The 51515-nt window shown below is 39.2% G+C and overlaps 3 protein-coding genes across 5 annotated transcripts; 2 read left to right on the forward strand and 1 right to left on the reverse strand.

The window, feature by feature from the left end:
- Nucleotides 1-2458: 2458 nt before the first annotated feature.
- LOC140305755 (microfibril-associated glycoprotein 4-like) lies at nucleotides 2459-7053 on the forward strand. Its single transcript, XM_072384732.1, has 5 exons — nucleotides 2459-2547; nucleotides 3718-3915; nucleotides 4505-4601; nucleotides 4789-4956; nucleotides 6097-7053. The coding sequence occupies exons 1-5, from the start codon at nucleotides 2536-2538 to the stop codon at nucleotides 6366-6368; spliced, it is 747 nt and encodes a 248-aa protein (XP_072240833.1). The 5' UTR covers nucleotides 2459-2535; the 3' UTR covers nucleotides 6369-7053.
- Nucleotides 7054-9387: 2334 nt separating this feature from the next.
- Nucleotides 9388-30054, forward strand: LOC140305757 (cdc42-interacting protein 4 homolog). Of its 2 annotated transcripts, XM_072384735.1 has the most exons (15): nucleotides 9388-9646; nucleotides 15561-15676; nucleotides 15816-15869; nucleotides 18880-19027; nucleotides 19125-19187; nucleotides 19331-19435; nucleotides 19680-19808; nucleotides 19985-20131; nucleotides 21598-21756; nucleotides 23877-23900; nucleotides 25651-25760; nucleotides 26176-26308; nucleotides 26389-26456; nucleotides 27786-27886; nucleotides 27976-30054. In XM_072384735.1, the coding sequence occupies exons 1-15, from the start codon at nucleotides 9623-9625 to the stop codon at nucleotides 28119-28121; spliced, it is 1527 nt and encodes a 508-aa protein (XP_072240836.1). In that variant the 5' UTR covers nucleotides 9388-9622; the 3' UTR covers nucleotides 28122-30054. The 2 variants fall into 2 exon arrangements, with proteins under 2 accessions (XP_072240836.1, XP_072240837.1); XM_072384736.1 differs by lacking the exon at nucleotides 23877-23900.
- Nucleotides 29116-50092, reverse strand: sh2d3a (SH2 domain containing 3A). Of its 2 annotated transcripts, XM_072384733.1 has the most exons (20): nucleotides 49638-50092; nucleotides 49346-49437; nucleotides 49125-49242; nucleotides 45976-46005; nucleotides 45825-45886; nucleotides 45599-45735; nucleotides 40928-40967; nucleotides 40637-40753; nucleotides 38485-38628; nucleotides 37585-37874; nucleotides 36739-36824; nucleotides 35103-35222; nucleotides 34856-35013; nucleotides 34541-34741; nucleotides 33943-34104; nucleotides 33286-33401; nucleotides 32864-33035; nucleotides 32644-32755; nucleotides 31341-31526; nucleotides 29116-30826 (listed from the first exon to the last, which is right to left on the reverse strand). In XM_072384733.1, the coding sequence occupies exons 2-20, from the start codon at nucleotides 49433-49435 to the stop codon at nucleotides 30630-30632; spliced, it is 2538 nt and encodes an 845-aa protein (XP_072240834.1). In that variant the 5' UTR covers nucleotides 49436-49437; nucleotides 49638-50092; the 3' UTR covers nucleotides 29116-30629. The 2 variants fall into 2 exon arrangements, with proteins under 2 accessions (XP_072240834.1, XP_072240835.1); XM_072384734.1 differs by lacking the exons at nucleotides 45599-45735; nucleotides 45825-45886; nucleotides 45976-46005; ... (1 more) ...; nucleotides 49346-49437; nucleotides 49638-50092 and adding an exon at nucleotides 44410-44699.
- Between the last annotated feature and the right edge of the window lie 1423 nt (nucleotides 50093-51515).

Here is a 51515-nt window from a genome sequence, read left to right on the forward strand (position 1 = left end):
CCATGACTGCAGGATGTGATTAACCAAATGATGGACAACCTTCTAACATCATACTGTACATTGCGTGTCTTTTTGCAACAATTAAAGCTGAAATTCTCCACAATATAAGCTTGGCACTCAAGCCCTTTTCACAGGCAGAGTTGCTCCATCTCCCTCAAGCTGGATGGGTTCTGCTCAATTATAGCAATAAAAGTCTGTCTGTCTGCCTGCCTGCTTGGTGTGTATCTAGAGTAGAGATGATGGTTTTATTATTTTTCCTTTAACTAATAACATCCCAGGATTCAATAATCATAGAACCATCCTCAGCAGCAATAACTTCAGGTAATTGTTTTTTCTATGATGTCATCAGTCTCTGACATCATTGAAGATTAATATTTGGCCAAAGTTTATCGACGTTTGCAGCATGCGTTTTTTCACGGCTCTTTGAAGGTCCCGCCACAGAATTTCAATCAGGTTGAGCTGTGGACATTTACTGAACTGTTGCAACATCTTGATGCTTTTCTTTTTCTGTTTGCTGCTGTGTTGTACTGCTGCATGACCAAGTTCAGCCAGGCTTTAGCTGTCAAAGAGATGGCCTCACATTTGACTCTAGAATACTTTGGTATACAGAGGAGTTCATTGTAGACGCAATGACTGCAAGGTATCCAGGTCCTGTGACTGCGAAGCCAGCCCAAATCATCCGCCACTGGGGTGTTATTTCTTTGGGATGATGAGGATTGAAATGAACACTTAAACACCAAAGTGTGGCGGCGTTCAGCAGCAGGTGCCCCATGTACAGGGGGTGTAGTTCCTTGATACAGCAGGTTCAAGTCCTGGCCCAAGGTCCTTTGCTGCATGTTTTACCCACTGTTTCTGTCTTATTCCATGTCTACTGGAAATTAAGGCCACCAGCACTCAAAAATACACTAAAGCAAGAGCTTGTTTATCTAGTCATCAAGACAGTCTGACTTACTTTAGTTCTGTTTTAGCATTACTCTTGTGTCTCTTTTGGTCCTTTTACTCTTGCACATGGACGAGAGTGAGTAATTATAACAGAGTTTGATGTTTAATATACCAGCCTGAATCTTGCATGTGTTTGTTTTGGTCTTAGAGTCAAACCAGGTAAGAACCTTTTGATTTAAGAATAGTGAATGCAAGACTTGTCAATGTTACGCTGCGGTTAGATTGATTTTGTCATGGGAGTTTAAAAAGTGAGAAAAATAACAGGAAGAGTGAGACCTTCTGTTGTTTCCTGAGCAGTCAAAGGTTGAACTAGAAAACTCCCCGGGGCAAAGATTGTGGTAGTTATGGGCATCTCGCTCACAGTAAACACAAGCTGGAGTTGTTTGTCAAACAATTGTCAGATTTCACTGTTTTCTGTCTGAATGCATCCTGACAATAGTATATGTTTAAAAACAACTTCAGTTTTACAGATCACATTGTAGATATAAAATACACAGAAGATAATAAAGTATGTCATGGATGTAAGTAAGTATTTCAGTATTGCTTCATGATTCAGTGCCAATGTTTGCCTGGACGCAGACGTTGTGTGATTTCAGGGTTTTCCACAGACAACAAAGTTTATTGCTGAAACTTTGCATTTGTCAAACACAAATTGTTGATTCATCATGGTTTTACTTTACAAGTTACCTGGTAAAAGTGAATGACTTGCCTAAATGAGGAGCTACATGAGGAATTCGGTCAGTGCAGAAACAAAACTTTGTTATTCCTTAGCTTGAGGCTTTAAGCTATTTTGTTTCTATTCTTTCTTCTTTTAATTCACAAAAACATTTACAGCCTATAGTTTCATTTTCTAACTTCTTTTCAGAGTAGCAGGAGCATAGTCGTTAATGAGTTTATCTCTATGCCTTCACTTTGTCCTACAAACTGTTTTAAAAAAGTGTCAGAATCAGCCCTAAAAAAGGCAATTTTAATTAATAGATTAAGTCATGTCAAACCACCTCATTCTCAGAAAAAAAAAAAACATTACCCTAAGTTCCCTTATAATGAACTGGATAATGGGATAGTGAGTTTAATAATGCTTTACATTTAGGGGAACTCCGGTATTTTTAAACCTAGACCTTCTTTCTGGCTTGAAATGTTGTCCCAGTAGAGGTGTGTGTAGAATTCCCTCCATTAGCTCTCCTATAGTTGCAAGTAACCACATAACAGTAGCTATGTGCTAACAGAGCTATAGTACACGTTCGTTCATTCATTCTTCTTAAAGTATTGGTGAAATAAAGACAGATAATGTCTTATTTAGAAGTTGCATCGTCCCTGCCCCGTTCACTCCGTTATGTGGATATACGCCGATCGCGAGTTATCTAAATATCTTCCGAAGGACGCCGACTTTCGCCAAACTGTTCTCAGTGAGTAGATAAACATATTTCATGCCAGAAATAAGGTCTAGGTTTAAAAATACCGGAATTCCCCTTTAAGCTGGTAAAGGGGATGGTGCATGCTTCAACAGACCCACCCACTGTGTGGACTGTTTAAAGCTGCCCATCATGATCCTGTTCAACAGATTAACTTAAACAGTGAAAATTCGTCCTTATCATGATGATGGAGGTAAGATTCGCTGAGAGAAAACATTTTGTATATTCAAGATAATGTTTTAGAAATGTTTCATTTTGATGGATTTAAATTGTCAGTGTGTAAAATATCAGAAATCTGTGGAATGGTTGTAATCTGAAACTTCTATTTTCAGGTGCTTGTAATTACATAAACAATCACGCTTTAGTGATACTGATACATAGGGCTGCTTTGAATCATAATGATAATACAAACAAATGATTCTTTGAATTGCTTTTTGATTTTCAGTTTTGTGGTGAAATACATTCTGAAGGCGATTTATTTTTTGTCCAGGAACTGACTTAAAATCATCATTTTATTGTAGCTATATCACTTAAATAAATCGATAAAAACAGTTCGTACCAGTTAATAATTAAAATCTGTCTTTTATTATTTATCTGCTGTTGACTTTACTGTGTTACTGGTTGTTGTTAGTTATTTATTAATAGGCTCTCCCAGTTTTAGTGAGCATATGTCATTTGCTTTTAAACTTCCGACCTATAAACTCCATAAAAGCAAACATCAAGAGTGCATTCCGTGACCCACATATGGGCAGGTAGACTTTAGACAGGATGCATTTAATATGATGAAGCCTGATTAAACATTAGACATTAGAATTACAGCACTGATATAAGGCAGGTTTCCAAAATCATCCTGCAGGGAATCCTTAAGTGTTGTAACAGCTTTATGCAAACAGTGTTGTTTTGGAGCTTTTACTCTAAGCTACAATTATTCTTTTTAAACTGCAAGAGATCATATGTCAGTATGGAGGAGCACGCAGAGATGTTGAATAAGTCTGGAAGAAAAATGGATTTGTCTCGTGTTTGGTTCAATTCTGAGCACACAAACAATCATTTTATAGTCAGTTCCCCAAAAACACAATTAAACATTTTCTGAAATAATTGGAGGTATCTGTCCACACAGACACCAGTTGGGGAAATTGGAAATAAACAACATTATTTTTGACATATGACAATGCATTTGTCAAAAAGCTTGAGATATCCACTGTAAAGGGCCATTCGGTACAAATAAGAATTGGAAAATATAAATGTATGACTGTTTGTCTTTCTTTGTAAACAAGACAAAAAAAATATCAACTCATAGTTATCTGTCCTGAGTGAAAACAGTTCCTGTAGCTTGAGGCGGGTGTCTTCATTTCTCATCCAGGCGACATTACTCGCAACTTTGCTGGTCCTTACAGCTTCAGCCCACTCCAACCCCCAGTATTACCTACCAGTTGACTGTGATGAAATCTATCGTTATGACAACACAAGCTCCAGTGGGGTCTACAAAATCTACCCAGGAGGTCCTACCACACCGTTGCATGTCTACTGTGACATGGACACTGACGGAGGGAGATGGACTGTGAGTAAACAGTCTAATATATATTTTACCATCATCTCTGTAGGGTTTTATTTAATGAGTAAATTGATAGATTTGATTTATAATTTAGGTTTATGCAAAAAACTAATTAGCAAGTGTAACTTTTATTGATTAATCTACACAGTTTGAGGTGTGTTATTTCAATAGAACTTGTAGCAGTTTGTCTGAGGTGCAAAAGTCCTTGTTATTCTGGTCACCAGGGATAGTTATCTATGACTGTGCTGTCTGTTGGTTCAACTATCACAATATATGCTCCATGCAGAATGATATTTGTTGTAATCAGTTTGAACCATCCCATATTCACTACTCTTACATGATGGATAATAATCTAGACAGTTTAAGACTTAAAAATAAATGCATACCTGCACCGAGGGCAACACTAATCAGTGTCAGCTCAGATTAATCTTACACACATGAAAGAAACATTTGCATTTTCTGTCTGTGTTTGATGGATAGAGCATACATGAATTATTAAAGATGACGTTTATGAAACTTTACAGAAAATCACTAAAAAGATTTACAAGAAGATGAAAGCTTTGTGTTGCATGATGCCTTTTGTTCTCCCTCTCAGATATTTCAGAGGAGAATGGATGGGTCTGTAAGCTTCTTCCGGCCCTGGAAGCACTATAAGGCTGGCTTTGGGGATGTAACTGGAGAATACTGGCTGGGTGAGTTCAACAGGAAATTATACTAGAACAGAAATGTAGTGCCTGTGCTTGATTTTCATTTTAATTTGATATTTTGAGATGAAATGATGGAGTCTGAACCTGATTTCCAAATTAGAGATACAGGAGATAATGGAGCTGTGAAAATGTAGCATGAATGTCAAATGAAGTAGATCTCTGTGTCTTTTAGGCCTGGAAAACATCTTCCTGCTTACTATGAGGAAGGAAAATGAGCTGCGGGTCGACATGGAGGACTGGGAGGGAGGAAAGGCCTCTGCTCAGTACTCCCTCTTCTCGATTGGCTCTGAAAATACCGGCTATGAGCTTAATCTGGGTAGCTTCACAGGCGGAGAGGCAGGTAATTGTCACTGTGTCTTAATTTGGGAGGGTGAATATTGACATAAAAAGGTGAGAGCCCTCCTCACCCAGAAGAGTTTCTGGGTTTTTTCTTAATAATTTCTGCTCAACTAAGTCTTGTCATGTTACTTTTAAGCTAAATGCAAAGCTGTGGATGAGCGTGAAAGAAACCTCTGACGGAAGCACGGGTTGATTTTTGTCATTTGTTTCAGTGGGAAAATAAATTCCAAAATATTACGTTAATCTTTAAATCAGTATGCCAATTTTAACCCACTTATTTGGAGAGACCATTTGCACTGAATAGTCTATAAGGGTGAGTGTTTAGCCAGTAAAGGCCTGTGTGAGAATAAAAAGCAACTAAACAGAGAAATCACAGCCATTAGATAAGTGATCTGGGAACACGCTGTTAAAATTAAAAGCCCAACGCAAAGGCAGTTTTCTGCGACTGAGTAAACAAGGCCTTTTTCATACATTGCTAACACAAAAAAAAATATTATTCATTTATTTTTAAAACAACTACCCTTCACTGGGAAGTTTTGACATGTGACAGTAATGATCTGTGTATGTCCTCAACATCAGTCCCTGTTTTTATAAGACTGTAATTCTTCATTTAAGCACAGAGGATAAGAATCTTTTCTTGGATAATTCTGCAGTTTGGTTTTTCCAAACTACCTTTGCGCTTGAAGTGAACAGTAGTGTGGTGGTGAGAACTGTCGGCTCACAGCAAGAAGGTTCCTGGTTTGAACGGGTCGCCAGTCCATAACAGGGCCACACAGGGCCCTGCAGTTTAAAGACATACATGTTAGGTTAATTGGTACTAAACTGACTGTTGGAGAGAGTGTGAGTGTGCATGGTTGTTTGTCTCTGTGATGGACAGATGATGATCATAGCCTGGAATCTTATCAAAGCCAGAATTATACAACCGTTCTAACAATTTTCACAAAGAGGCTAAAATTGAGCAAAAGTTGTCGAATTTTAAAAGCACTTTTTAAAGCACCATCTATTTTTATGAGACTGACTATACTGGTTATTGAGCTGCAGATTTGGTTAGTTAAGCTTTGAAAAGTTAAAGAAATATCTGAGTATAATATTCCATGGTTACAGCTCACCTCACACTACTTCTTTTGCTTTGTTCTGCCAGGGGACAGTTTGACAAACCACAACTCCATGAAGTTCACCACCTATGACAAAGACCAGGGTCAGTGGGAAAACAATTGTGCTCAGCATTATCTGGGGGGATTCTGGTACAAAGCTTGCCACATGGCAAATCCCACCGGCATGTACGCACCTCACAGTGCCATCGCATTTGAAAATTCTCATGTGATTTGGCATGCGTGGAAAGGCTGGAACTACTCCCTGAAGACCATTGCCATGAAGATCAGATCAGTGACTAAGTGTTCATGCTCACAATAATCTGTTGCATAAAGACTCAAAACAGTTATTAGTCATTAATCATTGTAAAGATAAAAAAAAATTCTTCTGTAGTATTATAGCTGTGGGCTCCTGTAAAGCCTTCAACTGAACACACTTCATTATTTCATCACCATGTTTTATGGGGGTTGTGCAGCATTAACCATTTTGTAGAGCAACATTTTCAACATTCTTCTTTGTATAATCAACTCCAGGAGCTCCAGAGTAGTTCCCAGCACAGAATGAGCCTTCTTTATTGTGTGGGTATGGGGGAATATCATCTGTGGGGCCTTTGTCATCCCTGTTGCCTTTCATCACCAACGTGTTAAGAAAAATTCAGTGAATGTATTGCTTTTCTATTTCTTTTTTCTTCTTGATTTACTGTTTCAAAAACACAATCAGTCAGAAAGTCTGCACACATCTGCTCCCTTTATTAATTTTTCTCGATTTTTATTGAACTCTTTATTCAGCTTCTTCTCTTTGTTGCATTTTGTAAAGCACAGCACAGTCTGTGTTAGATAGTTTCAACAGGCTTGATCAATATCAAGCACCAGAAATAATAAAAACAGTGAAAGTAGTGGTTGTTTTTGCCACAAAATAAGTTAAAGTTTAAAAACTGCAGTTCTGGAGCATTGGAAGTGCATTTCTTTATGATGTAATCTCAGTGATTAAAAAACATTTGAACTTTTTTGTGTGTTTTTTTAAAAACACTATTAAGGCATACCAGTTAGTGTATGACACTGAAATTACAATAGGATCTACACAGGAAAAGTTTACTCAAATGCATGACTCAACACAGAGGCGGGGTCAAATCTATGTTTGGCATTTTATTACACAAGGTGATCAGTACACAGATAGTAAGTCCAAACAAACTGACCAAATCCTAGTGGTGGGGCACATGAACTGGAAGTGCGTGTCGAGTAGACAGGGCAATGGCAGGTTAAGCCCCAATTCAAGGCTTGTGTCATTCTCCCAGCAATCACATGATCACAGACAAATGAAGCCTGGCTCCTCGTGGTCACACTGGTTTGTTTTGGACATTTTGGATTTCTGTTGCAGATTTTTTTCCCCAATATTTTTTTTTTTTTGCAGCCCACACTTAATTTTTTAAACAACATGACATTGTAACATTGCCATTTATCGACAGAAGTCAATGCAACTATAATGTGAACATATAAGAAAGGACTCGAACTGAAATAAAAACAAATGGGCTACATTTTTGTTTATACCGATCAGCTTTTTTGAGTCTGGAATCCCATAGAAACCAAACTGCAGTCTGTTTTATGGCCATGGTGTATGAGATGGAGCAAGTTGTAGACGTAACATATTTGCTTGAGTGATAATATTAGGATATGGTAAGATGTTTAATTAACGTTTTCATTGGTGGCTTTTTAAAAAAGATAAGCATAAACACCAATCCGTTTTCAGATATTTATTGTGTGCGGTTACAACCTGCTGGAAATGTACAACGATAATCAATTCCATTATAACTACAACTACAAAGGATTCAACATCGAAAGCCACTGTGAGACACTAGCCTTCATCAGGTGTACACAATGATAACATATAGGCTGCGGGTTCACCTGACACATGGTGTCACTGTTGTGCTGAAGAACCTCGTTAGGTTCTAAGATGGATTTATGGCCTGTTTGAACTGCATTTCTGAAAGTTGGAAAACTTGGAAACTCCATCCCCTGTATCATTGATTAAATGATTAGGACTTGTCTTTATCACCCCTCACACAGAGTTGAGGTCTGAACAGGCTGATGTAATTTCACACTACAAAGTAAACTGTTGAAGTGCCGCATGATCGAGGATAGAAAATATTTGTTTGTTTTCATACTTTTTAAAAAAAAAAGTGAAACCAGTATAATGGGACAGTGGTAAAAAAACACAACAGAACAATCAAGTTATCTGGTCAGCTCATACAATGAAAATGACTTACTTGCTCTGAGTATAACAAACTATAATGGGATCTTTTTCAGTGATATTAGTTTGAATATCACCTAGTTTGCAAACAGGTGATGTTAACATGTAATTGTTCAAAAGCAAGATTAAGACAAGCCTGAGTCTTTGAGGGGTGAAGTTAGGCAGAGGATCTCCATTTGTCAATGAATGAAATGTTGAAAACAGTTTTCCTCAATAAGAGTGGAATTCTTCCTTCTACAGAGCAGAATGCCATTAAAACATTCAAGGAATCACCACACCTCAGTGAAAACGTGCAATGTGGTCAGACCAGCTATCTGTGATAGGGTTGTATCGATGCCCTTGGCCAGGTTCATTGACACTCCTGAGATGGCAACATTGATGTCTACATCAATCTTATATCCCTCTCGCCACATTTGCTGTCTTCAAGACGACATCTTTTCCTGGGATGCCCGTGCATTTTTCAGCAAGACATTGCAAAACCACAGACAGCACACATTAAATAAGGCGCAGCTGAGGAAGAAGAGGTTATGGGTTGGACTGTCCTACCTGCTGGCCTGACATGTACCCCACTGAATTTGTGTGGGGAATTCCTAAATGAAAAACGCTGTCAACTCCTTGTAGTGTTGTATAAGACTTGTTAGCAGGGGAAAATGGGATTAAATAACAACTAACATGCTTCATTGTTTGGTGTTTTCAATGCCAGAATACATTTTAAGTGCCGTGAGATTTTTTTTCTTCAAATGATTGGTTTAAAGAAAATGTATGCAGTGTTGTTTATTTAGAAGAATATGAATAGCCTCGTTAAGAACCGAAATGACCACTTATACGCAATAAAGTTAATGATGAATGATGATGTTGGTTTATTCTCTCAGATTAATAACTGTGGTGCAGCGTGTTTATTCAAAAGATCCGCTCTCGTGCCGCTTTTCAGTAAAATTTATGATGGAAATAACCTCAAGCTGCTTCTGTAAGATAAAACAAACAGAGATGCAGCTGGTTTGCAGACCCCCTCCTTCCTCTCTCTCTATAGGACCCGAAGTAGTTTCAGGAAAACAGCGCCTGAGCGTTTTCTTTTTCTTTTTTCTTTTTTTTTTTTTTTTTCGCTGCCTGGAAGAAACAGGACAGCCGTGTCTGTGCCAAGGAGAAGGCGTGGACTTCCTCCTAACATTTCCCTCGCCACCTTCGTTTTCAAGCCTCCAAGAGTTTTGTGTAATCTTTGTTCCGAGAGAAGTTTTGTTTCTGTTTCCATCTGTCTTTACGTCTGCTCTTTTCCTTAAAACAACTGCAGGGATTTCTCCTTTTCTTGAGACATCTTAACCTCCGCTGACATGGACTGGGGAACGGGTCTTTGGGTAAGTTGACAGCTGACACAGAGAGCTTTCTGAGATAGGTTTTTTACAGAAAACAACAACTTGAAGGTCTCTTAAGTGTTGGCTGTCTCACTGTTGTTTTTGACACATGATGTAGTGCTGTTTTTGCCAACGGTGTACTGTAAGTCTTCACAACCCGCACCCAGATGGTTTCGCAACTCTTGCTGCATACCTCATCGGAGGCAGGGGGAGAATAAAGCGAGGTTTATTACTTTTTCTGCTTACAGAAAGGAAGTGCACACTTTTCTACGAACTGCGGGCCATAGGTGCAGCCTTGTCTTTGTCACTCTTGCCCCATGTATGCTCTAAATGTGAGGTTTGCTTGGTGACAGCACTTCCCAGGAAGCGTGAAGGCTTCTGGCCGGCTGGTAAATCATTGGTGAAAGAACCTTAGAGAGCTGCGTCCGAACAGTGTTTCAGCTGTGATCTTCACTTTGAGCCAACAGGTCACAAAAGCTCCCCACGAGTCTCAAAACTGTGGAGCCACAACATAAAGTCTGTGGTGCAGCATTGTCAGACCTGCAAATGCTTTTTAATTGTTGAGAAATGATTCTTTCAATTCTCTAAATCCCAAGAAAACGTCCTCACATTAGACTTGTTTTTGTGTCACCAGCTGTGCATTATTCAGAGACACTTTATGTGACGCAAAGGTCAGGAAATCCTCCCATTCAAGGAACTGCCAGGAGAAAAATGTTAGTTTATCAATGTAGTTCCTGCTTAAAATCAATTCTGTCATCTCTACACTCATCATGGGCATACCAAAATGGGTGGTGGCATGCTTGAAAATGCTTGTTATACACACAGCAGACTTGAATTGTTTGTCCTGGTGGCTGCTGATGAAAAGCAAAGAGAATTTCTCCCCAAAAAGCTGCTCTGTTTGTTGGACAGTTCAGCACAGCCTGGGTGTGGCTGTTGGGTTGTGTTTGATAGCATCATGTACTGTGGCTGCAGGACACGTTACTGTTGGAAAACAAAAGCAAACTTTGATTTAGATCCCGGAGAGGCTGTTCTAAATGTCTAATGTCACCATTTAAAAAAAAAAAAAAGGGAAACCGTAATGCATTACATGAGCAACATCAACATCGTTCCAGCTCAGTGGGATGTCTGTTTTAATTAACATTAAACGGACTAACTTTGGGTGGGAGCTGGTCAATAAGAAAAATGAAATGATTTGAAGATGGTCGTTCTTAAACTGAAAGTACTGTAGCCCTGCATTTGTGAAAATACCACTACACAGCCACACAGCAGCGTGGATACTCTTGTGTGTTCTGTTTAATCAGAAGTATTTAATTACTAAATCTACAATTTTTTAAAAGATTTGATCAACTCAACCAGGAGTTTCAAAGCAGTACTTTACTTAAAACAAGTTGCACCAATTCAACTTTGGTTACGTCACATTTGCTTGGTAACATCCTGTTTAAAGCAATCCACTTCATAATCTGGAGTTACCGAAGCTTTACAAACTGTTGAAAATCTTCCAAACAAGTTTAGGTTGGCAAACATTGTGTTTATATGAGCTGCCATGACTTTGTAAATGTAGATATAAGGCAAATTACTGGAAGTTCTTAAGTCCATTGCTGGCAGGTGGTTTAAGGTCATTTATTTATTTTTCACCAGAATGTTTTGAAATGAACCCTTGCTTGATAAGAAATTATAGTCTCATCTCAAAATAATCAGTATTTCAGGTCATGTGTCAACTAGATGATGAACCTATAAGAACACTAACAGCCTATTTATATGTTTGAAGAATGAATCTCCATAAAGGAAGAAATGGTAATAGAAATGCGACCCCAAGAGAGTGTTGGAACATGAAGTAAGAAAGAAATATGCCTGTATTTGAATTACAACATTAAAGTTGGTTTTAGTTTTTTACACCTTAAAAAACAACAACACACAGCTCAGCAGTAGCATGAGGACAAGTTTAATGAATAAAATTTGACTCTGATGAAATGTAAAAGCACAAGGACATGACACATCATAGCTTTATAATTATGAGCCTGATTGGCATCAAAGGCCAGGAAAGGACAAGAATTAGAGGAAATATCATTCATCAGAGTGAAATTGATTAAATAATGATGGTGTGCCCAAGAGTTACCAAGGTTAGCTGGTGATTGCTTATGTAGTTAGTACAATACTCAAATGTTTGCTACCACATATCAAAGAATAATTTTTTTTAAAAGCAGAAAGTGATGTTTTAAACAGGACACAGGACAGAATCTAACGATCAGGGATAAGCTGAAAGGCTATTAGTCTGGTCACACTCTGTAGAGGAAACCGAGCTACGTTAAGCCGTGTTGCATGTTGGGAGCCATCTTGCAATTACTTCTGACCTCTATGGTTTTTGCCTGGTTAGTTACTACTTTTTTTTTGGGGGGGCTAAAAACAGTCAAATCTGATGAAGAGAGGAAAAAATGAGAGAAATAATGCACCCCGGCACAATATTTAATTGTGCCAATGAATGCATGATCTGCTACATAACAAACTGGTATTGTGCCAAAACGTGTTACCAAAACATACAATTAATTCAAGGAAAACATCTAAAATACATCCACCTCTGTGTTTATTTGATTGAGTCCATATGTACTTGTGTCCTAAAAGGTCACCTATACTGTGAACAGCACTGGGACATGGCCACTCCCCAATATTACATAAAACAACTTGTGGTGAAAAAAAAGTAGCGCTAAAGTTAATGTTCCTCTGTAGTTCAGCATTTATGTCTTTTAGAACATGTTAAGCATATATATTAGTCACTTTAAACTTTTCTTACACATTGCATAGCCCAACAGTAGCTTCATGCGGGTAGCTGTCTAGCACCATCAGCTCTGTTACCTCTTCACTGTGTAAAGGGGACTCAAATTTCAGTCAAGCCCACCCTTTGTGCAACACTTCTGCCTCCAAAAACCCAAAACAGCAAGAGGCAAATGCACAACTCTTGGCCTCAGGAGAGGTGGCTAATAACCAGTGGGTGACACCAAACCTGCTATGTCTATCATTTATATACAGTCTTCAGTCTTTCTCCACCAAGTGGATTTGGAATACTTTAAGAAAAGGCTTTGCAATTGAAACTATTAACATTGCTTGTTTTGACTACTACTACAAGAAACATTGGCCCACTATCGATCATCAGAAAGAAGAATCGATCACAAGTTGAAGGTTGTCGTTGCTCTCATAAAGTTTCTCTTCATTGATCTTTTTCAGTATATGATGTGGGATTTAATCAGATGTTCACTTCTTTAGCTGCAGCTGTCCTTCTCTTTGGGAATGGTGCTGTGTTTACATGCGATACAGTGGCGGTGGAAACCTCTCACTGTTTGTTATACCTACATGCGCGGTTTTGTGAAATTACATAGTTTGTAAACCATTCCTGGTCCGGAAACCAACCTATCCAAGAGTAACATGGAAACCAGAAACCTCCATCATTCATAAACAGAAATGGTCTTTACAGGGAGGTGGAGCCATCTTTTGTATAGTCATTTTTTGTAGAAGAAAACCTGCTGATCAGACTTTATTTAAGCTGAATATATTCCTGAAACTGTCTGCTGAAACTCTTTAAGCTCGTACGGTTCCACCCACTTAAGCAAATTGCTACTTTGACAAAAGCTTAAATGTCTAAGATACTAATTTACAACTAGTTGGTGCAGTCAGCGTTGTTGTTTGGCAGCTTACATTATGTTGGAGGTGAACTTGATCTAATTCCAGAGTAGCTTGGATCAGAAAACCCTGCTCCTCCTGCCAGTGTTTTTCGTCATAGTGTGGGGTGGGACGAGTCTGACTGGTTCCAGCATTTTGAGAGGCCCCTGGGACTGTCAGTCACAGGGCGGAGGTACACTGAGCTAACAATTGTCTCATTCCTGAACTCTATCTGTTACACTATCTGTATTTCCACCTCTCACGCGAATATACAGATGTCTTACACTGAAGTAACAGGGCGGTGCAACAGTAGTAGGATGAACATACAGATCCAGCTGTATGATTTTTGGTCTGTAATCTCTCCATCAACACCAGCCTTTGCACCCAGCTGATTTCTGGGATTGCTTTCCTTCCTGCTACAAACAATCTCTCACTCCATTGTCCCTTTGTCTTTTCTAATCTTGTTCTTTCCTCCTTCGCTGCCCCCTCCCAGCTCTCCCAAATCCAGGACATCACTAAACTGTGTTACTGTGTGGTCTTCATTTAGCTTCTTTCTCCTCTGAGAACTCAGTATCTGTGTCTCCAGATCCACAACACTTTGGAATCTCGACACATCCACACTTACACACACACGGTCAACCAAATGTGGAGTCTCTCTTTGTGTTGCATAAGATACGTGAGAAGGGAACCACCCTGAGGCCGTGTGCGTCCAGGCTCTCCATGTTTACAGTTTGTTTAGTTTTGTGGTCACATTTGTTTTCAGAGAGACCTTTACCCTGTGTCATTATACAGCACATGTAGACAAAAGCCAGTAGGAGAGAACCAACGTTACCTGTCCAACAGGTTTCTGTGTGTGTGTTTTAAAGACATGAATGTGTGTGAAAAGAAGAAGAACAGAAGAATGTTGAAGGGAGAGTCCTGCAGGTGTGGGTTTTTTTTTCTCTGTACAGTGCTTTTATCTTTCATTTGTGGCAGATTGATTTTCTCACGTTAAGTGGCTGCAAGGCCATTTGACAGAAAATGGTTTCTGTTGCGTTTTCTTTGGTTTTTTTCAGCCCAACAAAAATATTACACTTAAACTAACATTAGGTCCGACTGACAAGAACCATAAACATATGTTTAGAGAACATGTGCACAAGGTGATGTCGTAGTAAAATGTCCCTTAAACATTCTTGGTAACTAAAAACGTAAACATTCACTTAGAGTTGCATTTGAGTCTTTACATAACAGTACTAACTGGTTGTACTTTGGTTTTTTCTGAATACACTGATAAGTGAATGTTCCTTGAACGTTGCACAGAGGTTTACCAGGTTGCCTGTTGGTCACTTATATTTAAAACGGTTATTATTCAGAACTGGAGATATGCACGCTTCTTCTTTTTTCTTTATTCTTATCAAGATGTTACTCACGAGGTATGTCCATTTACACACAAAGATAACTGGTCTTTCCAGCGACAGAATTTTTGCTCCCGGTTCATTGAACATTGTTTTTTTTTGGTTTCAGGAATGTTGCCTGTTTTAATTGTCATAAGGTTTCACCAAGAAAGTTTATCTGACATAGATAGTCAGAGAACATCGGGGGAACTACAGCATGCGACTAAAAACTAATTCTATATATTTATATCAGAAAATAAATTTGTGAGAAACCATGCAAAAACCAGAATGGGGAGTATTCCGCCAAATTTCTTTCTTTCTTTCTTTGTCCAAGTGCCTCAGGATAAACTGTTGGTGGTGCTAACACCTCACTCACGTAAAGGAAACAATTTTAACAGCTATGCAAAGTTATTATAGTGAGTTCAAAGACTTTGGATCATATTATTATGAAATAATTGTTAAGGCCTGAGACTAATGGCTGTGAAAATTACTTTTACTGTAGGGTTATGTCCTTGAGGGGAAGATTTTTGTGGGAAAAACTTTGGAAAGCACAAAAACATTCAGTTTACTTCGGGGGAAAAAAAACAGGAAATCCTGAAACATGAGAAACTTGACATGAATACGGTTACTTATGATAAAACTAAAGCAATGTGAGTAATTTAGCTATTATTCAGTTTTAGTGTAAGAAATTTAGATTGTTCATAAAAAGAGTGCATGTCCATGCAGTCATGCGGTGTAAAAAGTGTGAGAAAAACATCTCTGCAAAAAAAAATGTGTCTCTAATAAGACGGCTTCAGACTTCACTGGACCAGCTGTGTGCTACATGTGTTAGTCTCAGGGTGTTTCTCAACATTTACGTAAAGAAGCGTCACTCTATGCTGTGCCTCTCTCAGGACCAGTATGATGTCATCGACAAGCACACGCAGTCTGGCCTTGATCTGGTGGAACGTTACATAAAGTTTGTGAAGGAGCGGGCAGACATAGAGCAGAGCTACGCCAAGCAACTCAGGTGTGCTCCATGTTTTTTCTTTGAATTTCTAAATATGTACACTGTATGAAATGGGACCTTGGCTGCACTGGTGCTTTCATTTAAGCTTTTGATAGTGACACTGTTTTTTTTTGGTTTGTTTGTTTACATTGTCTAACAGGAATCTGACAAAGAAGTATGCCAAGCGAGGCAGCAAAGATGAACAGGACTGCAAGTGAGAAAAAATGAATTTTTTTTTTTGAGCTTTCTGTTCTTGCACATAACTGTAGTTTAAATGTAAAATTCATGGTCAGCTTTGAAGAGCTCACTGACGACTGTGGAATTTTTGCTCTACAGTGACTTTATTGTTGCTAGCACACTTAATCAGAGGCTGCTGGCCATAGTAAGATAAAGTTAAAACCAAACTCCAGCTGAATTTCCTGATGACTTGGTCTCTTAACATGCTCATAAAGACTACAGTGGGGAGAAGAAGTATTTGATATGCTGCCGATTTTGCTGGTTTTCACACCTGCAATGCATGTAGATGTCTGTAATTTTTATCATAGGTGCTCTTCAAGTGTGAGTGACGGAATCTAAAAACAAAATCCAGAAAATCACACTGAATGATTTTTAAATAATTAATTTGCATTTTATTGCAGGAAAGAAGTATTTGATACCTTACCAAAACAGTATGAATTCTGGCTCTCACAGACCTGTTAGTTGTTCTTTAAGAGGCCCTCCTGTTCTCCACTCGTTACCTGTATTACCTACACCTGCTTGAACTAAATAGAATAAAAAGACACCTGTCCACACTTACACACAAACAAACTCCAACCTCACCACAATGGCCAAGACCACAGAGCTGTGCAAGGACATCAGGGACAAAATTATAGCCCTGCACAAGGCCGGAATGGGCTACAGGAAGATAGGCAAACAGGTTAATGAGAAGACAACAACTGTAGGTGCAATAATCAGAAAATGGAAGACGACAAAGATAACAGTCAACCTCCCTCGGTCTGGAGCTCCCTGCAAGATCTCACCTCGTGGGGTTACAATGATCATGAGGAAGGTAAGGTAACAGCCCAAAACTACTCGGCAGGACCTGGTCAATGACCTGCAGCAAGCTGGAACCACTGTTTCCAAAAAAACTATTAGTATTACATTGCGCCGTCATGATGTAAAATCCTACAGTGCACGCAAGGTCCCCCTACTTAAGCCAGCGCATATCCAGGCCCGTCTGAAGTTTGCTTATGACCATATAGATGATCCAGATGAGGTTTAGGAGAAGGTAATGTGGTCAGATGAGACGAAAATAGAGCTTTTTGGTCTAAACTCCACTCGCCGTGTTTGGAGGAAAAAGAACCCAAAGAACCCCATCCCTACAGTGAAACACGGAGGTGGAAGCATCATGGTTTGGGGATGCTTTTCTGCAAAGGGGACAGGGCGACTGCACAGCATTGAGGGGAGGATGGATGGAGCCATGTATCGCGAGATATTGGCCAACAACCTCCTTCCCTCAGTAAGAGCACTGAAGATGGGTTGCAGTTGGGTCTTTCAACATGACAATGATCCGAAGCACACCGCCCGGGCAACTAAGGAGTGGCTCCGTAAGAAGCATCTCCAGATCTGAACTCGATTGAAAATCTCTGGAGACACCTGAAACTCTGTGTTGCCCAGCGACAGCCTAGAAACCTTAAGGATCTGGAGAAGATCTGTATGGAGGAGTGGGCCAAAATCCCTGCTGCAGTGTGTGCAAGCCTTGTAAAGAACTCCAGGAAACGCCTGACTTCTGTAATTGCAAACAAAGGTTTTTGTACAAAGTATTAAGTTAATTTTTTTCTGATGTATCAAATATTTATTTCCTGCAATAAAATGCAAACTAGTTATTTAAAAATCATTCAATGTGATGTTCTAGATTTTGTTTTTAGATTCTGTCACTCACACTTGAAGAGCACCTATGATAAAAATGACAGACTTCTACATGCACTGCAAGTGTGAAAACCAGCAAAATCATCAGCGTAACAAATACTTGTTCTCCCCACTGTACATGATAACATTCAACATGTTTATGCCTTGATCAACACAGAAGACATGGAAATAATGAGCAGGTTTGTTTATTATGGGTTGCCAGCTTTCATCTTTTCAGCTAGGGTGAGAAGTAGCGTGTAAACTTTAACTATTAAACTGTGGACAAGCACAATGCGATTCAACACACCAAGCCCACCCCAGCTTTTGGGGATGCTCATGAATCCAGCATTTTGGCCTATGTAAACCTAATCAGCTCTAACAACATATTTATATACTTGTCTGTCCTACACGCCTCCTGCTCTGTCTTTTGGGCTCCCTGTTATGTTTATCTATGAGTGCTGATGCTACGAGGTTAAAAAGCCTGATCTTCAGACTTTGTCGTGCAGAAAAAAACTGTTTGAAACCCGTTTAACTATGTTTCATAGAGTGACTTGGAAACTTCTTCTTTTTGGCGTGACACTTGTTTTAGTAGCATGAGACAGCAAGTTTGTGTTTGCTGCCAAAGGCGAGTTGGCAACTTTGGTGTATTGCATTGTAGCATTATTTTGTTCATGTCATGCACTATAATAGAATTGAATTACAATGTCTGGTTTGATGTAATCTGTGATGGTTTAGATGTTTACTGTAGAAATAAGACACAATCGGTGTGATATATTTGCTTTACTTAGGATAGATTGATTCAAGAATAATGATTAGTTAGGAGTTATGAGGCTTTCTAACAGTAATGATGATGCTTTTATGGAAAATAAAATGATTAAAACCAAAAGAGGAAAGAATAGATCCACTACTGTTTAGTAGATCATTTGTTTTCCATGTGTACGGTAGTTTAATGGAGATTAACAAAGTTAATACTACAGGTAGTATGTATCTATCAGTGGTGTAAACAAGCTGTTTAGCAAGACATGCTAACTTTATCGAGTAATGGGATATCTTATGCTTGCAGTAGAACAGCAACAGTTTTATCCCTCAACTGTTATGTCGTCTTCATGTAAAATTTTTTGCAAACAAAATGTGCCACGATTCACTCTACATATTGTAGTCTGTTTAGTCTCCCTCTCTTTCATTTTTCCTTAATTACATACATTTTATCCAGGGTGCGAAAGATTAACAGGACCAAGGAAAGGAGTTTTTTTTGCTGTTTATGGCAGAGTTGTAGTGACACTTCCATCAAATCTGGGTTTTTGTCAACTTGTCATTTTCTTTCCTTTCTGCTGCAGATATAGTAATCATGCGTCATTCCAGGAGATCCTGAATGAGCTAAATGATTATGCAGGGCAACGGGAGCTCATTGCAGAAAACATGATGACCAGCATCAGTGGGGAACTCACAAAGTACCTTCAGGACATAAAACAGGAGCGCAAAACAGTGAGAGAGGGAGGGAGGAATGGAGAAGTTTGACAGTTTGAAAATTGCTGTGGTTTGCTGTGTCATCACCTTAAAATGCAACATCTTCCTTCTCCAGCACCTGTCTGATGCCAAGAAGGCCCAGCAGAATTTAGAAAGCAGTTTGAAACAGCTAGAGAGTGTGAGTAACACGTTTGGATCAGATTATTTAAACTATTTCACAGTGTAGCTCATGCAGAAGTAGGACATAATACCATGACACTTCCTTTGGTGATACTACTTGTGCTGAAATCTATTAAACTTTGTTTGTGTTCATGCCTGCAGGCAAAAAAGCGCTTTGCCAAGGAGTGGGCGGAGGCTGACAAAGCTACACAACAAGCAGAAAAAATAGAGAATGAAGCCAATGCCACCAAAGTCGATGTTGATAAAGTAAACACTCACACATTAACGTTAATTACTAATCCCTTTTTTAAAATGTATGGTTCTAAGGATATTTTTACACAAAAAAACTGAGACCTTCTCTTGCTTCTCTCCCTGTGTCATTTATTCTCTCTTTACATCTATTTCTGTATGCCCTCTGTGATGCATTTGGGTTTGCGTCATCCTCTTCCTGGATCCTTTCACCTTCCTCTCTCATTTTTTTCTGTCATTCTGTCTGTCCTTTGCTCTAAAGGCCAAGCAGCATGCCCATGTGCGCACGCGCACAGCAGAGGAGTGCAGGAACGAGTATGCTGCACAGCTCCAGAAATACAACAAGGACCAGAACAGCTTCTATTACTCGGAGATCCCACAGCTCTTCAATGTACGTTTAAGACCATCGTAAACACGCACTTTCACATTCAGTACCTGCTAATGTGACAAGCTAATAAAAACAGTCTTTTGTATTGTTTCTATCCAGTGTGTTCATATGCATGTGAATGCCAGTGTAACTATAATATTGAATCTAATGGGAGGCTGCTGACTGTGTGTGCTGAACAGAATCTGCAGAAAATGGATGAGCAAAGAATCCGACGGCTGGCGGAGGGTTACTGCCATTTTTCTGACATTGAGAAGAATGTGTTGCCCATCATCTCCAAGTGTCTCGAGGGAATCTCTGCAGCAGGATCGAAAATTGATGAGAAGCAGGCACGTGTGCATTCAAAATTTTCTCATCTATCATTTCTGTTCACTGTCATCCAACACACTTCTGATTTGATGGAAGGCAAACCTTAGCACGGTGCCGATTAACCCCCTTGTAAATAATGGCTTGACTGTTAGGGGAAAGCACTTATCACTCTTTTATGACTCATTAAATATGAAGCTACAGGCAAAAGATGGTGAACAAAGCCTAATGCAAAGGGCTTCATTTGTAAATGAAAACGTAGCCTCACAGTGTTGACTTTTGGCCAATTATTTTGTTTACAAGCCAAGCTGTGAGGATCTCGATCGCCCTGAGGCATTACAGATCTTCTTTTCTCCTTTTTAGGGAAACAAATCAGTGAAATCATGTCTTAGTCCTCTTCTACTTAACTTAACCAAACTCAAAACATACCTGTAGGTTTACAAATTTTAAAAAAGATTAGAAGAAAAACCTTCTTTTACAAAGTCCAGGATTAAAGCAAATCTTTTTAATTACTATTGGGACATGAAAAACCCACTGCCTATGACTCACTAAAATAAACAGAGAGCCAACAGTTTTTGGAACTTTTGTGTTTTTTATTTGATAAATGCGCAGAAAATAAAGGGCCGATTCTGCTTTGGATCCACATTTGGGTCAACTCTGGTTTTTGAATCAGCAGAAATGTGCTCCAGCCACCGCAAAACTACTCACGAGTCTCAGGGGAATGGTAACTTTTAAACTCATGCATTGTCTCTCAGTCCAAATATTACAATTGAATGCATGTGAATGAAAGTAGTGTATCAAGGTCAGTAATCCAGTCCAGTATACATATCTATATTGTTGACTTTGCTTAGTTTGTCCGAACACTGTTTATTGACAACATTACTCAATTTCTCAGAGTGAGTGTCCTTTTCTTTCTCCTTTTATCATCTCCGTCTCTTCACTTCTTCTTCCTCACAAGACACGACAATGTGCAACATGACCTCTTACCCTCAGTTGTGGAAATAGCTTGCCTGGCTTTTTCCAACGGGGCAAGAAAACATCAGGACTTCCAAATATCTATAATATGTTGTACTTCAAAAGCCGAAGTGTGAAGAAATAACGCCTCATGTTTTAGTTTGCTTCACTATAAGTGCAAGGTTGTATTTCAACGGCTATTACTAGTTTCTGATGTGATGCCAAAATCTGCTCCAGTAGCACACTATAAAAACTGCTACACATAACTCCTGATTTTGTTACCCTCGGTAGAGCCAACACAAGTTTCTCATCTTCATTTTAATCTAAGTCTTACTTTAATATTTTACCATTAAACATGAATTTATGCGCCTCCACGTTTGAGTTTTATCCAACTTGGACTTTATAAATGTGTTGAGTTTTGAACATATTACGTAATAGGAACAACTTCCAGCTGTTTTTTTTAGTTATAACTGTGAACCTTCCTCATAAACGGTTGTTGTTTGATAGGAACATATTTGTTTATTTTTCCCTGCAGGACTCGATCATTTTCATAGAGCAATACAAATCCGGTTTTGAACGACCTGGAGATCTTGAGTTTGAAGACTATTCCCAGGGAATCAAACCAGCAACCTCAGACTTAAGCCTCCATCCACCAAAAGTGCGCGCCAAGCTCTGGCCTTTCAAGAAACACAAGGTGAAATTGAACACTAGATTTTCATTTCTTTGTTTGTGCATGAAGAGTGTGACACTGATATCTTCCCCTCCGCTTCTCCATCACAAATGCTAACTGAAAATCCTCTGCCTCCTGTTCTTCGAATGTGGTTTAAGTAATGCAGGTGAGCATGTTATTGTCAGGCTAAAATTATCCTATTATGACCTGTTTTTTAGTACAGATTGATTTAGTGTTCTTTCCTGGAACACTTCATGTTCTCATTTTTAAATAGAAAAGGGAGGAAAAAAGGTACATATGTGTAGAGAATGGAGACGGCAGTCAGCACTCACAAAATTGCTGGATGATGATTGAAGAGTGCTGCAGTTCTTTAAAGGAACCAGTCACTATTTGTTGTAATTCATTTTTGAAAGTCTATTAGTAGAAATGCAAAATAATATTTATTCATTACTTTGTTTGTATTAGTATGTGATCGAGTGAGAACAAGAATTATTCTGTTTACATTACCTTAGAACAATTCTTATATATTTTCAGATGGCACAGATCTTCCACGGTTTGCTATGTTTCTACACATGCCCGAAAGGGTCAAATCAAACACTGACTCTGGAGAGAGACTTGCTTTCAACAGTCAGTGCAAGAAGGGGAAGGTTAGACAGCTTGAAGCAAATTAAATGTGCTCTAAAACAAGGGAATAGCCATTATCTAGTGATAGCGGTTAAAAACTCTACTTGAAATTAGTATTTGATATCCTTACATAATGTTGAGATATGATAGTCATATTCAACATTTCTTTGGGCTGTTTGGTCAGTGTGCAGGAACCCTTTTTCCTGACATTCATGTATATGGTAATGTTGGGCTGTTCAGACATAGATTTAGAACTTTAAATGACAAATACCTATTAATAAATTAGGTTGTGCTCCTCCTGTCCCAACCTGAAATTGGATCTAGTTTGCTGTTTTTTGTTTCAATTTATTCTGCCTTGTGTTATTAAGAAATTGAGGTAACTCCTCTGATAATTATGAAGCAGATCAAGCTGTTCTCCAGGAAAATAGAACTAATATATCTACCTCTTAATAATCCTATGAGGATATCAACCACAACACAGCATATTTTGCTTTTCTCTCAGCCCTTGCTGTCATTCATTACAGTTCATTCATTAGAGGTATTAGTTTGTTCAAAGACATCTTAATTAACAAATTACCGTAACAGTGTTTGTTCACATAATCAAGAATCAAGACTTACTATTAAACAATTATCAGTATACTTAAGGGAATCATAATGCTGTTACCAGTGGAATAACCTGTATTGTTCTTGGTTTCTAGAAGGCCGTTTCCCTGAAAACCAGTTTTGACAAATTTGAAGAACTAAAAAAGCTTGAAAGTCTCATGTCAAATCATCAGTATTTAAATCCATCTGAAGAACAGGGTTCTGCCTATTATCACACTCCTTCTGGCCTCTTAAGAAGTTCAAAATGTCATTCACACTGTCTCTTATCAATGCTTTATAATAAATATGTGAGTGCACACACGATTCTCAACACACATTCCATTCATATCTTACCCACCACTCCCTCAGGGGCCAACTCCAATTCCAGTGTGCTGCACAGACATGCCCCAAAACACCTTATTTTTTCTCTTTAACTCTCTCTCTACGTTATTACAAAAGTCTCTCTTCTCTTTGATTCACTCTCCTTATTTTTCCTCTTATCACCAATGTCCTTTTTTCTATGTTTTGCTCCTGTTCTCTGGTGCCTGGTTCATCCACCTTGTCTTTTCCCTCCTCTCTTCAGTTTACCCCTCCATCTTTTTCTCCCCCATCCCCTTTCCCACCTGGCAGCCTTCCTCTTTCTCTCCCCCTCTCCAAGCTGCAGCGCTCTCCTCTGTCTCTCTGTCTGAGGGAGTTTAATCAAACTGTCAAACCCAGGATTTCTACCTTAATACATAAAACTGGCTTGGTGAGTGATGCTACAGTGTTGGCTAACTTCAGGTCTGAGTTCTGTTTATATCCTTGTTTTTTATCACACACGTAAGTTGTTGTTCCTGTTGTAAAAACTGTTAACATTCATGTTATTTTATAAGTGTTTCCAGTGAGCTGTTTTTGTTGTAATTTTTTCTCACGCCAAGTCTTCATTTCCTTCTGTCTAGATATCACATGCTGAAAAACACACGGTAACCTTTATTATCATTACGTAGAGAATAGATGTAAAAGGTGCTTGGATACCATTATTTGGTGCTGGATTCTTTTCAAGGGGAAATATTATTCAAAGAGTAACTCCACTCTAGATGTTCTGCACAAACCTCTGTGGCCAAAAAGCACGTTAAAAGAATTGGATAAAACCGGTGCCAAAAACTGCACTTCACTGAATGGCCACTAGTGGCTGGTTCTGAAAGAGATCTCCTCTATAGACCCTATTGTTAAACTGTACAACTTCTCAGCAGAAATAAACATGTTTACAGCCTGGTATAGAAATTGTTTTGGTCACTGTACCTGGTGTCCCCATCTATGCCACCTGTTTATATATTTGAGCTTTAGTCAGAATTTTAAGGGCATGGCCAGTTGGCATGCTTAGCATCTTTGGGCTCTCAGTCAGATTCACTCTGCCTCCAAAATCTCGACCAGTCTCAGAACTGTTGTCCATGAACCAGTGGTTGGCATACAAGTGTCCACTTCCATCTTTTTTATGCAGATTGTGGTTGAAACATATTACCAATTGCAAAATGGTGCAAAAATGTTTGTCAGAGTTTCTCAAAGTTGTATACCATGCGTGAAGCTCATACGGACTTGCTTTACAATGATTCCACTAAACTTGAGACTTTTTTTTCTTCATTATTTTGCCACTTTAAATGTAGTTGTGAATGCACCTTAACTCTGCTGACCTTGTGACCACAAACTTGGCATTGCAAGCAATTATCCATATAGGTGGAGTTACTATTTAATTAATTACCCCAATCAGAGTCATCATACCTTTTGAGCGGGATACTTTATGTTCTATTCAGGGAAATCATGACTTTCTCTCAACTGAAAATGTACTAAGCATTTACTCTGTGATTGCATACAGATACACTGAAAAATTGCCTGCGACATCTTTCCAAAAAACTGGAAACAAGGTGTCACCTTCTCTCAGGATAATCACACAGAACATACTGTGTTAGTATTTCTCTTGAAAACGCGTCCCTCTGGAGGAATAGTACTTGTTTGCAGCATTGATATGTTTATGTTACACTGCTTTTCCTTAGATTTTCTCTAAGGAGGCCAGGTCCCCCCCACCCCTCTTCAACTTCATTATTTAGTAAGAGTCAACCTTACGTTTAGCAAGCTTGCACTAGAACTTCAGATGCAGGCTTAAAGCTCTTACATATGAATAAAACCGAGATATAATTATATTCCTTCATATTCAGGTAGCTGAAAGTGACTGAAAATACTGTTCTGAAGAAAAATGAAGGAAAGGAACAGTAATTGTAATTGATTTATTTTTTTCTCTTTGAAAAGCTTTTTCATTATAAATTACCATATTATAATATAAAGTATCATATTACACTCAAAAGTATATTTGTATGCCATCACAGGTGAATGAGTCTTCTCTGTTGGCTCTGACTGAGATTTTAATTTAGTATGCACCAAATCAAGCCATCGAACAGCTGGAATTCAATCATTTTCTCTCTTAGATGATTACAATAAGAGGTTTCATGGGATGTATTATATTTCTGAGCAGTCACTCACTCCATCATCTCTGGTTTCATACCTTTGCTTTGGCTAATGAGCGGTATATGCAGCATTAACCTGTCAGTGCGTATAAACATCTCATTAGCAACGGCGAGGGAAACGGGGAGGAGTGGCATCTGTTGGTGAGCACTCGTGCTTGTTTTATATTTGATGGCTGATTTAAATTTGATTCGATTTGTGAACGTGTTTGTGTAGCAACCTGCTGCCGAAGATTTTTCTCACCTTCCTCCGGAACAGAGGAAAAAAAGACTGCAGGCGAAGATCGATGAGATCGGCAAAGATCTACAGAGGGAGCAAGACCAAAGGTGAAAATATCACACCCATCTCTGGAAAAATACTCTTGAGATGCTTCTTGATGATGAACATCAAATTACTTTTTAATAAAAACTGAAAATGACTATTTTTCTGCAGTTTTCAGTCTTTTGAAACTGATTTTCTTGATGCTTAAGCCAAAAGAGCGGCATTGTGCATGGAGAATATTCATATTTTAGACTATAGTTTTAGGGAAGGTTCTTTTCAGTTTTGATATGGGTGTTAAATAACATGCATTTCTGACCTCATATATATACGATGTACAATTATTCGACATGTCCTCTCAGCCTCTAAACACTTCACTTCCCATTCTCCCCACCCTCATCAGCAATGCCGCACAAGAAATTTCCTTAATCAGCAAACACATTTCCCTCTCAATAGCACTTTCTCCTTCTGTTTCGACCTCAGTGAAGCGCTGGAGAAGATGAAGGGTGTGTATGAGCAGAGTCCACAGATGGGAGACCCGTCCAGTTTGGAGCCTCAGATCTCAGAAACTGGACAAAACATAGGCCGCCTGAGGGGGGAGCTTGCCAAATACGAGGTTTCGTGTACACCTATTCGCTAATACTGTTCAGTCATTAGGCATTTTTCAAAAAGGCTTAACGCTCTTGCTCATAACAGACGTGGCTGTCAGAAGCAATGGGAGGAGAGGAATCTTCCAACACCATCAACAATAACACTCAACATGGGTAAGGCATGTATTTAAAGGAATTGTTAAACATTTTGGGAGAATATGCTGTTTTCACTTTATCTGTACTGTGAATCCAAAACTGACAGCAGCTGGTTATCCTAGCCAAGGATAAGGAGGGGAAGCAGGGAGATTCTTGATGAACTCTTTTGACCTGTGAAGCCAGGTTGACTAACATGTGGCTGAAATCAGGAGTTTATCTGACAACATTCCTAAGATATTAAACAGAATACAACTCGATTCTTTCTTGTTGCTCTGGAGGATGTTTTGTTTCTCACTGAAGAGGATTCTGCAGCTCTGTTATCGGTGACTGTTTGCATGTTTGCTGCTGGCTGACCTTCTGCTGCATGTCATAAATAGATGACACTGGCTGTGGTTTGGAGAGGATTGTTTCGTGTTTTTTTCTTTTTTAAATGTTACTCTGGAACCATCTCTGTAGGTTTATTGATTCGGCCCATAGGACCATATGGGAAATGTCTTGAAATTTGGCACTCTGATTAGGAACAGTCACTCGATTCTTTTCAGCAACTTTAAAGTCGACGCCAGGAGCACTCTGGCACCACCATTGAGTCAGAGCTCAAGTTCATGCTGGTAGTGTTTAACTCATTTGCCCATTTTGTAAAAATGATTTATTCTTGGATTCTGTTGCTCAAGCAGAGGCCAAACACCATGTAATGAGATATCCTGTGTTGTTTGAGAAGCTGGAAGTGAGATCATAACTCATTACACTTTAATCTATCAAAATGTTGTGGTGGTCAGCACCAGTACCTCGCAGCAAGAGGGTTCCTGGTTCAAATCCTGACTGGGGCCATGTGGAGTTTGCGTGTTCTCCCCATGTATGCATGGTACTCTGCAGGTACTCCAGCTTCCTCCCACCAGCCAAAGACATGCGTGTCAGGTTAATTGGTTAATTAGAAGTGAGTGTGCGTGGTTGTTTATCTCATTTGTCTCTGTGCAGCCCTGTAATGGACTGGCGACCTATCCAGGGTGTACAGCTGGGATTAAGCAGGTATAGAAATTGGATTGATGGATAGACAAAGCAACCGTCTGTTGACATTGCTTTTCCCAGAGCTCAGTAGGTCCTCACCTTACAGGTCAATAAGTGTGTGATCAGTGAAAATAAGCAGTGTCTTGTCATCAGCTAACAGGATGCTGGTTGTCAAATTGATTTGGAGGAAGTCTCACTATCCTTGGACAAAACTAAGCTATGTAAAGCTATCCAGCTGCTGGCTGCTTATTGTTCAGATATGAAACTGTTACCAAATTAGCAAAATAAAAATGTATTTTTTTTTTTGTTTGTTTCTTCTTTTTCTTGGATTTGTTTCTTCAGTGTTTCAATGGGAGACCAGAACATCTACTTAGAGTTTGATGATGAATTTGATGAGGTAGAAACTCCTATTGGCCAGTGCACCGCTCTGTACACCTTTGAAGGTACATTTATGATTCACTCTGAACTTGTTCATGAAGAAATCTGCTTTTAGCCTTTCATACATGGCTTACTTATGTGTATTTGTGTGCAGGCAACAGCGAGGGCACTATTTCCATTACGGAGGGAGAGCTGTTGAGTATAATGGAGGAGGATAAAGGAGATGGATGGATGAGAGTCCTCAGAGCCGGTGGAGAGGAGGGCTATATACCTTCATCCTATGTCAAACACGCACCTTAACTTTCATCACAGAACTCGTTCTGCAAGTTAGGAGCTGAAGGTGAAGACAAAGTCCTTCAAGATAATTGAAGCAACTTTCTACATCTTTTATCTCATCCAGTGACGTATGGGCTGAGATGAATGTGAGGGATTATCTACGCTGATGTCCGTATCATACACTCCCCGTCTCTGCTCTCTGTGGCATAAGACACTTTCTCAAAATACAGATTTTCAGCCTTGTTTGATCTTTATCAGTTTTAGCTCTTTTGAAATGTAAAAAAGTACACAACTTTTGAATGTATACCTAAACTTTGCGTCACAGAATTTATGTGACAACTCTTGTAACTCCTAGTCAGCATCATAGCAGCCTATGCTTGTTTATGGCAATAACTGTGTACAGTATATCCGCCCACTTGACTTTCCAGCTGTCAATTCTCATAACCTGCTGAACTTCTTTTTTTTGTTTGTTTTAGCTTCCTTCTTAAACCACTTGCCTGACAGAGTAATGTGAGATTTTTATCATGGTGATTATATGTCTTTTAACTGGATGAAAACCGCTACACTGCAGGGAGTGCACAGTATATACCACAGGAAGTATACCACTCAACAGTGATTGCAGAGGCTGGGTTCACATTTTTAATATTTTTAATGTATGTCATAAAACATTCAGCCTAAATCAAGTGAGTGCACATATTGTGTTGTATTTCTTCCTCTTTATACTGAACATTAATTGATTCCCTCCTTGTGTATGTCCAAAAAGTGATGCAGACAATAGCATTGCTATCACTGCTCAGTAGCTCATACAGAAATGCCGTCCTGCATATCACAAGTATCACATGTTGAATCTACAAGTGCTGCACTTGTGGGAATTATGTCAGACACTTATTAGCTTCAAATTACTTTTAGATACATATTGAGAATGCATATTTTTGATGTTCACTGAGAAAGGAACTCTTCACAACATAAAGAGAGGGTAAAATACTGCATGGAAAACCTGTTTTTAATGTTTATCTGGTAATGTTAGTACTGTGAAGATAGACTGCAAACAATGTGAACATATCCTTCGACTCCATGTGATATATTTTGGAAACTGACCTTTAAATGTTTATTTTTGTGAATTTTAGGCAGAATGTGGCCAAACCAAATAAAATGCACAGTAGTAGTAAAGATCAAGGTTTGATAAAATGAAAGTTTTTATTATTTAACTTGTGTAAATAACCTGGGTTGGGGGAATCATGACATTGCATTGGCTTGATCAAATCTCATATTTTGTAGTAAATGTGCGCTACAGCCAGCCTCCATCTTTCTGCAGAAGTGGCTGAGCTCTGTGTTGGAGCAGTTTTAGTTTTAATGTTCACTTGGATCCTCTTTACGTTATCAAATTCTGTTTTTAAATGGTTGGTTTCAGGGCAGACACGGATACAAATATTGGGAGTCAAGGGGGCCAAAAACTCCCAACACAAGACTCAGGTTAAATTTATTTACATTTTATGTTTGTTTTTTCAAAAATCTTGGGCAGGGAGCTCTCAGCATCATCAGAGCCAATGTTATTTATCTAGAATTAAGGAAAAATAAAAGACAGAAGGAGGTGGATGAGATAATCAGTTAACCTTCTTTTTTCACATTACGAGCCTCTGGACATGTCATTCTTTCTCATACAGCACTTTGCAAATCCTCTGTATTAATGGTCATTAGAAATAAATCTTTTGCAGTTCTTACTTGAAATCCAGATGGTCTGTTCAGCCCAATGTCAGATGAATAAATTTCCCCCAGAAAGAATCCAAAGCCAGGAACTAGGAAATGAGGGATTTGAGATTCTTCTCCTGACTGGGATATTTAAGACTGAATCTGAAAGGTCTATAGCTCTCTTTCTCACTGAGCCACATCAGGTTTATTCATCTGTTTCTCTGCAACTCGCAGCAGTTTAACATTTAAAAGATTATCCTTTAATGAATTTAACTGTATTTACATGTATCATAAAGTAAAAGAGAAACATCTGTGTTTTGTGTTAGTTTACCATGTCATATGAGAAAAACACATCCATAAGCACACTTTCTTCCCCTTTTAATGCATTGAAAACACTGTAATAAAAACATGATTTTCTGGTGGGTTTCCTTGCAACAGCAGTAACATGATGAAGGGACCAAAAGCTCAGTCTGAATAATGCTTGTTTTGGTCCTTTTTTCAAGTATCCAACAAGTGGTGTGGAGAAGTGAATCTGAAATTTATATTTAGTAAACAGTTTTAGGTAAGAAATTTCAATTTCCTGAAAAAGGAAAAATAATCCAAATCTTTTTCACAGTTATGGTCTTCCCACACATTCCAGTTCAAAGTCATTTTTACAAGTTTTGTTGTCACTTGACAAGCTCGACACGCAGTCTCACATCTCGGCAAAAAAACAAAAGTATTACTTTCCCTCTGTTTGACCTCACGGCTGAGACATCTTTGTTGATCAAGCATACAGAGGCAGATCTAAAACCGCTTTCCCCCCATGTTTGCTTTTTATTTTCCTCTAGTGAGGAAACGGGCTCAGGTTAAAGGGTCTGGTTGTAGTGGGGTGATCTCTACAGGTTCCAGTTTATCTGAGAGGACACAAAGTATCTTGTCAAACTTCTCGTATCGCTCCTTTCTCTCTACAACTGCCCCCTGCTCACCCCAGAACAGCCGCAGGGCAAACTCTGTCCGGAAAGCCTCCAAAAGCTCAGGGACTGGCTCCCAGCCTTCCGCTGAAACAGTGAGACAGACATCTGTTCAGAACTGATTTAACACAACGCATGATTCACCTTCACATTAGTCTGACAACATACATTGTTGGGGAGTATCATTCTTATTTTTTTTTTTTTTAAACAGACCATTCATATAAACAGATTTGTATGCAGCATGTAGGAGCCTCTGTTGACTTTTTCATACTTCATGTTAAACACTGGTTTGACATGGAAATTACAGTTTGAAAATATATATATATATTTCAGGAGTTTAGTATTATAGTAAGTCACTGACCAGGGAAACATCCACTGTCCTAAAAATTTGACAGTCTACCATCACCACCTGTATTATATACTTTTCCCCACTATCATATCCCATTAATTCAGTTAGAAAGTTGACACAACTCTGTCAGTTCTGGCTTAGTGTTCTCACCTCTGGTGACAGTGGTGTTAACACTTTTACACTTGTTTTATTTCCCTTTAAATACTACTAAAATGACATTTTTCCACTTATGTGTGGATGAATTGCGTGTACCTGTGAGCAAAGAGTGTGCGTGCTGTTGATATTCTTGGGCGTGTAAGGCAGCACTGCGAGCTGACTGGAGGACATCGTACAGCAGCTGGCAGCCTTGCTCACTGTTTTCTACGGGGTCCTCACCCTCCATCAGCATAAGAAGAGGAACCAGGTGTGGCACAGCTATGGGACCCTCTACTACAGAATCTACAGAAGAAAATGACATATCAATAACGCAACAACGCAATATTAGGACTTCTTAAGAATGTGTTGCTTGCTTTAATCAGTCTGTAGTACGTGGTGCATTTTCCCCTGAATTTTACTCTGTTATTTTAAGACTGAAGAATGCAAAACCAATCAGTGATGAAAGAGCTCTCCTCAGGGCAGGAGTCGAACATTAAGCAAAGATGCCAGCCAGGACATACTGTCCCACCTGCATAAGAAGTTATAACTCTCCAGTGTGGAAGGGGGCAGTAATGTGTAGATAAACAAAACTGTGTTTGCAATAAGTCAGTTTACTGGGTTAATGTCATTTGTCTTTTTTTGTGGCCCTTTGCCTCCGCCCTCTTCCATCCTTCTGTCTGTGACCTGGAAATCAATTTGCAGACAGGTCAAATGTCAGCTAAGCATTATGTGAAAGGATGTCTCTATTATTAAAACATCTGGAGGAGAGAGGAGGATTGCTGGAGGAGCCATAAGCGAGATGCACAGATGTATATTTCATCCAGCTATAAGTTTATTTATTTTTTTAAATCAGTGGCATCTGAAGGAGTCATGACTATTGTCATATATTCTAAATTTAATAACAAAAATAAATACGTCACAAACACGTTTGATGCTCATCTGACAGAAACGATAAAACATAGCAGCACCTTTTTGGTAAAACAGCATTTACAAGAAACAACTGTCACATGTCATGTTTAATTTTAAGTGAAAATAATATCTCTGAAGCGAGGGCTCATTTTGTCAAATGCATACCACCTGAGCTCCTTTAAACTAAAACGTCATTAATTGTTTTGTACATTTACGCTTTGATTAAGTAGTAAGCGAATATTGCATTACTGTTGCTGACTGCTTCGACAGTGAGGGACATGCAAGAAACAAACAGGTTGGCAAACTGATGCTCCTGACAGTTAGCTATCAGTTTGGTGAGTCATTGTCAATAATGCAGTCATTAGCTAGTTGACCAAAGATATGACCACAGGCAATCATTACTTAGTTCAATAGATTGTCAAGTTTGTCTTATGGTTTTTGTAGCCTATGTGCATCTTTAGTCCCATCTGCTTTATAAATGTGATGTTCCTGTCTCTTAACCACCACTCACCGTCTCCCTCATTTAGCGACTTCATGAAAGGTTTGAGTTTCTTCTCAAATAAAACGGCACTCTCGGTATGATTCCTCCTCAGAGCTCGCCACGTCATCTCCAGGCGCACTACCTAAACATGTGCAAGCACAAATACACAATATGCATCAAAGAAAAACCTCAAGCGAATTTCAGCTACTTAATTTAAACATCTTGCCAATCTGCACCATGAGTACAGCACCTGAGACATCTCCAGAGCCTTCATCACAGCTGAGAAGGAGTACAGGTTATGAACGTGTTCTTTCAGAGCCTGAGCCAACAAGATCACTTTGTGTAAAACAGTTGCTCTCTGGCTCACGGTCCCTGTGCAGCCCAGGATGTCTACTGCCACTCCCAATGATATAAGATGATGCCTAGAAAATTACAGATGAAGATGTGTGAGTGGACAAAAAACTCAAACTAGTTACACTCAGACAGAGGTCATCCCAAAACAAGAGAGTTCCACATACTCCCGATTATCCACAGAGTCACTTTAAACTGTTACAAACTTAGTTAAACCAAATATGCAGTGTCTCAATGAGTATATGCCATGAGGGAAAAGTTGTAAGGTATTTTTTGCAATATACTAGAGCTTGTTTGTCATCATGAGACAGTGGCAGGTACCTCTCTAGCAAATCCTGTCGTAACTGGTGTCCATGTGGCAAAGTGATGAGCTCCAGCCCTGAATCTACTCCCATAATCCTCTTTTGCTCATCAGTAACCCCGACGATACGTGCGACCTGCAACGGTGACAAATAAAAACGTCCATCAGGTTTTACATCACTGGAGTCATTGAATCTATGTCATTTAAACTTCTTTCCATTTCCAAGAATGTTTGGTTGAACAAGCAAAGCTCACGTTAATCAAAGAATAAATGTGATGTTAGTTTCCTCACTTTAACTTGCTTTTGTGAAAAACAAAAAAAACAAAAGGCTGTTTGTAAATCTCTTTTGCATAAATATCTAATTGAAGGCAACTCCGGAATTCTCTGATGAGAGGGAAATCACATAATTTCAGATGCATTAAGTTGCCGCCTTTAGGTTTGCTGTAAGCCATATGTGCTCATCACATGTAAGTAGTTCATTAAAAAAAATAAATTAATAAATAAAAAAAAAAAAATTAATTAAAAAATCAAACAAAACTTTGCCAAGAGGGCTTTTTTTTTTAGTTTATTGTGTAGGAATGTAACGAAAGGAGATCTTCTTGTTTCCTTAAATTTTTACGTCAGCCACTGTTTCCCTTAGCCATCAAATGCAGCATTAGAGTAAGCTTTATGACTACCTGGCAGTCAACACTGAGCATGTGCAGCACAGTGGTGTTGGTGTCTGAGCGATTGAAGAGCTCTTTGAGCGTGAGCAGGACGCTGGGCTCCAGAGGTCGGTTGTTCTCCGGCAAGATTAGCGACTCAAACTGGTCCAGCTGGAAACAGGACACGGTCTCAAACTGTGATGGAGGAAAAAGCATATTAGTGTATTGCTATCCCTCTGTACACCATACAAATGTGCAAAAAATGTCTCCACCAAAGAAACTAAATATTCAAACAAATAGTCTCACTTGAGAAGATGGGGCTTGTGACATTTGGAATTTATGGTATATAATACTATCTCGTTTCTTTATTATTAAAACCGTTGTAAATACATTTTCTGTTCAACCATCTTATGTCATTGTGAATTCAGGTCTTGAAGTTTTGAACCGCTTTATCCTGCAGTAGTATAAAACTTTGTCAAATTCAATGCAATCCCAACTATTTAAAAAGCTTGCTTTCAATATATCATAACGGTGTGATCAAACTAATACCCTGTATGGCCCATGGCTTTATCTACCAATAACGGAAACAAATGTTGCACCAAACTGTGAGATAAATGTTATTTATACAAACATGTGGCCGTTCAAAATGCCAGTCCTCCACTTCCTCCGCTGCCTTCCTCTGGGGCTCTTTGTCAAACAGCAGCTGTGATGATTCTTCGCTCGTCTGGGCCTCCAGTAACCCAAAGGAAGTCTCCGTGAGGCGTGCACGGCTCTGCCACTTCTCCTCTGCACGCAGTCGGTCCACGTGGCCCTTCAGCCTTGACTGTGGCACCTGGACACAAATACCACAGGATTTAAACCATTCGTGGTGGATTTTCAGGTAGTCCGGAGAGCCTTATATATTATTTAAGAGTGGTGACAGATAAAACAAAGAAGACGTTCTTACCTGTACAACCAGCTCATCGTAGAATGAAGAAGGGTCTCCATCTCGGTCTGTGGGTGGGGGAGGTACGATGTTGGCGAAAACAGCAGAGACCCTGAGAGGTTTCGGAGGAGCTCTGGGGTGCAGCTGCCCATCTGAACCTCTTAAAGTTACACCACCACCTGCAGGCACACAGGGCACAGTTCAGATGGATGAGTTTTTTTCTCCTGGTCAAAGAAAAACTAGGAATGTGCTCACATTTGCAATTTACCTGGATGGGAGGGACGTGTGTGATGTGGTCGTGGGCTCAGCAGGGGTTCACTGCCTGTGCGAAACACTGGGGAGATGGGGGTGGGGCCAGTGTCCTCCGACTGAGTGTTCTGTGGAACAACTGAATGAAAAACAGGAACAGAAAGGTCACTCGTCATATTATGCTCAAGTTGTTAAAACCTACCCATTATAGAATGGTGATATTGATATTAGCAACACTGGTATCTCATTGTTAAAGGATATTATGATTTATTGACTGATTGGCTTTATTGGATTGGATTTATCTTTTTCTCTGTCTCTAAATGACCTTAAATCCAGTTTGTCTGTTCTGTACTGCACCTTTTTGTTAAATGAATACCAATTTAACTAACAGCATCTAATCTAGCAGTCTGCCTTTAAGTGTTGCCTTTAAGTGTCTTGCAAAGAGTTGCCTCTTTGCAAAGCACTTAAAGTATGAATTTAATTCCCTCATTTATATAAATCAGCAGGATCCTTCCATCCTCAGAAACCAAAGTCACACACCTCTTTTGAGAAAATACTCCTGTAAGAGTTCTTAAGCCATGGCCCTAACCGTCCATGTTTAAAGGATAAAGTGCCACTTTATGTTATTGGATAAAGTAAAAGTGGTCATCAGGCCTTTTGACCTGGGCTGTGGAAGCCATCAAACCCAAAACAGGGGCTTATCTCTTCATAACAAGGGGCAGAGCCCAGTGGTAGGGCTGAGAAGAGGAAGTGGGACTGGGTCTTATTTGCTTAACATGTTATCTCCTTTACTTACTCTCTTAAGCAACTGCCATGTTTCTGATTAAGTTCAAATAACCATAAATGTTTTAAATGCAGAGCATCCTGAAGTTGCCACTTCTTTTAACTTTCAGAGTTGTCAATATGATATCTAGCATCGCAGGTCAATCACACTGTCAGATCCAGGTTCAGTTCAGCAAAACAAATCTGTTTTCCTTGCATTGTTGTTGTTTGCCCCTAACAACCTGCACTTAAATTAACCATATGGCTGTGGTGGTTAATGTCCCTGAAAGCATCAAGACTCAACCAGGAATACAAAGTGGACAGCAGGCACTTCTCAGTCTCTCCACACACTCCATTTTTTTATTTCTCAGTTTCTAACATGCAGTGTTCTTCAAGCACAGTTCCCTGAGGAGTCACAAAAAGCTTTAAACAGCTTCACTTCACAAATGCAGTTTGTCTCCCCAAGGCCTGTAAACAAACTTTGATGTTTAAAAGTTCTCTTTTACAACCTAAAAACAAGTTTGCAGCTCTTTCCAACTTACTGTGGTGACAAATACTGTGTGGCGGTTTGGTCTTAATTCTCTCAATCTGCATTTTGTGGACAATTTTCATTAGTTAAGAACTCAGCGGTTTCTTTCAAAGACTAGATCTGGTGTACCGTCCTTCGTTAAGGCTAACACATATGAATAATAATAATATTAACTATTGATTTAATAATTTTGTGCAGAATGTTGCGACTTATTAACATAAGACCTGGCACACTAGACATGGCAAAAAGTTGTATATAAGCTGCTCTGTTCAGTGGAAATGAGTCCATCAACGGCAACAGTGCTGGACATTAGAAAAGTATAGTCAGAGGCACATGCATATAGAGGACACATGTTGACATGTACCAGTTTGTAGGTTGCTTTCAGACTGAGCATACTGAAGTGAAGGTCTCCGTCCAACATTCTCCAAGTTAGCGGGTTGGCTGCCACTCCTGCCACACATAGAACAAAGTTTGGTTGCATGTTTGTACCCATTTGATTTAGATGCATCATGTGTCAGCACTGTACAGCATACACATATGTACAACCCCAGTTCCAAAATAGTTGAGACATTGTGGTAAATGTAAATAATAAGAAAACACTATGATTTGCCAATCACACACACCAATATTTCATTCACAACAGAACATAGAAAACATAAAGAATGTTAAAGTGAGACATTTTTCTATTCTATGAAAAATAGGAGCTAATCTTGAGTTTAATGGCAGCGACAACTCTCAAAAAAGTAGGTAGGTGACAACTGCAGCATAGCTTTATAGTAGAGGAGTCTGGGTGCTGGTCTGGCCTGCCTGCAGTCCAGACTGAAAATGCATTTGGTGCATTATGACACAGAAATTACAACCCAGGACTGTTTAGGTGCTATAATCTTATATCAGACAAGAATGAGAGAACATTCTTCTTCCAAAGGTCCAGCAGCTAGTCTCCTCAGTTCCCAGATGTTTTCAGATTAGTATTAGAAGGACAGGGAATGACAAATAATAGTAGTAAACATGAGATTAGATATTTTTCCTGTCGTAGAAAAATGTCTCACTTTTGACTTGATATTTTCTACATTCTACTGTGAATAAAATATGTGCGTTTATGAGATTTGCTAATCATCACATCCTGTTTTTAATTTACAGTTTACACAGGATCCCAATTTTTTTTTGTACCGGGGTTGTAAAATACGCACAAAACTGCACTTTCTCCAACCTTAGCAGCGGATTGATGACCTGCAGTGTGTCGTTGTGTGCTGAGCTGAAGCTGAGTCTTTTGCTGTGCTCAGTCTGTTTTTCTCTCCCTGAACCTGCACTGCTGCTGCTTTTGAGCTCTTCATGTCGCTCAGAGATGACACGTAGAGGAAGGGTCCTTGTGATTGGGTGGAAGATAATAGCACCTGAAGCCTGGGATATGGGTCGGCGTCCGCCCACATAGAATCGGATCAGAGCGGGAACATTGTCAAAGCGATCCTCCTCAAACTGGAACAGCTCCCGAGAGTAGCCCTGTCGTACAGATGGAGGCAAACACAATATATCAAGCAGACCCTTCAAAGCAAAAAAAGGAGGCCAAACTGTTGGCTATTGTAGCTTGCAGTTAAGCAAAGATCAGTGTGTATACATAGCAGTTATCACATCTCACGATAGTCACAGCAGAATTAAATAAATAAATAAATAAAACTATAAAAAGTCCACGATCTGCCACCTCATTGAGTTTCAAACTATCATCACTTTGTCAATTAATTACCAAATGTTTCAGCCCAGAGCCCTTAGCCATGATGGAAAAAATTAATGTGCCCTTAGCTTAAATTGACATTATTTAATGAAGTTTTGAGGGGGTTATTATAACAAATATTGCACTTATACTGCAACTTATATCACAGTTATCATTTAGTTTAAAATATGTCAGATAGTAGCTATCACCAATTCGATGATGTCATGGTGACATCTTCGTATGACTTGTTTGGCACAACTATGAATAAAAAACCCACACAGATTAATTCAACATCACTATAAAAACTGAAAAAAAATTTCTGTAGTTGCTTAATAATCTACAAAGAAAAACTAAATGTACACATCAGTTTACTTTGCATGGGTACACATTATGTGAACACACCTTTTTGGGCCGAAGGACCACTCGTATGATCTTAAAGTGCAACGGGCCGTTGTTCCAAAAGCAACTTAAAACATAGTCACCGGGGGCAGAGCTTGAGTCGCGGACGAGGAAGTCACCGTCCCTCTCAAAGAGAGTCTCTGCAGCCTGGAGACAAGTCAGCGGGTTAACTTGGTCAGCTTGACACAGTGACATCAAACTCTATACAGCTCAAGTGTAAGTGCAGATAAACAGAAAGAAAAAAAATGCTAACCCATTTTGGGAAATGTTATTTTTCTTTTGAGTTGGCACACTAAGTTGATACCACTCCCATGCGGTGTAGGCAAAACAAATTCAGTCTAATGCAGCTAATCCAATAAAGTACAGTTCTGTTGTAATGTTGAGTAAGCTCCATCGCTATCTGTTTTCAGTTAAGGTTTATCGCAATTACATGAGGTACTAAAATAAAAGTGGTGGATGAAATTGTTGAAAACCTCATGATCATCTTCATGACAGAAATATTTGCACTTTCCTAAAGCAACAAACCAAAAGATGCCAACAGAAGCCCTGTGGTGTTTGGACTTATCTATAACTCTCATTTCAGAACTTAAGCACCTTCAGATATACAACCGCTGGTGCCAATTCTCCACTCAGATGCTATTAAATCAGCGCACACGAAGGATGTGCAATGGGAGCACATTATTAAAAGTTAAGCCTTAAATGGTGGACAAGTCTCACTCCAGTATTTTGTATAAAAAGTCATTTGAAAAAGGAATGAAGGTTACCCAAAGTGGTCAAAACCATCTCAAATAACTGCATTCAAGCAACAATGTTATAGTTATGACAGGCCTAGAAATTAATCAGATTGAGTCTTTTTTTTTTTTTTAAGAAAATAATTTGTTTCATATCATAATGGCTTATGTATCAGTAAACTCAGTGGAGTGGATGGATTCAAAGATCTGAACCTTTGCTAACAGGATTTATTGTTGACATTTCACAGTAGTTTTAGGATGGAGCACTGAATGAACCATCAGCTGACTGGATCCATCAGCTGGCATAGCTTTCAGCTTCTAGCTCAGCATATGTACCAGATAACCAGGGGAAACAAAGAATCAGGTTACATCACCAAAGGTTACAAAACCTGCCAACCAGCAATAAAACCCAGTGATTAACACACTATATAGTCTTAGTTTAATCCATGCAAAAACCAAAGTGTAGCAAAGATAAAATGAAAGATGGTGTGCCAGACAATGACTGAGTCAGTCATACTAAGATGCTTTGTAGAATTTTAATTTATTTTTTAGTATGTCTAAAACCTTAATTTGCAGGGAAAACACTGCAGTATACAGCAAATGGACAACACGGCAGATTATGTGTCCTACATTGCACTTCAATATTTGGGCACATTTATTTAAAGAAAAATAAATATCATTATTGATTCAATATTGATATTTGCTGGGCAGATATGCATAGGCATATTCTTATAACTATCAAAGGGAAAAGCTCTCTTTTTTGTGTCCACACTGAAGGAACTGACCAGATCATTGTTTGTAGAGCTCATTTTGTAGTCTTTATGCTATTAGTACTTTTCCAGCATCAAGGTAACTTTGTGCAGTCATTTTGAACTGAGTGGTTCAAACAAAGTAAAAACTTGCTGACCATATGAACACAGCTCCAGAACCTGCCATTATAAAAAATCTTGTAAACACTGGTAAAATATTGGCCTTATACACAGCAGTTCTTAACATTACACGCATTTTGTGCAGAAGGAATTGCAAACATAATTTTGAGGACACACTGTAGGGTTTCTTCCTGCAATGTAACTGCAGCCCAAGAAAAAGTCCACAAAAGTATGTTGTCCTTCGGGAAGCTCCCCAGCTCCTAAAACACTCAGTAATTCCCTAGTTTAGTGTGAAAGCGCCACATAGTAACACTTTTCCAGCTAACAAGACTCTAAGGAAATGATGTGACAATGAGTTTCGCCCTCATATTACATCCAAAAGATACACACTATCGTTACTGGCAATTTCTCTCATTGTGTAGAGACGAGTCTTTTCATGAGATAACAGCAAAGCACATTTCCCAAAGAATAGTCTGTTTATTCTGCTCATTTGTGTGCACTAAAAACTTTTCATTAAGTGCAAATAAAGTATGAATAGTACGGTCTAATGTGCACCTCCCGGCTCAGCGGTCCGTGGTACCATGCATGGCTCCTCAGGTCCTCAGTGCTCAGCTTCAGCTCTTCTTCCAGCTCCTTCTTCAGTAAGTCCATCTCTCTCCGACCACCAAACAACTACAACACACACAGCTGCAGCTCAGCAAACACCATGGTTACTCTGTCTGAATGTTTTCTCTGCCCACATTTTGTACGAGTAAGGCTTTCAAGGGCAATATGAAGCGAAAAACAAGAGGAAGCAGTGAAAAGCATGTGAGGAAAGCAAGTGAGGACGCTTGGTTAACCTCTTACCTTGAGATGGCTGAGGTAAGCGCTGATACTCCTCCTCTTGCTGAAAAATGAGAGCAAAGAGGTGATTTGTGGCTACGACACAAAACAGCAGAGAGCCACAGATTGTGGTGCCAAGTTTTTTTTTCCTTACACACAAAACAGTACAAGGATAGAAGGCCAAGGTCTGGGTCTGTCATTAGCACCAGAAAAACTAACAGCCTTTCAATAGCCTGCCTCATTTTCCTCCTTCCTTCCTCCCTGAGCTTCCACTTTCCTGTCTCTGAAAACACAAAGAGCTCACAGAGCTTGAAGAGGCCTAAAGAGACAACTCACAGTGATCATATGAAGTACCTTCTATACAAAATATATACATGTACCTGTCTCGTTCTTGAACACAGTTACATGAAATGGAAGAAATCACACATATGTGATGCGTTGTGCTCAAAGCAGTGATGAGAAAAAGACTTAGTTATCCTGATTTGATCCTGGACATCACTATTAACATTGTTAAAATAAAATTAACATACTGGGTTTTTTCCAATACTGCCATTAAGTCACCAATCTACTAAATATTGGCATCTTAACACAAATTCAAACCCAATGCAACAAATCCTGCAAAACAGAAAACAGTGATTTGCAGATCTCATAAAACAACATTTGCTTCACAATAGAAAACATATCAAGTGTTGAAAGTGAGATATTTTACTATTTCAAGAAAACTATGGGTTAATCTTTTAGTTGACAGCACCAACAGATCTCAAAAAAAGTTGGGACTGGGCCATGTTAAGCACTGTGCAGCATCCTCTCTTCTTTTAACAAGCCTGTGATCGTCTGGGAACTGAGGAGACTTTTAGGAGAGCAATGTTGTCTCATTCTTGTCTAATATAGGATTCTAGCTGTCCATCAGTCCTCTTCAGTCCTCTTCTTCTTTCTTTAGGTTTTTCATGCTGCACCAAATGTTTTCAGTTGGTGAAAAGTCAGGACTGCAGTCAGGCCAGTCGGGCCAGTGATTCTTGTCCTATGGAGCCATGCCTTCTCTGAAAAACATGTCATCTGGATGGGAGCATATGCTGGTCTAAAACCTGTATGTACCTTTCAGTACTGATGATTCATTTCCAGAGGTGTAAATTACTAATGACAAAGTCACTAATGCATCCGCAATACATGAAGATACAGGCTTTTGAATTAGGTGCTGACAACAAGCTGGATGGTTCCTCTCCTTTTAGTTCTGTGATCTCCAGAATTTCCCCTAAAATTGTTAAATTTCAACAGTTTTCCACCTTGCCATTAAAAGTCCATTGCAAATTAGCTTTGGCCCAGAGAAGACAGTGGTGTGTCTGAATCATGTTCATATAAGGCTTCTCCTTTTTGTGATAGAGCTTTTACCTGCATTTGTGGATGGCACAGAGCACTGTGCTCACAGACAATGATTTTTGGATGCGCCCATGCAGTGATTTCTATGACAGAATCAAGTCTGAGTTTTTAATCCAGTGCTGCCTGAGGGCCCGAAGATCATGGGCACGCCATATATATAGCCGTGCTCCTTTCATCCTTTGACTATATTATGTAGTGTTGGATGATGGAATATTTAAATTCTTTACACTTTTTCGTTCAGGAACTTCATTCTGAAATTCCTCCACAATTTCTGGCAATTTTTTTTTGCAGACTGTTAAACCCTTGTACATCTTTACCGCCCAAAGTGTAATTTTTAAACCAATCGCATTACTGACCTGTTGCCAGCTAACTTAATTAGCTGCAACCTTTGCCTTCAACGTGTTTTTGTAGTACCACTTTTCCAGGTTTCGGTTGTCCCAGCTTTTTAATAGCTGTTGCTGCCATCAAAATTAAACATTAAAAAGCTTCCTGAATTAAACATTCACGAAATAGTCAAATGGTCTCACTTTCAACATCTGACATGTTTTCTATGTTCTACAATGAGTCAAATGTTGGGTTAAGAGATTTACAAACCAATCTGTTCAGATTTGTATGCACGATTTTACAAACTGTCCAAACTTGGGGTTATATATTTTAAAAGGGATATCTGTCACAGCTCTTTATATTTGTATCAATTTGACTATGGCCATTTTGGATGATGTAGTTAATTGTGCTTTTAATAAGAACACATTAAACATTTTCAGTACTCCTAGAGAATTGCTCATTACACAAACAGGAATGTACAGGAATCGATCATTTGAAGACACTGGAAAAATTTCAGTCGTTTATTTTCAATGTTTCTTGAACTTAATTATTAATTTATACTCTGCAACATTTCATGAAGCTGCTTCAGTGACTTCAACAGAAAATCAAGTAATGCCTTAAAACCAAAACACAACTTTATAAATCTGAAGCACAGTCACTTTTAAAAGAACTTTGTTTACACAGCATTTCCCACATTGTCACTGACAAAAGCAAAATTCAGTTGGAAAAAAAAAAAGGAAAAGAAAGTAAATCCTTCATTAATCAATTTTCTAAGTTTTACATGCAAATTGTAAACATAATGAAAGACGTTCTAAAAACCGTCATCATTTCCCTTGGGGCTGTTACATCTTCCTGAGCTCTCTGAAACAAACAACTCGGACATGACCCTATTTCTTCAGAGGTGCTCAAACTACTGGCCTTTCACAGCCACCATGCAAGTCTCTTTCCAGAAATTGCTTTCTTGATTGGTCTGCAAAATGCAAGGAAGATTGTACAAATAAATATCGAGAATTCCCCAAAAGTCAGGACCGCAAATTTTGCCTAGTTTCTTTTGTCTAAGCGACAGCCCAAGATTTAAAAACACAGAACTTACTCTGTAACAATACAAAGTCAGATGTCCTGACTGACATAAACTGAGTGGACAAACAGTAAAAACAAGTAGCAGTTATTGCAGGTAGTTGGAAGAAGTGTGTTTGATTTAGCCGAATACGTCGGAATAAACTGTTAAAAAGGCACACAAACACGAATAGATCCAGTTGAATCGCAGTTTTGAGGTTTGTTATGAGGTAAAAAGGTATAATATCCTGTTTAAGGGGCGTTGGTTCATGCAGCGCACCAAAACACCTGTGCAATGAGCTTCGAAGTGCCACTATTGTGAAATGTAACACGACACCACACATTGCATTGTTTCTAACTATTTTCTTCAGACCGACCAGCCACCTATACTTCATCTTTGTGATCTGACACTTTGAGTTAATACCAACCGCCAACAGAGGCAAGCGCCATTTGGGCAGAAACCGATACGGTCCAAGGAGTCCAAACCAGTGCCAGGTCATTGCGCAATGGGTGGTTAGCTGAAGGCTACAGGTAACAACAACCCGAAAGTAAGCATTGTCAAGTACATTTAGGCCGTACATATTTTAAACAGTTTGGTAAATGGATCCTGTTGGGGGAAAAAAATAATCAGCGTGAAGTTTAACATCAGTCAAAAGAAAAGTCACAACTTGTAACATTTGGCGTTAATGAACAAAGCAGTCCGTTGTTTTAAAAGTCAGAACAAGGCAGCAACGGTTCGTCCTTCCTACCTGTCTGTTCGAGTCACAGCTCATTCGTCCCAGGCATGTTTTACGGTTTATGGTCCAAATCAACACCAACAGACAACAGCTGGGAAGCTGTAATGTACTGCCTTTCCCTGCTGTGGTTCCTCCCTGCCCCCTTATCCTCTCCTTCCTCTCCTCCCCGCGTAAGGACGAGTCGGACGAGTTCCCACAAGTTCTTCCGAGCGCTCCTTCTCCCCGCCCCAAGCGCCGGTGCTGAAACACCATCAGCTATCTGTCTGGCATTCCCCAGATACCAACACAAGCAGAGCTGACACTTCACCTGGCCACAGTCGAGACAATACCCTGCCTTTGTAGGTAGGGAGCAGGACCCACTGTGGTTTTAGAACAGTGCATTTCACCACAGGTAAGTTCAGTTGGCTTTACGTGGAAAGACAGAGCATGGGAGAATGTAGAATGTTGGTGCTGGCCACACATGTATTTATAAGAAAAAAAATATCTGTGACAAAAGAAAACCATTCGCTCTTAACCTCCACAGTGAAGTGATTGAGAGGCACTGTGAAGCTGGAAGGGTCATTTTATAGACTTGTTTTGTATCCACAGCTTTGGAACAACATGTTAAAAATCTCTCCCCACTCTATCCTTTGAAAGACTAAAGGTGTTAAATCTCTTCAGCAACATTCCACAGACTTGTAGACTCAGTTTTAGGGCATAGTGAACTTTTTCTGGCAGCACATGGTTTCTGACTTTACTGAGACTCTTGTTTTTCTTTTAATTTCTCACCTTCTGCCGCCCACTTTTAATTTTTAAGACGACACTGAACCTGGACATCTGGACTTCAGGTTAAACAGCTTACAAACACAGATTTGGCTTTGTCTCTCAGTCCTTGACCTTTCATCAGAGGAAGTGTGAGCTGAATGTTAAAGTCTCAATGTGTGTTGTTTATTGTGTAAGTTGTGTACTTTCTTTCTTGATGAAAGTGCTCCATGAAATCATGACATTCATCTCTAAAAAAGATTTCCATTCAGGGCCTTTTCAGCCTATTTACAGAGGACTGATCGTTGGCTTCACCTTATGAAGTCTAAACAGCTTTATGAGACATAAGTTAATGATTAGCCAGACATGAACTGACTGCCCAGGGAAAGTTCACCTCCTTCTCAAATCTACAAACAATATCACACTCTTTTAATGAAGCACTCACTGGGGGTAAGCTTACCTGTGCTTGCTCTCCTGGTTGATAGCGTTGACCTCCTCCAGGGGTCGGAGCTGTGAGCAGGAAGCAGACAGTCGGTGTTTCTTATCAGCACGTTGGAGGCGGAGAACACTCTGACGAAACAGATCCTTCGGCTTCTCCTGCGGGCAAGTGGAAGAGATGTGATTAATGTTGCACCTTAAATCTTTATTTCTTTCATGTTAGAATTCTGCAACGCTGCCAGTGTTACCAGATCCAGAGATGATCCCAGGGAGTATTTCCGGCTGGCCCTGCGCTTCACGACCTGCACATCTGAGAGGACAAAAAGTCATTTTTAAAGGAATAGTTTGACACATTAGAATATGTGCACAGAGAGTTAAAGATAAAAAAAGGATCCATACCACTGTCATATCCATCTGTGATAAATGAAGCTATAATAAAAAAAGAAACACACTGTTAATTGCGCTGCTTTTTACATTAAAAGTAGTGTAATTAAACAGGTTTTTAAGTGTAAGTACACTTGCTAAAGCAAGCAAATTAAATCCTTTCCCACTGACAGAAATAATGTGTTTACTCTCTGCTCTGAGGACTACAGTGTATTCAGAATCAGCCCAGTAGCTACTCCTAACTTCCAGGCCACGGGATGGCATTCCACTGTATTCTGCAGGCTTTTGACCCTAGTTTCGAAGAATCAAGACTTTCTCAGATAATCAGACTAGTTTATGTTTTTGACTTGACTGTCGACATCGGCTCCACACAGCACCACTGAGACTAAGCCGCCAGACGTCTTGCAAAACTAAAACTGATCAATCTCTTCCCTGGAAGTTGCTTCTGTCAGTGTTGGACTCTCCATGTGAGGCATTATGGTCGATCAATGCAAAAAAGAGAGCTGAGCCCACTCTCGTAGTTCTGTCACCGTCACTGAATATTAGCACGTGCACCCGGGAGTTGTGTTCATGTTAGTGTAGATTGTTGTCAGAGAGAAAAATACCATCAACTACTGCAGACACTTGACGCTGGACCGAATACTGATTGGAAATAGGTTTTGAGGGTCATTTGTGTGGGTTTTGTCGTTGGATTGAGCTAGGCTGGGTATATTCTTTTGTTTTCAGTCACAGAGCTAATACATATAATTACATGTTAAAAGTTATGTAAAAAATGTTAAGGTTTTATCTTTTAGACTATTAAAAAGTAATCCCCTGGTCTTTACCCGGGGCCTGTTGAAGCAGGTTCAGCATATCCATGGTATCTTTAAGTGATCAAGAACTAACCCTAGCAACGTGTTCTCACTAAGTGGTACTTTGAACGCTGGTTATCGACTAAACTCCGGTTTTCTGACCGTGGATGTTTGCGCGCTTATGTAAAATTGGTTGGAGTAGGCATCAGGTGACCAATCACAATTTGTAGGTCTAGTCAGCAGCACGGTGGCTGTGGCAAAAGCAGGAAGGAAAGCTGACAAAAAATGTAATGGCTTTTTGCAACAAACAGTCGAAATGAACAAACATAAAAACAGTTCAAACCCAGTCAGTGGGCTTAAAAAATGTCAAAATTTGCCAGTCAGGTAATAAAATCCCAAACAAGAGGGTTTTCAGGAGTCAAGAGATTTTAATTCATTTTTCCAACTCTGTCTAAGTTATATGTGAATATGAAGATAAATGTACGGAACTTTTTTGTTTGTTTGTTTTTCTGCAAATGTCATACTCTGCACACTCATATATTGTAAGAAATAAGGAGGAATTTTTTTTATATTTTAATACTGATTTTGATATATAAAAGTTCCAACTCTTTAAAAGTCAGCAGGGAACAACGACTTTTACAGTAATCAGTCTGTTCTAGACAAGCTTTCTCTTCAGCTAACACTTCTCTTGCAAAGATGCTTCTAAGTGAAAGTCAAAGTACATAACTGAGTCAGACACAGATTCTGATTCTGACAGCATCAAATATTTTTGACTGCTTTGACATGTGTTGATCTCTTAACCCAGCATGTTAGCTTTGGTGACACATGCCATCAAGCTGGGAACCAGCTTTGTGGTACTGAAGATCCAGAGCTGAATCTGAAGTTACCTTGCTAACTCACTTACCCTGTTTTCTAGAACAGGTCCTTGGTCTTCAAATTAGGTCAATAGACCATCAAATGAACACAATACCAAACATATTACACAGTGTATTTATTTGTTTGATGAAAACTAAGTCAAAATGCAAAAACAGCATGTGAAAAACTAAGTACACTCCACGATTCTACAGCTTGTAGGACCGCATTTAGCAGCAATAGATTCAACTAGTCATTTCTTCTCTTACTTTAGAAAGATAGACTCAAAATAGTTTGGAAATAACCCTATAACCCTTCCCAGATTGATACGCGGCAATATTTTCTTCTGTAAGATGATTGCTGATGTTAACACACACCTGGATGCTCCAAAACTGCCAAAACTTCCACGTTTATATAAGTGCTCACACTTGATGGTGATCAATTAATCAAGCGTATTTGATTCAGCAGCACCTGGTTGCTAATCAACCTCTTAAATCACTTACTTTTTCCATGCACCTCTTTTGCATATGGCTTAGTTGTTGTAGACCAGAAAATGACACGATATGTAATGTATTGTTCTTCTTTTTGAGACTTGATTAGGACCAGATGATTTTTTATGTCAAGAGACATTAAAACATTATACTCCACTTGATTTAAACTGTGAGACATTGATTAACGTGTGACAATTGTTGAGGGCTTTCTCTCTGTTTTCACTTGAAACTTCTATCAGTTAACATCAACACATTAATAAAAACGGCAAGTAACATTTGACTTGATGAACCGGCTTATCGTGCTCAGCATAGATGAGCACAACAGACACTGAGCTCTTCACAATGAGGGCACTCACAGGGAGGTTATCTTTGGTTTCAGTTCATAGATTCAAATAGATTCAGTTAAAAAAAAACACATAAACTTGAACAAACAACTCGAATAAACCCATATTTCAAAATCTGACATAGATGAGAAATAATAGAAGCAAGTACCCTTTACTTGCACCATTAAAGTGTTCGCATTGATGTTTTTACCATTTTTCCTTTGTTCTCAACGTCTTTATTGACTTTGATAGTAAGTACTGCCAATTACTGAAGGCTGGCATTATCTCTCTGGTCATGTTTGTAAGCTTGTTTATTCTACTACAAAAACCCCAGCCTCTTCTGTTCTTTGAATAATGCAGAATAATGTATAGCTTTAATATCTGATGAGAGGTTTGTTACACATTAATTAGTGAGATGCAACATACGACCATTCATTTCAACCACAGAGGTAAAACTTCAACTCGTTTTAAGGCTACTGTCATCACCACCGATGCTTTGTTTCAGTGCTGAATATTTACAGCAGCAATATTTCAGCAAAAGTAAATGTGTTTTCTACACATTAGCTTTAAACTGTAGGAGCCTGTTGAGTTCTGAAGCCCGTTTGTTTGCTGTCAAGTTCAGCCTGGGATCCAACAGAATACAATACATTTACGATAAAGCTAACAAATTACTGTCCATCTTTGTGTGCATGTGTCCTGTGTGTCACCAGAATGTGGGTCCAGCCTCTGCCGATGTCTTGAAAGCTGAGTCAGAATGTTTTTTCTGTGTGTTGCATCTTCAATTCCTGCATCCTTCAGCTCTCCATCTGTTACATTTAGTAAACCCTGCAGAGAAACAACAACCAGGGAGACCGGATAAGCCCAACTGAGGATTGTGAGGATTCGGTGACAGAATAAAAGAAACACTGACTTTTGAACATTCACATACTTCGAGACCGTAATATTCACTCTCTAGTGTTTTGGTATACTGGGGAAGGCCAATCTGTCTCAGCCACCAGGCGATAGAGCGATTATTCATGTCTAAACAGCAAAGAGAGAAAAGATACAGATTACATACCAGCACAAATGCTAACACGTGCATGTTTGTACATGTTTCTGTGCGTAACAGTGTCAGAGAAAACAAATGAAGTATCTGCATGACACAAGCTTACTTTTTAGACACTCAAGCAGAGAGTCTTAGCATTATTTGTCTTGCAGGAGCTACAGAATGTAACACCTACCTGTTTACAGGATCCACCGTTGCACTCTGGGATTTGTTTTTTGTTTCTCCTTAAATTTTTTTCTGTTGGATTTCTTTCTTATCTCTCTTTTCCTATGTTTCCCTCCTTCTTTGCAGCTGCTCTGATCTAGTTTGCCTCTGTCATCGAGACAACGTCTCACTTTCTCTTTGTGGTGACAGTGGAAGCCCGCTCCCCCTCAAACCCGCTGGGTCACCCGAAAAGGCCAATCAGATTTTACAGTGGGCACGCAGCCCCCGCAAATAGATCAGCAAATCACAGCCCAGGAATTAGAATGAGCTCTCAGGAGGTGGAGAGAACAGGTATAAGCATGTCATGGTGTTGAGAAAAACAAGAAGAGGGGTGTTAAAATGTTAGGCAGCTGTCAGCATGTCAAGTCAGAGATAGGTATGTGTGCACAGTGATGAGTTGTCCAAACTCTCTGTTTCTCCAGCAAGAGGAGAGAGTTGGAGCTACAGTTCAGAAAAAGTAATGCTGTGTATAAGAGTGACACCTAGTGCTGAAATAAAAGTGGCAGAGTCCTGCCAACTTTTTGATACCCAAAGGTCTGTTTAGTCATCTGGATCATTTGCACAATGCAAAAGGAACAGGGAACTGAAATCATTTATAGTCATATGGCACATTGCAGTTAATGAATTTTCCCCCATTAGTCACACCTTTTGTAAAAGCTGCCAGTCCTTCATGATGAAATCCCTCACCAGATATTTAAAATGTTATAGTGTGATTATTTGTTCCATATGAGACCCATCCCGGTCAAATCAAAAGAAGGTGCATCTTACCCTCCCCAAATCTCACCTTCTCATTCTTTGTGTCAGCTACCTTTGGTTCACAAGCTCATCCTCATATCTTTTATATGTAAAGCAAGACTTTGTAGCTTTCTGTTTTACATGATGTAGACCAGCTGTATATAACGTTAATTGTCGCTGTATAATGGGCACAGAGACACTTTTCTTTGTGAGAAAGAGAATGACTTTGCAACATAACAGGTACGCCATGCAATAGAAGTCACTGTAATCCTGTACCTTCCATTTGTGGCCACGGTGAACACTGTTCAACAGAGAGTCACAGGCACAGTTTATATGATACACTGAGCTTTTGAATGTCAAGATCTTTTCATCCAAATGGAAAAGAAAACACATCATAGGTAGCCTTGACATGTCGGAAGTTTCAGTTTGAAACTTATTCTGCACCCTCTACACACAAAAAAGATGTTGAAATTCAATTAGTTTGATTCAGCTTTTTTAAAAACATATTGATATGATTTAGCAGAAACATGCCTCTACCTTTCAGCATGTTCAATACTATAAAAGTACTGTGGGAAATCCCTTCAATCAAATCGTGCTATGATATTTTTTTAATAATTTAAAAATGAATTTGCATCCAAATGTATTAAACTTATCCCAAACTACTTCAGAGAGAAAATGTGTTTCTTTAAGCTATTTGAAAAAGTGTGTAACTGTACACACAAAACAAAACCTACAAACCCAGATAACTGTGCAGTATCAGACATCACACAGGTATGATAGTGATTATGATATGTAATTATAGTATAAAAAAAACCCAGACTTATTATGTACAAAATGCTACTGCATAGCTATACAATCTGGCTGATTGAGATGTAGCTAATCTTTACTATTATACTTTTGGATGCTTAATCTATAATCATTAATCATGACATTAGTCATTTGTCTTACATGCAAGATCAGCAGTAAATAAAAAATTCTGAATAATGCTGTTTGATAAAGGTTACATCCAACTCTGTGCTTGCTGTACTTCAGTTAGTACTGTTGTCTCCATCAAGTTTCTATACCAGATTCATCCTGCCCAGGATGAATCTTCAGGACTTTAAATGCTGGTTGA

Source organism: Leuresthes tenuis, unplaced genomic scaffold, assembly GCF_036924035.1.
Source record: "Leuresthes tenuis unplaced genomic scaffold, fLeuTen1.0.hap1 SCAF_4, whole genome shotgun sequence".
NCBI lineage: Eukaryota > Metazoa > Chordata > Actinopteri > Atheriniformes > Atherinopsidae > Leuresthes > Leuresthes tenuis.

Excerpts from the sequence above, each read along its gene's own strand:
- LOC140305755 (XM_072384732.1), top strand. Across the intron at positions 4,602-4,788 it reads AACTGGAGAATACTGGCTGG|GCCTGGAAAACATCTTCCTG; the intron begins GTGAGTTCAACA and ends TGTGTCTTTTAG. Across the intron at positions 4,957-6,096 it reads CTTCACAGGCGGAGAGGCAG|GGGACAGTTTGACAAACCAC; the intron begins GTAATTGTCACT and ends TTGTTCTGCCAG.
- LOC140305757 (XM_072384735.1), top strand. The coding sequence starts at position 9,623 with ATGGACTGGGGAACGGGTCTTTGG. Across the intron at positions 19,809-19,984 it reads AGATCCCACAGCTCTTCAAT|AATCTGCAGAAAATGGATGA; the intron begins GTACGTTTAAGA and ends TGTGCTGAACAG. Across the intron at positions 26,309-26,388 it reads GGGAGCTTGCCAAATACGAG|ACGTGGCTGTCAGAAGCAAT; the intron begins GTTTCGTGTACA and ends TGCTCATAACAG.
- sh2d3a (XM_072384733.1), bottom strand. The coding sequence starts at position 49,435 with ATGAATAATCGCTCTATCGCCTGGTGGCTGAGACAGATTGGCCTTCCC. Across the intron at positions 40,754-40,927 it reads CTTACCTCAGCCATCTCAAG|TTGTTTGGTGGTCGGAGAGA; the intron begins GTAAGAGGTTAA and ends TGTGTGTTGTAG. Across the intron at positions 37,875-38,484 it reads TGGTCCTTCGGCCCAAAAAG|GGCTACTCTCGGGAGCTGTT; the intron begins GTGTGTTCACAT and ends TCTGTACGACAG.